The following is a 67712-nucleotide window of genomic DNA, read 5'->3' on the forward strand; positions in this document are numbered from 1 at the left end:
TGCAGCGGGCAGGAGAGGAGGAGGGGCGTCAAGTCGCGAGTGCCGGGGACTTAAGTTATCTGCAGACTTGGAGCCTCGGAAAAGGGTCATGACCCCCAGGACCCCATCCCACCCCCGCCCCCTCCTTCCTTCCTCCCCGCCGCGCGGCCCCTTTAAGCCCAGAGCCGGCCGGTCCTCAGTGGCTGCGCGCCGGCGAGTGTGTGTGTGAGTGCGCGGGGAGGGGGCGGGCGCAGTGTCTCCATGGCGACGCGGCGGTGACGTCGCCGGCCGGGGGGCGTGGGCGTCCCGGCCCCGGAGTGCGATATTAACCCGGGAGGCGGCGGCGGGGAGGGGAGAGGCTCTGAGAGGCGAGGCCGGGTGAAGCGCCGAGGGCGGCCCGACGGGCGCGGGACGGGACGGGGCAGCGCGGGCGCCGGGAGCTGCGGCCCGGAGTCGGGGCGCCTCGCCCCGGGCCCCCCAGCATGAAGACCCCGGCGGACACAGGTGGGGGCGGGGGCAGCACGTGTGGGGGAGACTTGTTGCCCCGGGAAACCAGGCGGAGAAACTTTGGGGGGGCTGGAGGGTTCCGGGGTAGCCCGAGTGATCCCTAGTTCTGGGGGGACCCCCGAGCACTCGAGACCTGTTGCTTCTTGTGGCACAAGCGAGGGGTGCTGCATGGGACCCCCCAATTTCTGGGTCCGGGCGGAGTGGTGTGGGTGCTGCGAGTCCTGGTCCTCTCCCTGCTGGACCCCGAAAGCTGGGTTCTCGCCCACTCTCGGGATCACGGGGGTGGCGGGGTCCCTCCCCGCCGTTCTGTCACGTTGCACTCTGGGGGCCGGGACGTGTGCGGGGCGTGTGGGGGGGGCTGTCCACGGGGCCCGCTATTCCCGGTTCCGCGCTGCGTGGTCCGGCCCATGACCTTCACCGCGGCGCGTGCCCCGCACCGGCTTAGCGGGGCATACGGGATGGCTTCTAGGAGGAGGGCGTGATTGGGGAGCCCAGGACTCGGGGTCCGGGCTGCGCCGCCCCTCCCCCGCCCGTCTCCTCCGGCTCCTCGCTCCCCCGCCCGCGCAGAGTCGCAAAGTTCCAAAGCGCAGCCCGAACGTTCGAAAAAGGAACTTTTTGTTTCCGACCTTAGAACGCGCGGCTTTAAGGTGGCTCCGGGGAGACCTGGGTACCCTCCTCCCTCGTCGCCGGGCCCCGGGGTTGAGGAGGGTGGGGAAGGTGGGGGGGGCCGCGGAGGCTCCCCCTTCGCCCCCCCTCCCTCATCCAGCGCTTCTCTTTCAACCGGCCGTCTTTTCCCTCCGCCCCCCTCTTCCCCGCCAACTTGCTCCTCCTTAAGGGGCCAAGGTTCCCCTCCCCCCTCCGTCGGCGGGCGGGGGGCAGCGGGATTAACCCCCCTCCCACTCGGACTTTCCCCCCTCCCCTCCCCCGCCGCCCCCGGGCTCGCGCGGGCTGGACTTTGCGCCCGAGCGCGCTGGGGGGAGGGGTCCCCGCCGCCCCCTACCCGTCTACCCCGTCGGAATCCGGCCCGGGGCGGGGACGGGGGAGGGGGAAGGGGGCCGGGCGCCGCTGTTCAAACTTGTTTCCTTCCCCCGGCGGCGGCCGCGGCTAGGGCTCCTGTGTGCGGGTGTGTGCCCCGACCGGCCCACCCACCCCGCCCCCCCCTCGCACGGCGGGTGGGGGCGGCTCTTAAAGGGCTCCGAGCAGTGCTCCGGCGCCTGGGGATTGGAGCCGAGGAGGGGGGCAGGGGGGTGGGGCAGGGGGGTGGGGCAGGGGTGCGGAGTGCTGTAGGGTCAGTCACGTGCGTCCCACATACTCTCTGGCTCCCACAGGCTGTAGGGCCGCTGGGCCTTGGGGGCAGCAGGAGCCTCCCCTCGCCCGAGGAGGGGGCCTAGGCGCCCAGACAACCCCGCCTCGTCTTCCCTCCCTGCTTCGGGCCTTCTCCTGGTGGGACCGGCTGGGCCGCTCCCCTAACTCTGTCTTGGGGCCGAGCCGCGTGTGGGTTCTCCGGCTGGGGGAAGGGGCGGGGGCCTGGAATGGCTTCCCGATCGGTCCATCCGTGCGTCTGTCCGTCTGCACACCCCTCCATCCGATCCTCCATCCCGGCCCCTCTCCTCTCTGCCGCGGCTGTTTCCCACTTCCTGTTTTCTTCCCGGCTCTGGCGCCACCGAGGGCTGCCTGGAGTGGGGGAGGTGGTAGGGCCCCCCAGGAGGTCGGCGTGTTCTTCCTCTACCACCACCCCTCCCTTCCGACCCCCAGAGTCCCTTTAAAAAAAGTTTGGCCAGTCATGTGAATTTGGGGGGTGCCCAGGAGTTCGCCCCCGCCCTTGGTTTCCAGTCTGTCTGGGAGAATCCCTACCCCGCCTCTGTGGGACCCAGGTGTGCCTTCTGGGACCCTGCCATCCCAACCCTTTCTGTCTGTCTGCTGCCACCTCTCCACCCTGACTCAAAATGTCCTGAGCACCTCTCTCAGTGTCAGCTGCCTGCTCCCTGTTTCAGCAGCCCCCATGCTCCAGAGGTCCTGCCCCTGGGAGCTTTCTCCGTGCAGGCCCGGTGGTTCCCTGTTGAAGCACGTGGACCCATACACAACACACACACACATGCTCCCCTTGCCCGTGCCTGGCTCCTGGCTCCAAGGCCTGGGGAACAGAGCCCCATTGAGACACCCTGACGTCACCCCCGCTCCTCTTCTCCCCCCAAAGCCAGGAACAGGCCCTCATGTATGCTATGTCCGATGAGGAAAGCCGGGTTGGGGTGGACCTGGGAGTGGGGAGGGTCCCTGCCTGGAGTGGGATCCAGGGTTCTAGCCACAGAGGGGGGCTTGGTCAGGGAGGGGGGGTGGTTAAAAAGGTGGCCTGGGACAGTCCCCGGAATGCAGCTTGAGGCCTTTCCAGAGCCCCCCACCTCCCTTCCGAGTTCCCTTTGTGTTGCATGTAGTCTCTCTCACTCCTTCTCTTCTGCAAAGTTTATTTTTAGCCTCCTGCTCCCCCGCTCCCAGGACTGTCGCTGCACACACGTTGCCTGGTTACCGGGACAAGGAGGCTGGGGCGGGTGGGCTGGGAAGGGTGGCTTTAATTTTGGGTGGGGAGGATGGAAGTCAGTATACCCCCCCAATTCCAGACTGCTGTCTCAGGGGCTTTGCCCCCCCCCCCCCAACACACACACTCCTGGGTTTGAGAGCCAGATTGAGGCTTAGGTGGGAGAAGCACAGAGCTTGGTGCCCTGAGTCGGGGAGGGTGGGGGTAGGAGCTTTTGGGAGGGCTCAGAGGGCACGAGGAGCTAGTGACTTGGTAACTTGGGTTCCCAAGGGCCTTGGGGCCCTGAGGAAGACCCTGGGACCTGGATTCTCAAGCGGGGTGAGGATAATGGGGTGAACACCTGGATTCCTGTGAGAGTGATGGGGTTACGGATGCTAGGATCTATGGAAGGCATTGTTGGGGGGCTGTCACTTCTAAATGGAGCAGGGCTGCTGGCGTAGGAGTCTGGGTCTGTGACTAGCTGGAGGGCTGGAGGTCGTATTCTTAGAGCCCTGAGGGGCTGGTTTGAGGCCGGGATATCTGAATGGGGCAGGGACTGCCTGGGGAATGCTGGCCATCCCATTCTCCCCAAGGCCAGGGCTCAGGAAGCTGGGTCACTGTAGGGAAGAGAGTCAGTTCTGGATTTAGAAGGGGTGGTCCCTGTGGGAGTAGGAACTGTTGAACCTCCGTGTCCCCAAGGGGAAGGATCTCCTGTTGGAGTCCAGACTGCGGTGGAGTCTGAGGGAGGTTCGCCATTGGCTCAGGCCGGGTCGGTACCTGCTTGAGTCGGGGCTTGATCCGGGGGCCAGGGGCCAGAGGCTCACAGGGGCAGCCTGACTGGGACTTGGGACCCCGCCCATCCTTAGCTGTCCATACCTTGGTCTTCTCCCTCTGGTGGCACCAGAGCCCCTGCCTTGCCTCCCCCTCCTTCTCTTCCTCCCCTTCCCTCCTCCCACCCCTCCATTACCGGCTGCCTAGTGCTGAATTATTGATGGCCCCTGATTACCCGGGGGTTTGGGAAATGACAACCGCAGCCCCCCCATGCCCCCCCCCCCAGGCTGCCCACCCCCTCCAGGGACCAGCCAGCCCACCACCAACCTCTACCCAAGGTTAATGCTGGGGGCGGGCAGGCAGGTGGGCAGGGAAGAAGCTGAGGATGAGAAGGCGGAAGGGGGAACTGGCTGCAGCATTGCCTGCTCAGCCTCCCAGCCTGGGCTGGGGCCTTCCAGCCAGGTTGTGTCCATGTGCCTGGGTCCCGGGAGGGCAGTGCAGCACAGAGGGGCTGGGGCTTGTGGGGGGGCCTCTCTCAGACAGTCTGGGTTTCACTCTCCAGGGAAGACAGAAGCCTCTGTGTGTGCAAGCGCTGACCTCATCGTCAACCAGCCACCCCACCCCTCCTGGTCCTTTTAAGAAAAAAAAAAAAAAATCATCGGGTCCTGGGGTGGGAGTAAGGCTCTGGTAGGTTTTGGGAGGGAGACAGTGTTATGTTCTCAGGAGGGGACCGGAGCTGTGGGGTGAGTTGGGGGAGGGGTATAACTGTCCCTGAATGGGAGTTGGGGTTGGGGGGGCTCGCCCCAACCCGCTGGCCACGTGTGCCCCTTCCTGCCCCTCCCCCCACTGGCAGCCCTGCCCGCCGGCCTGGCTTGGTGCCTGGCCCCCTGGCACTGGCCCCGGGACCCGCCGCCGACGGTTTCCTGTTTCTCCCGGTGTCGCTGGAGCAGGCTCCAGCTTCCCTTCCCCCCCACCCCAAGCTCCCGTCTAGCCCCCTCACACACAGACACACACTGTCTCCCTCTAACTCGGGTCCTGACTTGGCGGAGGGGAGACGGATTTCCCCATGTGGAGGGCGGGGTAGGAGGGTGGACCCTGGGAGGGGACCCAGAGCCTTGGACTTGGCGTCCTGACCCGGGGCTACTCCCCTGCCTCCCGTCCCCAGGGTTTGCCTTCCCGGACTGGGCCTACAAGCCGGAGTCGTCCCCTGGTTCGAGGCAGATCCAGCTGTGGCACTTTATCCTGGAGCTGCTGCGGAAGGAGGAGTATCAGGGGGTCATCGCCTGGCAGGGGGACTACGGGGAATTCGTCATCAAGGACCCCGACGAAGTGGCTCGGCTCTGGGGCGTCCGCAAGTGCAAACCTCAGATGAATTACGACAAGCTGAGCCGGGCCCTGCGGTGAGGAGGGGCAGAAGCCCCTGGGCAGATGTGGCTAGCCCCCACTGTTTGGGGAGCCTGTAGCCCATGGGAATAGGCTTTGGGTTTGATCCTTTGCCAAATTGTAGCTGTGTGACCACGGATGGGCAAGTCCCAAGCCTGCTCTGAATGCCTCTGTCCCATAGAGGTGTCCTGAGGGGAGAGACTGCAGTCCTGGGTGTGGCCTCTAGTCTGGCCCTAGACCTGAGGGGAGAGCTAGTTCCATTCCTCCAGCTGCTTGGTTTCTCTCAGGTGGACCAGGGTTCTTAGTCCCTCTTGGTGAGCTGCACTGGACTCCCCAGTCAAGGAACAGGGTCTAGACTGGGGTCCTGTGTCACCAATGATCCCATGTGTTTCTGCGCCCATAGCTATTACTACAACAAACGCATACTGCACAAGACCAAGGGGAAACGGTTCACCTACAAGTTCAACTTCAACAAACTGGTGCTGGTTAATTACCCTTTCATCGATGTTGGGTTGGCTGGTGAGTTACTGTGGCACGTGGGCGGGGTCTCAGATGGAGGAGGGGGGGAATCTGCCTCTGTGTCCAGCCTGGGCCAGGGGGCTTGACAGGGGCATTGACACGACATCTTCCCTCTCCTGCAGGGGGTGCAGTGCCCCAGAGTGCCCCGCCAGTGCCGTCAGGTGGCAGCCACTTCCGCTTCCCTCCCTCAACGCCCTCCGAGGTGCTGTCCCCCACCGAGGACCCCCGCTCACCACCGGCCTGCTCTTCATCCTCATCCTCCCTCTTCTCGGCTGTGGTGGCCCGACGCCTGGGTCGAGGCTCAGTCAGTGACTGTAGCGATGGCACGTCAGAGCTGGAAGAGCCGCTGGGAGAGGACCCCCGGGCCCGACCGCCAGGCCCTCCAGAGCTGGGGGCTTTCCGTGGGCCCCCATTGGCACGCCTGCCCCATGACCCTGGCGTCTTCCGCGTCTATCCCCGGCCCCGGGGTGGCCCTGAGCCCCTGAGCCCCTTTCCTGTGTCGCCTCTGGCCGGGCCTGGCTCCCTGCTACCCCCTCAGCTCTCGCCGGCTCTGCCTATGACACCCACTCACCTGGCCTACACTCCCTCACCCACGCTGAGCCCGATGTACCCCAGTGGTGGCGGGGGCCCCAGCGGCTCAGGGGGAGGCTCCCACTTCTCCTTTAGCCCTGAGGACATGAAACGGTACCTGCAGGCCCATACCCAAAGCGTCTACAACTACCACCTCAGTCCCCGCGCCTTCCTGCACTACCCCGGGCTGGTGGTGCCCCAGCCCCAGCGCCCTGACAAGTGCCCGCTGCCGCCCATGGCTCCCGAGACCCCACCGGTCCCCTCCTCGGCCTCGTCCTCCTCTTCCTCCTCTTCCTCCCCATTCAAGTTTAAGCTCCAGCCGCCCCCGCTGGGACGCCGGCAGCGGGCTGCTGGGGAGAAGGCTCCGGCGGGTGCTGACAAGAGCAGTGGCATTGGCATTGGCGGGGTCAGCAGCGCAGGCGGGCTGGCGGAGGGCGCTGGGGCACTGGCCCCACCCCCGCCGCCACTGCCACCTCAGATCAAGGTGGAGCCCATCTCGGAAGGCGAGTCAGAGGAAGTGGAGGTGACTGACATCAGCGATGAGGATGAGGAAGACGGGGAGGTGTTCAAGACCCCTCGCGCCCCACCTGCACCCCCCAAGCCGGAGCCCGGCGAAGCACCCGGTGCAGCCCAGTGCATGCCTCTCAAGCTGCGCTTTAAGCGACGCTGGAGTGAAGACTGTCGCTTGGAGGGGGGTGGGGGCCCTGCTGGGGGCCTGGAGGATGAGGGTGAGGACAAGAAGGTGCGTGGGGAGGGGCCCGGGGAGGCCGGGGGACCCCTCACCCCGAGGCGCGTGAGCTCTGACCTCCAGCACGCTACAGCCCAGCTCTCTCTGGAGCATCGAGATTCCTGAGGGCTGTGGGCAGGGGGCCCCGGTCCCCCCACCTCCCATGCTTCTTTTGCTGCCTTAACCCCCCCCAAGTCCTGGAGGTGAGGACAGCTCTCCAGTGTCTTCCCTGCCTCCTCCCTTTTCCTGCCCCACGTTTTGTATAAAACTTTTAATTTCTTTTTTTTTTTTTTTAATGGTGAGGGTGGGTGGGTTCCCAGGCTGGGGGCTTCCCCTATCTGTGGGTTTCTAAGCTCCAGGCAAAGTGGTGGTGGGGGGGGTAGGGAGGGGGGAGTTGAGGGGGCCACCTCCATTCTGGGGAATTTATATTTGAACTGAGGCGCTGGCCTCAATGCCCAGGAACGTTTTTTATTACAATCGCTTAGGAAGTAAAAGCCTTGTCTCCCTCCCTATTCTCTGCCTCCTGTCCCTGTCCCTTTCCACTCCCGGCCATCCTCAGCCCCGATCCTGCCTTCCCTGCCCCTCCAGGGGCCCTGAGTGCCTGGGTTTCTCATACCCCACAGGGTTGCAGCAGGGGAGGGAGGGACATTTTATGATGAACCAAAAATTCCATGTTGGGGGGTGGGGGGCAGAGGAGGGGGAGGGGTGCCGCCCATAGGCCACAAATCTCTACAAGTGCCTGCTATTCCTCTCCCACTCCCTATCCCAGCACTGGTCCAACCCCTTCACCCCCAGCTGCTCCTAGGACTAGCCCATAGGCAGGCGGGTGGGGGGGGTGGGAAGGGGGTGCCCTGAAACCAAACTGGAAGCCCCCTCTGCCTCCTAGCTGGGGCCCCTGGGGTGGGGGTCTGTGGTCAAGCCTTATTCTGTATTGGGGATGGAGGGTGGGGGGGAGGGAAGTTGGGGGGCTGCTGGAGAATGTATTCAAAACAATAAAACTTTGGACCTTTGGATGCGGTGATTTGTCCTGGGTGCTGGGAACACCACCAGGAGGTCACAGCCTTCAATTGGGAAAGACAGGAGCCTAGACTGCTTCTCCAGTGGCTCTATGGCCAAAGGGTCTAATCCCCCTCTGAATGGGTCCAATTCAGGCCTGGGAAATGATTTGACCCTCAGGAAGACGATAACCCCCCAGGGCCTGATGGTAAAGGTCTCAGGCACCCGCGGGCCCTCTGATAGTGCCCCTGTTCCGATGGGGACCCGCCGGTCCTTAGAACTGTGCTATTGCTGCTGCTCTTCGGATCACCAGAACTTTGTCTTTCTGCTGCATTGTGTTCCTGTCCGTGTTCCCGTGACCTGGGACTTTGGCAACAGCCCTCCAGGGTCTCTTGAAATGTAGGCCTTCCAGGGTTCCTTATTGGTCCTTCTGTCAAACGGAGGGAACTGTCCTCCACCAGCAGGTTGAGAAGGGACAGGCTTAATTCTGGTTGCTCCTGGTTGGCTTGCTGGGGACCCAGTACCTGATGCCAGGTCAGCTGCAGCGCCGTATCTCCCACAACCAGCAAGGTGGGGGCCGGTGGCTCAGTTAAAGGATTTGCTCAAGGCCCTAAGCCCAGGCGGGACACGAAATGAGGTCCGTTTCTGAAGTCCATGTTCTCCTGACAACACCTTTTCCTCCTAAAGCCAGGATGTCTGGCTCTAGACAAGGTCTCCAGATCATAGGCTCTGAAAGGTGAGCTTATAAAGCCAGCAGCTCAAGCTGGAGAGCTTGATTCAGGGATGAAAAAATCGGAAGGAATTCTAGCCGAAAGCTGTCATTAGGAACAGCCCAACCCCTTCAAGTGCAGTTGAGGTGCAGGAGGCCCAGAGAGGGGAAGGAGTTTCCCTAAGGCCACACAGCTAAGAAATGGAGTGGGAATTGAGGACTCAGGCCTGTTGGACTGGCTTCACGGAGAAACTCCACCCTGCGCAGCTCTGAGGGGGAAGGAACTGGCAGCTCCTATCTACTCAGGCTTCACCCTCATTTCCTGCCAGCCCAGGGTGGGTGGTCCCAGATGATGTCGATTGGCAGTAAAGAGGATCCAGGGCTGGGGTACTGGCAGGAAACCGAGGCTCCCTTGGCAGCCTGTGGGCAACTGCTCCCTCTCCTGGGTGATGTAAGTCACTCCCTGGGGTGGGGGCCACTGGGCTATTTCTGGAAGTTGGGATGAGGCATGTCTCCTGGCAACAGAGATGCAACGGAGTTGGTGGTGGTGGTGTGATGGAGAAAGGGGGATGTTATCACTGGGGGGAGGAGGGAGGACCCGGACTAGTAGTCTTAGCCTGATTCTGGTGCCTTCAGAGCACCTCTAACCAGGTCTAATATGGATTAAAAACTGCTCAGCTCCAGAACTGCTTTCCAGGTCAGACCAGAGCAGAGCCAGGCTTGTTGCCCCATTCTGATCCAGTGCAATGTCACAGGTGGCATCCCGTCTTGAAAACTCCAGCTTGTCCTCTAATCTTTAATGACTCACCTAAGCCTATTCGGTTTCTGCAAGACCACACCCTTGCTCCCTTCTACACCCCAGGATCGCTGATTCCAAATAGGGAGCCCTTTATAGAGCTCACAACACTTCATCAATTAATTCAACCTTTCAGAGACTCTCTTCATGCCTATAACCCCCAGCATTGCCCTCCCCCAGCCCCCCAACTCCCTGAAGCTCCTTTCTGATGGTTCTTAAACATCGTTCACCCCTTTGGGTCCCTCAGAGATCCCACAGACCTTTTAAAAACGCTCCAAATCCCCTGTGACTTCTTCACTGGTCCCCAGTAAGATCCCTTGACCTCTCCACGGACTCCCCTGAACACCTCCAGACCCCCACAGGCCCCTCATAGACACTTACAATCTGCCCTAGCACCCCTCAACAAACGTTCTCACCCCTGCAAACATCCTGGTAAGATTCCCTCAGGCGGTCGCCCTCAGACTCCCACGGACCCCAGTCCCCTCGTGGCGGTTGCCCACGGTACACTGCGCGCGTCCCGTGAGTTTTGTCCGTTAAGTAACCGCCCCATCCCCCCCCCCCTCCCCGCTCTGCTGCCCTTTTGGGCCTTGTTGGTCCGTGTATGATTTCCCAGGCTTGTGGATTGACTCAGATTTTTGCTTTTCATCTCTGAGCTGCCGTCAGAGGGCAGCAACCACCATTTGGCTGAAAAACTACAACTCCCAGAAACACCCGCTCTCGACTGTTCCTAAAGCACCCGCGTTCATTGAAAAGGGAGCGGAAGTTTGTCCGCGCTTTGCCTTTTGGTTATTGTAGTCCGAGAAAGCTTTCGCCTTCTAGGCGAGACTGTCTATCAGCCCTAGCGGGGGCGGGTGAGGGTGTCTTGTGCGTCCGCTGGGAATTGCAGTCAGACCCAGTGGACGAGACTTTCCTCAGGCTTCAGAAAGGGCAGGACAATTAGTATGAACAGAGACTCAGATTAAAATCAAGTCTAGAGACTCCATTTCCCATTATTCTACAAGGCGGGAGGGGCTGAAGATGATTTCATTCTAGTTCCAAGTGTTTCCGGGAGAGAGAGAGAAAGAGAGAGAGAGAGACAGACAGACAGACAGACAGACACACACACACACACACACACACGAACTCCGTTTCCCAGCGTCCTTTGGGGATAGTGTCTTACCCGGTATTAATCGATAAATAGGGCGACCTAGTCCGTGCGCAAAACCCGAGGCTACTCTCAATAGCCGGCTTCCTTGTTTTGGGCCCTCCTGGATCCTGGAAACTTAGGAAGCGGAGAACGCAAAAGGCTGAAAGGGGATTCAAAATAGAAATTCTGTCTTCACTTTTTTTTTTTGTCTTCACCTTTTTAATGCTCGTCTCAGCCTCTTGGTCCAGCCCACGTTGGCAGAAAAAGCTAGAATGTATTTGAAGACTATTGTTCTGTGAGACCACCGGGAACTTTGTTCCCCAAATTGTTTGTGGAAGACATTTCCTTCCTGATTGTGGAAACTTGGAACTTGGAATGTTTGGGCACCATTTTTTTGCAGCTCCTGATCAATTTTAGCTCTTTCTTGGGGCTTGGGGAGGGGAAGGAGGCGTTGAACACTCTGCAGTCTCCCCCCAAGGGATTGATGTCTTTCACCTTTGGCTCACGCTTTCCCAAAAGTACCGATTGAACTTCACTTCCCAGCAAGCCTCTGCAGCCTCGTCTCAGAAAGAAAGGGTCAGGATGCGGGCTGGACTATTACCCATCATGCTCCGGGCTCCTAGTAGATTTCCTCCCCGTCCACTGGAGAGGCTGCCTTGAACTCCATTTCCCAGAAGACACAAAGACTCACTGTAGCAACTACTCTGAAGCCTTGGTGTTGACTACATTTCCCGGCAGGGACTGCGGCCCAGCATAGGAGGGCGGAGGAACGCCGTACCTACCTATTCTATTTCTTAGCCTATCTCCATAATTGCAGTGTCCTCTTGGGGCTTGAGGAGCACATGGGACTCCATTTCCCGGCATGCTTTGGAAGTCGCGTTACACCTGCAATGCGGTGAGGGCGTGGCGACGACTCCATTTCCCGACTTGCCTCACGGCCCGATAGCTGCGTATGCACCGGCGCCGACTCAATTTCCCGCAGTGCACCCAGCTCCGATCGGCGTACACAGCCAATAGACTAAATGAGCGTCTGGACTCTGTTTCCCGGCGTGCATCAGGTCTACAAAGCTCACCGAAAGAGTGGCAGCGACTACAGTTCTGAAACACACCTAGGGCTCGCAGCTGCTGGAGTGGAGTGAGTGTGTGACTCTGACTCCACTTCCCAAAGTGCTTCAGGGTCCGCCGTCGACACATTCCGGGGACTTATTGCCCAGGAATATTTCCTGACGTGCAACGCGACCCGTCATCCCCCGCGGTCGACTCCGCGGCCTCTGCAGACTCCATTTCCCGGCGTGCCACGCGGTTCTCTGTGCAGACAGAGGGCGGCGACCGCGGTGCGTAGGACAGGCGGACTGCATCTCCCGGCGTGCCCCGCGGCGGGCGCTGGGCCGGAGCCGGAGCCCGAGCGGCGCGGCCTGGAAGAGGCCAGAGCCCGGGGGAGGCGGCGGCAGCGGCGGCGGCGGGGGCAGCCCGGGCAGCCCGAGCCCCGCGGCCTGGGCCTGCGCTCGGCGCCATGAGCGGCGGCGCGCCTTCAGGGGGCGGCCCTGGGGGCTCGGGCCGGGCGCGGACCAGCTCGTTCGCGGAGCCAGGCGGCGGAGGCGGCGGCGGCGGTGGCGGCCCCGGGGGCTCGGCCTCCGGCCCGGGCGGCAGCGGCGGTGGGAAGGCGTCAGTCGGAGCTATGGGTGGGGGCGTGGGGGCCTCGAGCTCCGGGGGTGGCCCCAGCGGCAGCGGCGGAGGAGGCAGCGGCGGCCCCGGTGCGGGCACTAGCTTCCCGCCGCCCGGAGTGAAGCTGGGCCGTGAGTATTAGCGGCGTCCGTGGGGGTGGAGATCAGGGTTCCTGAAGCCCTTCAGACGTCGATCTGGTTCTTCCATATGCCCAGATAGAAGCTCCAGTTCACTGTGCTTCCCAAAGATGGGATCTGAGCTCTCCCCCGCCCAGAGAAAGGGATTTGAGGGGTTTCCATCAATTGGGAGTTTAGGATTAGAATTAGTAATCCTCAAAAAAACAGGGGTCACAGATTCCTGTTCTTCCAGTACCGAGGTCTTGGATCCTTGAACCTCAAAAACAGGAATCTGATGTTGCCATCCATTAGACAACAGCATCAGGAGTCATCGTCGCTTGCAAATGGGGCTAGAGAGTTATTGTTCCAAAAAAGAATAAGATCACCATCACCCCAAAAGGGGGGATCTGAATTTGCTCCCCCTTAGGAGATGGGGATTTGGAGTGAATATCCCACAGAAACGGATTTGGGCTTCCTCTGTCTCCGAAAGGTAGGGTCAAGGCTTCCCAAACCTGGTACCCGGGTAGTCTTTGATTTTAAAGCACAAGACCTATTACCATCACGCACCATCACGCATCTGTAACAGGTAGAACTGTATTCCCCAATGGTAGAAATTAACGGTTGCTGTTTCTTACAAAAAAGGACAAACTGGGGATCAGTACATCCTGCAGATCAAGTCCATAGTCACTTTTCCAAATACTTGGCTTGGGGTACCTGGCCAGTCCAGTCGGTAGAGTATACAACTCTTGATCTTGGAATCATGAGTTCAAGGCCCATGTTGGGGGTAGAATTTATTAAAAACAAACAAACAAAAAAAACTTGTCATGGTGGGTCTTCTTCCACAAAAATGGAACAGAGTCAGGGAGGATCATAGTTCCCCGTAGACTATGGATCTGAGGTTAAACCCCTTTCGTTATTCTGAGTTCTGGTGTTATTGGTTCTGGACGAATAGCTATGTAGGATAATCTCCTTCCAAAAGAAGGTGTTGGCCCCTCAAAATGAATTCGATTTCAAACGAACTGATGAAAGGTTCCACCAAAGAAAAGGGATCACTCTTCTCTAAGAACGCCATAAAAGTTTGCTGCTGTCTAGAGAATGGAACTGGGAATTGCAACTTTCCTTCCGAGGACTGAGGCCTGGATAGCCCCTTCTTAACCGAGGTCAGGTTCACCATTCCCATCACTTAGTACTTGTCTGTTGGGGACCACCCAAATACATGAAGGGTTCTGGGGCTCTGGACACAGATGAACACACAGATGAAGAGGTCAGGTTAGCACCTTTTCTAGCCCCGAAATATTTGGGGAAGGGCTAACTGTCCTCAAAAAGTGAGAGTCCTGGCACTGGCACGCCTACCTGGAGGGGTCCTTTCTGCCACCAAAACCCAGTGGCAGTTACTAGTTCTACCAAGGAGGACTTAGATGTCACTATCCCCCAGGCTGTGAGAAGGGCTAGTGCTTTCCTAAAGCAAAAGTACCTCAGGGTTACTGCTCCGGTAAGTGGAAGAGATTGGGTCAGGCTTTCCCCAGTCAGGAGGGGCCCCAGCAGGCAGTAAGCTCAGAGTGGACAGAGTCAACATCTAAGAGTGTGAGGGTGCCCTCAAACCAAAAGGAACCAGTGATTTACTGCTTACTAGAGGTAGAAATTACCGTTTATCAACACTTGAAGAGCAAGAGGTTTAGTTGTCCATGGCCTCCCACATGAGAAGAGGCAGGATTTAGGGTTCCCTGAAGGGAAGAGGAGAAAGGGCGCCTAGAGGCATCCAACAGCCACCTTTGCTCAAAGACAAGGAAGGGACAAGGAGGCCCCCCAGTGAGCATCCTGTAGTGATTTCCCCTCCCTCCCACAGCCCTGTGATTGGGTGGTGGCAAGAAAGGGAAGGTCAGTGGATCGTGTATCCCCTTTATTCCCCAGGTGACAGCGGGAAGGTGACCACAGTGGTAGCCACTCTAGGCCAAGGCCCGGAGCGCTCCCAAGAGGTGGCTTACACAGACATCAAAGTGATTGGCAATGGCTCGTTTGGGGTCGTGTACCAGGCACGGCTGGCTGAGACCAGGGAACTGGTGGCCATCAAGAAGGTTCTCCAGGACAAGAGGTTCAAGGTAGCTTGGGGCAAATGGGGACAAGGAAGTGTGACCAGGCGTGATGGGCGAGAGGGCCCTAGTGAGAGTGCTAAACTTGGGTTTCCACAGGGATCTGAACATGGGCCAGAGAAGGGAAGCAGAAGGGCATGAATTGTGTGGAAGATGGGAGTGTGGGTTTAGAGAGAGCCCAGAGCTGATGTTTATTGGGCTCTGGGTTGGTGTGAATTGCTTTGTAGGCAAGTTCTTGTTTAATTCACGTGAAGATTCTTTGAGGGTAGGTATTGGTGTGTTATTAAGACTGAGAGTCGGATAAGAGAATTGACTTGCGGGCAAGACTAAACTCTGGCTTGTCTGATTCTAAAGCCTCCCACCTTATGCATTAAGTTACCCTTCTGCACAGAGGGGAGGGAAGCTGGTAGAGGTGATGAGTGTGTTTGTGAAGGTCATGCTCTGACCCAGGTGCCTGGCAAGTGCAGGGTGAAATCCAGCCTGCTCTGTGCTCCCCAGACCATGTGGCTGGGTGTGGGGCTCTGTCCCCTGAGGAAGGGGTGCCCTTTCCTCCTCGTACAGCTGTAACCTAGTGGATGTCCAGGGAACAAGGAGCAGATGGAAGAGGTAGAAGTTGAGGGCCACTTGGTGTTGCAAGGACTGGTGTTTTGGCGCTTAGGCCATTCTGGACATAAAGGATCTGAGCCTAGGCTGGGAGGGAACCAGGTCAGGGCCTGGTGTTGGCAGTGAGAACCCTCGGGCAGGAGGATCTCCAGAGTGTGGCTCAGAATTTGATTAGTGTTGAGGCCCAGAAGTGAGAGGGATCTGAAGTCAGGAGTTCCAGGGGCAGAACTCAGGGGAACGGAGAACAGCGAAGAGACCAAGACTCTGTCTCGGAGAAGAGGCTGAGGCCAGACCTCCTTTCGGAAGATGAAAGTCTGGAGCCTGGGACTCAGGATCCAAGTCAGGTTTAAGGACCCGGATGTCTCTAGGGAAAGTAGTAGAGAGGAGTGGAGACTGGGGTGAATTGTGTGGGGAGTACTCATCTTTTGTCACTTGGGTCTTGTGTGGCCACATCATTTGATTATTCAAGATAAGCTGGAAAACCAAATTTATAGGTGAAGCCATTTGATTTTCAAAGGTCAGCAATAAATTGGAGATTTTTTGGGTGGTGGGCTGAAAAAAACTCACCTGTAGGTCGGGTTTAGCCCATAGGTCTCCAGCCTGTGTGTGGGGAGAATGGGTTGGGGTGAGGAATTAGGGGGTGCCCCAGAGGGGCCCTGGAGCTGGGATACAAGGAATCAGTGCCTGGCTCTGTTGGCAGGAGTGGAGGAGCAGGGCTGTGGTGAGGGGCGCCAGAGGTGGGGAGGCAGGGAGAGTCGGCTGTTGTCTGAGGCACTTTCCCTTTGCCCCCAAGAACCGAGAGCTGCAGATTATGCGTAAGCTGGACCACTGCAATATCGTGAGGCTGAGATACTTCTTCTACTCCAGTGGGGAGAAGGTGAGACCTTGGCTGTGCGGGGGCGTCCTCCACCCCTGCTCCTGCCTGCCTTTCCTGCGACTGCCAGTCCTTCCCCCGTTATCCCCCACGAGCCTTCCCTCCCCCTTCCCCGCCCGTTCCTCGCAGTGCCTCACACCTCTCCTTTGCTCTCTGCAGAAAGACGAGCTTTATCTAAATCTGGTGCTGGAATACGTGCCCGAGACAGTGTACCGGGTGGCCCGCCATTTCACCAAGGCCAAGTTGACCATCCCTATCATCTATGTCAAGGTGGGCAGGCAGGCAGGCAGGCTTTTGGGACCGGGGCTTACAGAGCCAGGGGCCCTGGATCCTCCTGTCTTCTGTGGCTTCCCTCCTCCTCCAAATTGATGTTGCTTTCTGGAGCCCTTGAGTTCCCTGCCCTAGTCTCCATAACTGTCATAGACAGAGCTTGCCCAAGGTGGGGCAGGCCCCCCCTGGGGCCTGACCACATCAGGGAGGCAGGCTGACTGGGGTCTGGCGAGACTGCAGGGTACCTGGTCGGGTCCACGCTGGGAGCCCAGGGGCACCAGTGGTGTTGGTGGAGTTAGCTCAGAGTTAGGGCAGAGCCTGACAATGCCGAGGGAGAGACACTGACGTCAAGTCCTGGCCTTTGGACCCTTGGCAGAGGGGGTGTGAGAAGGAGGCAGGGCTGGAGGAAAGCCTGCGTCTTCATCACTGTGCAGGCTCATTCCCCAGGGCCTGGTGCTGGGTCCCTGGTGTTACAATCCCTCAGCAGGTGTTTGAATGAATGGACGAGTGAATCAGTGAGCTGAGGGCTGATGTGGAGAGCAGCGGCTGTGGCAGCCTTCTGCATAGGGAGGAGGCGGTTTGATGAAGGTTGTTCCTCCTGCCGGCTTTAAGAACCCTGATCCCATATGGGCCACAGAGCCCTACTGGTTGTGGTGTTGGGGGACCATGCCTCCCGGGAGGGGAGCCCTCTGGTTTGGTGAGTCTGTGCTGTGGCTGCCTGTGTGCTGGATCCAGCACTGAGCAATTCCAGAAATCCAGTTGACGGAGACCCAGGCTTTGCTCCGGAAGAGCTCTCAGTTTAGCCCGAGTGGACAGCTGTTGTCACAAAGAACTGTAAATGACTAGCAACTGCCATACTAGAAGGAGCACAGGGAATTCTGGAAACAGGCCCCCCAGGCCTGCCTGCTTTGGGGGTAAGAAGGAACAAGGAAGGCTGCTGGGAGCCCGTGAGGGGCAGGGTGAAGAGCCGGCATGTCTAGCCAAGGGCAGCGGGAACAGGAGGAGGGGGGCCCAGGAAGCTGGCCTGCGCAGTGACTACATGCTCGGCACTGGTCTAGGCCCTGGGAGATGCGGCGGTGACGAACACCCCAAGATCCCTGCTCTCTTGGCACTTACGTTCTAATCAGTGGGAGGCAGAGTGGCAGGAAAATCCAGCTGGAGAGAGGCTAGCCTGTGGGTGGTTTGACTGGCAGGCGGAGGAAGCTGAGCCCTTCCTATAGCCAGTGGTTTGGGAGCTGAGCGACTGGCTCCCACAAGGCCTTCCCGACGTCCGTGTCTCTTTATCAGACTTCTGAGGTGTGTGGCTGAGGCGGTATTCTCAAAGTGGGGAGCGGCAGCAGCCTGGGAGGGCCTGTCGCAAATGCCCCACCCCGAACTTTCGGAATCAGACACTCTGGGAGCGGAACTCAGGGGTCCCTGTTTAAACAAGTCCTCCAAGTGATTCATACTAAAGCTTGAAGACCCAGGGGTAGCACACGTGGGGCGGGGTGTGTGTGTGTGTGTGTGTGTGTGTGTGTGGCCGGGCTGCAGCTGCCCTGTCCCCTCCCCCCCAGGTGTACATGTACCAGCTCTTCCGGAGCTTGGCCTACATCCACTCCCAGGGGGTGTGTCACCGTGACATCAAGCCCCAGAACCTGCTGGTGGACCCCGACACTGCTGTCCTCAAGCTCTGCGATTTTGGCAGGTGGGCCTGACCTGGGGTGCTCTGAGTGGCCGAAGGGGCGACGGGGCGGGGGGACGCCAACCCTCACCTTCTGTTTACGCCTGGCCCTCTCTTCCCACAGTGCAAAGCAGTTGGTGCGGGGGGAGCCCAACGTCTCCTACATCTGCTCTCGCTACTACCGGGCCCCGGAGCTGATCTTCGGAGCCACCGATTACACCTCGTCCATTGGTCAGCTTTGCGGGGTTGGGGGGGCAGGGAGCGGCTGGCCCGGCGGCTTGCCTTCTTTCTGTGGGCTGTCTGCCGCCCTCTGTGATACAAGCTTAACCTGTGTTCTTTTATCCAGTCCTCACAAACTTTGGAGGGCGGTGTTGGCGTCTGCTCATTGCACAGATGAGCAGTCTGAGGTGGAGAGCGGGGAGGCCACCTGCCTGCATTCGCACTGCTGGGGTTGGGCACGGCTGGGAAGGGCTGGGCTTTGAAAGCTGTCCTGACTCCAGAGTCCACTCGGGCTCTGGAACCTCTCAGTCAGCCTTCCCTTCTTGGCCTGGGGGGAGGGGCTGGTGGGGGAGGAGCTGCCTATGACCTTGGAGGCCAGGCTTATCAGCTGGAGGGTGTGACTTGCCCACCGGGTGCCTCCGGGACCTTCTCCATTGGTGGGGATGACAGTGCTACCTTTCCAGGCTTGAGGAGAGGGGGTGAAAGGGTTGGGAGAGAACATTCCTCAGCAGTGTGAAGAAACTGTGTGGTCCTTAGGGGTGAACTTGTGCCTTGGGGGCCAAGGTACAGACGAGGGAGGGGGCGAGACTGCCTGCCTGTAGCTGTTCCCGTGGGCAGGATGGAACCTAGGCCTAGGACTTGAGCCTTGAGCTTCTCGAGGCCCCAAGAACACAGAAGCCTGTTCTAGGTACGTTGGGCTGCCCGGAGGCTAGAGGCACAGCAGGGGCTTCCTGGGGTTCCTGTGGGGAGAGAGGCAATGAAGGCGGCAAGCGCAGGTCGCAGAGTGCGGCGTGGCCAGGTGGACCTGGAGGTTCAGCGGCAGGCTCCCGTGTTCTTAAACTGTGTAGGACCTTGAGCAGGGTGCTTCCTCTCGGGGCTGAGAAAATGGGGCTCCCTCCTGGCACCCTCAGGATGACAGTGGGGGAGAGAAGCCTTTGTGAGGGGGTGGGTGGGCAGCCCTGACCCTCCCTGCATTCCCCTCCAGATGTGTGGTCAGCTGGCTGCGTTCTGGCCGAGCTCCTCCTGGGCCAGCCCATCTTCCCCGGGGACAGTGGGGTAGACCAGCTGGTGGAGATCATCAAGGTGAGGGTGCAGTGGGGTGGGCAGGGGTGGGGCTGAGGGATAGGGGCTTTGGCTCAGAGCCCTACCTCCCTCTCCAGGTGCTGGGAACACCAACCCGGGAACAGATCCGAGAGATGAACCCCAACTACACGGAGTTCAAGTTTCCCCAGATTAAAGCTCATCCCTGGACAAAGGTGGGGCAGGGCTGGGGGCTCAGGCAGCGTGGCCGAGGTCCCCTTTGGAGGCCAGCTGGGGACCTGGCTGTAGAGTCAGGGCTTGGGAGTGGGTCCGTAACTCATCAGATTTCAAAGTTCACGGCATCTTCCATCCTCCGGAAGTTGAGGGTCCACGGTGAGTTTGAGTGTGCCATTTCTCTGCTGGTAAAACAGGCTCTCTGCAGGGCCTGTCCAGTGATGGCACCTATGTGAGCTGCTCGCCCGAAGGAATGTGGCTTCCCCTCAGTAGCTGTGCCTTGTTTGGAAAGTGGGGGTGCAGGAGTCAGGCTGGCACAGCGCGGTGCAGGAGTCCACAGGGCCTGGGTGGCTCACCCTCCTGACCACCGTCCCCTCCCCTTAAGGTGTTCAAATCTCGAACGCCGCCGGAGGCCATTGCACTCTGCTCTAGCCTGCTGGAGTACACACCGTCCTCAAGGCTCTCCCCTCTGGAAGCCTGCGCCCACAGCTTCTTTGATGAACTGCGATGTCACGGAACCCAGCTCCCCAACAACCGCCCGCTTCCCCCACTCTTCAACTTTAGTCCTGGAGGTGAGGGCACAGCTTGGGATGCGGGGAGCCAGAAGGGCAGGCAAAGGTTGTGGAAGAGGGCTTGGTGTTAAAGATAGGAGTGGGATGCTGGGGTTGGGGGCGCTCGCGAGATGCCCCCAATACAGGAGACCTGAAGTGGCTTCACCCGTGCTGGGCCCCTTCCAGTTTGTCCCTGAAAGTGTTCAGTGGTTACACATGTCAGCTGTCCTTGCCGAGAGCTGGGTCCCTACCTGGGGTGGCCCTTTTCAACCTCGACCTGGTCTCCCAACATCCTGCGTCCTGATTGGGCATGTCCATTCCTGTTTCTAGAACTCTCCATCCAACCATCTCTCAACGCCATTCTCATCCCTCCTCACTTGAGGTCCCCAGCGGGCACTGCCACCCTCACTCCATCCTCACAAGGTAAGTCGGAGGCCCTCTGTTGCAGATGAAGGCCTTCCTCAGCCTGGGAGGCTGGCGTGTTGCCACAGCCCCCTAGTTCCCTGCATGGGTATGGGAATTGCTGACATTTGAGAGCACACGTGCAGACAGCCACCTTTATCGGGCCGGATTGCCCGTATTTGTTGAAGTGCTAACTGGGAAACCAAAGATACATGTTTGGCTAGCACAAACAAAAAGTTAAAATTTGTTGCCCACATTTAAAAATTGAGGCCATTGCATGTACAAACTCAGATTTCCTGTGTCTCTTGGGAAAGAAAATCCAACTGGGCAGCAGTGGGCCTGCCTTTCCTCAGGGCAGTGCTGTGAGTTGGGGCCAAGTTCTGAGTGCCCTCTTTTCTGTGAGGCCCAGCTCTCTGGTGAGTCACTCAGTGACCAGCCTGGCCCTTGGGCGTTAGAGTATGTGGAGCTGGACCTAAAGTGGCAGCTGTCTGTTTCTGATGTAGCTTCTCCCACCAGGGTCCTGGTCTTGGGTGGGGGGTCTGAGAGGCCAAGGGTAACTGTCTTTTTCCTCCCCCTCAGCTTTAAGTGAGGCTCAGACCGGCTCGGACTGGCAGACACCCGACGCCACAGCTCCCCTCACTAACTCTTCCTGAGGGCCCCACCACCTACCCTTCCCTCGGGGAGCCCCCAGTGGGGCTGGGAAGGGGGGCCATAGCCCATCAAGCTCCTGACCTGGCTGGGCCCCTAGACTAGAGGGCAGAGGTAAATGAGTCCCTGTCCCTACCTCCAGTCCCTCCCTCACCAGCCTCACCCTGTGGTGGGCTTTTTAAGAGGATTTTAACTGGTTGTGGGGAGGGAAGAGAAGGAAGGACAGGGGGTTGGAGGCATGAGGACCTCCTACCCCCTTGGCCCCCTCCCCTCCTCCCAGGCCTACACTCCTCCAATCCCTCCTCCCCTCCTGTGTCCCTTGTAAATAGAACCAGACCAGCCCGTCTATTCCTCTTCCCTTCCCTGGTCCCCCCGGGTGTAAATAGATTGTTATAATTTTTTTCTTAAAGAAAACGTCGATTCACACCGTCCAACCTGGCCCGTCCCCCTTCTACAGCTGTGTTCCCCTTCCTGTCCTCTGCCCCTAAGGTCTCCTCCCTCCTCTCCCCACCCTGGAGGGCTGAGGGGGTGGGGGTTGGGGAGCTCCTGATGTCTTAGTTTCCACAGTAAGGTTTGCCTGTGTACAGACCTCCGTTCAATAAATTATTGGCATGAAAACCTGCTTCCTGTCTGGCTACCTTGTTTCCACAGAGGTGAGGGAGGTGCCCGAGGAGTTGTGCTGGGACAGGACCTCTCAGGCAGGGGAACTTCGGAGACTAAAGCCAGGCTGGGCTGCCGGAGGCCTGAGTCCCGAGTCCCGGCCTGGGCTCATGTGCCCAGCCTCCCCTGGCCTCAGCTCTCCTTCACACGTGTGGGGATGACCAGTCTGGCTCACCTACTGCAGAGGCCTCGGGGAAGCCGGCCTCATGGACCCCGCCATCATCCTCTTCTGCCTCAGGAGGGAGGCAGGCACTGTCCTCCCCAGGTGATAGCTCAGAGAATGGGGGATCCAGGGTCAAGGCCACAGGGTAGATGTGGGATAGTTCAGACTTGACAGATGGCTCTGTGTCCCACAGCCCGAACTACCTGCTGCTTCACAGGACACCGGATGCATGGTCACTCAGGCCAAAACATCCTGGACGTAGACTCTTAGTGGGCACAGATATGGGCAGAGGTGCGGTCCCTAAACGCTAACAGCTCTCCTAGCTTTCAAACAGGGCACACACCTGGCCCCCATCTGGGGATGCTGGAAGTGACAAGCCTGGAAAGGCTGGTGCAGAGAATCTGCCTGCTTCTACTTGCTTCAAAACCTTGCTGGGCTAGACAGGGGGCCACGGGCAGAGGGCAATGGCAGCTCCTCCATGTGGTGCCAATGGGGTATGTGAGGGCAGGAGGCCCCACAAGTGAAGGGCGGGTCTGGGGAGGAGCATCTGGTATGTCCTCCACTGGACTTGGATTGCGAACAAGAAGGAGTTTGTTGCTTTAAGTAAACTCTGTGTCCTGTGGGGGTGGGGTGGCTTGAACTCGCCACCCTGAGATCAAGAGTTGCATGCTCTACTGACTGAGCCAGCCAGGGGCCCAGAAAGAGAAATCTGAACATGTCCCAAGAGGTCAGGGACTGTTGCTGTGGTATCTGGACTCCAGTCTGCTTAGGCCAGCCCCAGGGGCATCTGTGATACTGCCCAGAACAATCCCTGCCCATCCCTGCTCAACACCCTCTGGGTATCACCTTGTCTGTAAGATGAATATGTAGAGCAAGCAAGACCAGAGGGGAGCAGGGCTGGTCCCCTACCCCGCTGCTGCTCATGTCTGTTCAGCCGCAAGGTCACTGAGGGGGTCCCTTCCCCTCCTCCCACTCCTCTGGTCCCGTCCTTTCCCTTTTAGACCAACTTCCACCTCCCCCTTGCCCCACCCTGATGCCAGGGAGCCAGGAACCCCACTTTTGACTGCCCCCCAACCCTACTGGGGCATGCCTTCCTGGCCTTCCCAGGTCTGGGCCTGCCTCCCTCCCAGACAACCTTCAGCCACAGCCCCCCACTGCCTGAACGCCTCGGTCTGCAGAGGCTGGCGGGAACCTGCCAAAGGGACCTGCTTTAACTCCTCTACTTCCATTTAAAGAAAGGACTGCCACCTTAGGGAACCTTTGAAAAGGCAGGGGATCCCTTCCCGCTCCTAAGACCTTTGATCTTTCGAGGCCCCAACAAACCACCTGCTCTGTGACACTGGCTCACTACACCTCCAGGTGTAGCAAATCCTCCTCTGAGTACTGCCCTGCACCCCCCGCCCGCCCCCTACCTGTCTCAGGTCAAACTCCCTCAACGGTACTGGTTACAGAGATGGGCTGAACAGTCCCCCCGGATTCAAATCTCCGAGATACTGCTGCCTCATGTGAGACCTTGGGCGAGTCTCTGCCCGTTTTCTCGTACAACAGGGCTAGCGCGGAGATCACCTCACGGGCCCTCCGGGTCCTAATCCGCATACAGGGCTAGCTGCAGGGCCTGCCACGGCTAGGCAGTCACGTTTGCTGTCACTGTAGCTGTGAATAACTGGGCAGTCTCCAAGTATACCAAGAACTCACCCTCTTTGCAGTGCTGTCTGCCTGCTAACATTCTCTTCCTCTTTTGTTAGCAGATTCCTAATTTTTCCTCAATTTTTCCTCCTCTTGGCGGGGGTGGGCCTTTCCTGCTCTGGGATCCCACCTTCCCTGCACATTCCCATCACAGCCCTGAGGATCCCGGAGCTGAGATCTGCCTGCTCCCCAGGGGCAGGGCAGAGGCCTGACTCCTCTCCCACCTGACTCGCCCAGCACGCCCAGCACGTGCGAGGGAGGCCTGAGGACTCCCAGGCTAAATGAATCAATGAGACACACTCAAGAGAGCAAGGCCGTCTGTACTTGGGTGTTCCTCCTACCCCACTGTGCACCTCCTGGGGTAGAGCCTGGCTCCAAGTCATTGCTGGGGCTCCGGCATCACCCGGCCCGTAGCAGAGTACCTGGGTACCTATAGATTTCCTGCCACACTGTCAAAAGTGAGCTTAAGGAAGCCCAAAGAAGCCAAGTACCTTTCTCCACCAGGCAGAGCCAAGACCTGGGAGCCCGGGGTCCAGGGGAGGGGAGGGCTTGGGGACAGGCGAGAGCCTGAAGAGGTATACGACAGTGCCCAACACCGAAGTGGCTCATACTCAGGGCTCAGGAAAGGTAACCTGACGTTGCTGGGCACCAGGGCGAGGGAAGCAGAGCACAGAGCCCTGGCGAGCCCCGTGATGGGTTGCGGGTGGGGTGCCCTGAGCCGGATCACATCAGGCCTCAGAACTTCAGTTTCCCCATAGGCAGAGAAAAGTGGCAAGAGACACCTGGGTAGGGCTTTTGTGAGGAGTCAGTGGCTAAGAGGCCAGGGTGGATGCTGGCACCCTTGTAGGGTGGGGGTGTCCCCGTGCTCCCCAGACAGGCCCACAACTGCCACGGCAACCCAGCTTTTCCCCTGTGGCTCCTCAGCTGCGGCCCACAAAGGCCGTGTCCAGCTGCAAGAGCCCGCTGGCCTCCCCGGCCCCCAGTGCGGCCTGGCACAGCTGCAGTGTGTCCTCAAGCGCCAGCGGCTGGGATGTCTCGATGATGGCGATGGTCTCCCCGAGCTCGGTGCACATGATAGTCTGCTGAGGCTCAGGGGGTGGGGGCGGGGCGGGCGGCGGGGCGGGCGGCGGCGGCAGAGGGGTACCAGGCCGGGCGCGGGCGTGGACCCGCTGGTGCAGCCTCAGGCCGGCCAGGGCATGGAACCAGCGGCCGCAGGTGCCGCAGTAGTAGGGGCTCTTGTTGTACAGGCCGGTGATGGGCAGGCGGGGTGCTCGGGCGAAGGCCACAGGCCGCAGGTGCAGCCGCCGGTGCTGCTGCAGGTTGGAGCTCTGCGTGAAGCGCTTGCCGCAGTCCAGGCACTGGTAGGGCCGCACGCCTGTGTGGGTCAGCTGGTGGCGGCTTAGGTTGGCCAGGGAGGCGAAGGTCTTGCCGCAGGAATGGCACTGGAAGGGCCTCTCGCCTGTGTGTGTCCGCAGATGGTTGCGCACGTGGACCAGCTTCTTGAAGCCCTTGCCGCAGACACCGCAGCGGTGCCGCCGCTCGGGTGGCCCGTGCACAGCGCGCCGGTGCCGGGAGAGCCGGGAGGCCGAGGCGAAGGACTTGGAGCACTGTGGGCATGGCAGCTGGGCAGGCGGCGCGGGTGGCGGGGGCGGCGGCGCGGGCTCGGCGGGTGTGGGGGAGGCTGCTGCTGTGGCTGCCGCCGATGGGGGCGCCCCGCTCTTGCCCGCATGCGTGCGGCGGTGGTAGAGGAACTTGGTCATGTTGCTGAACGTCTTGCCACAGCGGCAGCGATGCAAGGGGTTGGCGGTGTGGGCCCGCCGGTGCGCCACCAGCGTGAGCTCTGTGCCGAAGCCGCGGCCGCAGTCCACACAGAGGTAGCGTGCTTCGCCGCGGTGCAGCCGCAGGTGCTGCTCCAGGGAGGCGGCTTTCTTGAAGACCTTGGAGCAGGTGGTACACTCGTGCGTGCCCCCGACGTGGGCCCGCCCATGAGCCAGCAGCCGGTTGGCTGAGCTGAAGCTGCGCTGGCACTGGCCGCAGTGGAAGGGCTGGGCCCCTGGTGCTGGGCCGCGGGAGGCCCGCCGATGTCGCCGGCGCACCTCAGCAGAGGCCCAGCGTTGGGGACAATCCCCACAGCCCTGGGCCTGGCCAGCTGGGGACCTGTCACCTCCCACAGCATCATCACTGACCTCTGCCACCACCTCCTCTTCCTCCTCGGTGTCTTCCTCGTCGTCTTCCTCGTCATCTTCCTCCTCCTCTAGCCCATTACGCTCTTCCTTCTCTAGAGAGTCAAAGTGGGTGCCCTGATGCTCCAAGAACTCCTCGGGAGTGGCACAGAGGGTAGAGCACTCGGGACACTCGTAGGGCTCCATCTTAACTTCGGGTGGAGCTGGGGGTGGAGGGGGTGGTGTTGGAGGGGACAGCGGGGGCGGCACTGGCGGCTCGCTAGCCGCAGCAGAAAGGTGCTGGGCCTTGCGATGGGCCACCCACAGCTCAGGCGAGGGGAAGAGCTCTTGGCAGTCCCCACACTGGTATTGGATCTGGCTTGCAGACTCCCGGAGGTGGGCGTCCTGGTGGGCCAGGAGCTCGCCGGGGGACAGGATGAGCTGGCTGCATTCCCCACACTGGAAAGGCCCATCCTCAGTCCCTGCCATGAGCTCCGGATCCAGGCCAGGATCCTGGGTGGCCAAGGCCTCGTCTTCAGCGATGGTGGGCACGTGCTGCTCCTGGTGCGAGAGGACTTCCTCTAGCGTGTTGTAGAGACTGCCACACTCAGAGCACATGAACTGGTGATGCTGGAAGAAAAGGGATGAGGCCAGGGCCTCCCCTGGTGTCATCTCGGTCACCTCTGCTGACATCTCCGACATCTCCGTCATCTCCCCGAACATCGGTGTTGACATCTCCACTGCCCCTGGAGACATCTGTGCAGGCAGCTCAGCAACCTCAGCCACCTCGGCCGCCACCTCCGCCATGCTGGGGAGGACAGTGCCTGGAGAAAGATGGCAGAGCTGGTGAGATGTCAGGAACCGAGGAGGATGGGGGCGTGGCTCGGGAGCTTCCCGGCTCATCCCCTCACTCACCAGCCTTTATCACTCAGCAAGCCTGGATCCAGTGCTGGTGCCTTAGTTTTCAATGAACATGAGACTCAGAAGTGCACACGGGTCCCATGGTGCCAGACACCTGTAAGACAGCGACAGGTCCCCTTCAGTCTGGCCTCTGATGCTATCGTCTCTCCTTTCCCGGAGGGCCACTTGCACCCTTTCTAAGAACACATGTCTCATTATGCCTCTTGACCTTTGCCTGGTTGGTTTCCTCATTGGGCACCCCCTTTCCTACTACTGTAAGGACACACACAGATTCAGCAAAGAGCTCAAGAGCACAGGCTTCTGGACCAGATTGCCCTTGGCTTGAATCTGAGTTCCAGCTCTTACTTCCTCTCTCTGATGCTATTTTGTCACCAGGGATGACCAGGAAGGCCCTGGTACCTGAGAAAGTTCAGACAGAACCATGACTCATAGTTCTCCAGAAATGTTCCTGAACCCGAAGTCTTCCCTGTTGCTATTTCTTCTGCCAAGGAAATTCTCTCCTTTTCTGGTCTAGCAAAACCCTACCCAGCATTTCCTTTGTGAAGCCTTTTCTGACAATATCTCCACATCCTCAGAGGGATGTCCACTCCTGCCTCCTTGGAGTTCCTATGGTAATCTGTGCCACCTCTATCAAAGCCAACGTCACCCGCCTGGGATACAGTCTGTGCTCCTCTCCAGACTGAGCATGTAGGCACAGCAGGGCTGATGTCACCAAAAAAACCATGGACCTGGGATGGGCATTTTAACTTCTGAACTTCGCTCTACATGACCCCCCATCTCCCTTTCTACGTGTGTGGGGTCAACACAACTCTGAGCAGGGGCTCAGAGGCACTTCAGCAATGACAGCACTCCTCACAGCTGAGTTTCTGAATCCAACCTCCACTGTTCTCCATCTGTTGTTTAACTCATCTGTTAGTGCCAGAGAGCAGGCGAAGTTCCTCATATTAAGCTCCCAGAGAGTAGGGAAGTTAGTTTCTTCATCACTGATGTATTTCCAGCACCGGGAACAATGATTAGCCCACAACAGGTACTCAGTAGATATTCTGTGAATGAATGATACTCGCTCCAGGAAGTGAGGCCATGAGAGTCTAACTCTCCCTGTGCCCATCCCACTTCTCGCAACAGACCAACGTTCCGGATGGACGGTGTACTCCCACAGTAACACAGCCCAGCACATGACCCTGTTTTTCAGCAGATGCCCAATAAGTGCTCCTCGAATAAATGATTCACTAAAAGCCCAGGAGTTACTTTTCCTTAACTACCTATTCCAACTCCCTCACCAATATTTGAGTTGCCAGGGTCCTGCACACAACAGCCACCCAATAAAGGATCTTCCTGGAAGGAGTCAGCCCGGAGCCCTAGAGTTCAGTTTTTCCTTGTTTACAGCCACACTTCAAACAGAACTCCCATGGGGCGAGGCCCAAGGCCTGGTGTAAGGCTTACGCAAAGTAGACACCCAGTAAATGTCCCTCTGGAAGGAGGCCCGAGCAATCTAAAATTTGGACATTTAGTCTACATTCCTCCTTTCTCAATTGCAGGGCGATGTAGTATTGGTGGGGAGGAGATAGGGGCTTTTTACACAGTAGATCAATAAGTCCTTCCAGGAAAGAACCCACCAGGAGCCTGGAAGTTCAACTTTTCCGCTACACGTCCCTGTTCATCGACCAGACTTATCAGCTCCGCTGCAGGAGAGCACCCTGCAAGGGGTGGGGGCGTCGGGCTCCAGGGTAGGGTCCTGCACGCCGCACGAGCGGACTCAATGCTCTAGGGCACATAGGAAGGAGCGCTCTCCTTCCACTCCACGCCGCTCCCGCCCTAGCGCAGGCCCCAAGGCTCTTCGTCCCCCCCCGGTGTCCCCTTCGTTCTCCCTCCGCCCTCTCCGTACGCCCAGCGCTCCCGTCCCCCGCCCGCCCCGCGGCGCCCTCACCAGTCTCTCCAGCCTCCTGCAGCCCCCGCCGCTCTTGACACAGACCCTCTCTGGTCCAGGCGTGCGGGACCCCTCACTATCCACACCTCCCATTGGGCGGTGCCCTTACCCGTGGCAGCCAATTAGAGGCGGCAGCGAAGGGCACGCGCCCTTGCGCCTGCGTGTTGACGTTCAGGCGGGGCTCGGCGAGTTTCTCCACGCACTCAACTGTGCCCTGTGGGCGGGGTTGGGGGCTGGGGGGGGGGGGCTCAGAAAAGCGCCTGCGCAGTTCTCTTGGGCTATTCTGCCAAAAATCAGAGTTTAAGTGGTGAGAAGTGGGCATCATTGGAAAGCGAGGGCCTATGGAGTGAACTGGATCTCGGGAGACCTTGAGAGAGGTGTTATTTCGTAGCTAAAGAGGCTAGGCATCCCTGAGAGCATAGATTTGACGCCAGACACACTTGGGGTAACTCTCTCAGGGCCTCACTTTTACTCCTGTGTAAAATGGGCTTGACTCACATCCACCTCAAAGGCTGTTGAGGGGATTGAATGAAATCAAACACGTGAAAGCACTCAGCGCAGGGCCCGATACACCGTGGACGCTCACTATAACCCATCTAACATGGACGGAGTCCTTCCCAGTTTGTAAAACCGCTTTCCCCTCCCTCCCACTCTTCAGTTAATTTAACGATATTCACTTAACCGTCCCCTACTGTGTGTCTGGCCCAGGACTAGGCCTCAATAGGTGACGATTGCCATTAGGGAGAGGGACTCTTCCAAGGTCACTGCTGCGGCCTAAGCAGAGCCAGTGCTGAGCCAGTGCCAAGCAGGACCTAGGTCCCCTCCCTTTCAGGGGGAGATAATTCCAGGGGTGGGAACCACTCCGGGGAGGGGGCTTGTTTCAAGGTACGTGTGAGTCACCTAAGTGTATATGGGGGGTGGGGGTGGCTATGGTGCCCAAGGCCTCGCCTCAGGGTAGCTGCTCAGACATGCAGCCTGGACTCCAGTTCTCTTGATAGGGATCTACCCTCGCCAAAGTGCAACTTGTAGGTGCAGGTTAGAGACGGGGTATTAGGAAGCCCCTAACCTTGGAAGGCAGAGATTGGAAAGGTTTGTTGCGGGTAGGCGGACAAGACGGGGGGTGAACTTGAGACAGGAAGAGGGTGTCTGACTGTAATAGGGGACCAGTCCGTGATAGATGCCATCAAGAAGTGAACAGTCAGGATGGAGGGGACTATTGCAATCGGGAGGAAGGTATTGGTTCCTAACATGAGATGGAGGAGTTTCCTGGTCTTGATCAGGGGAATAACATCGGAGATGGGGGCTTCTGTTGGATGAAAGGAGATTCCAGTTGGGGTCATGAGATGGCACAGTTGTGACGTAGGTTCCTGGTTGCCATTAGGAGTAAGGGGCAGTCTGATGGAGCGGCCAAGTCCAGATCATAAGGGGCCCGGGAGATATTTGAAACCAGGACGGTCGCTATTGTGGTCCTTTGCCATGGGCAGCTGGGAGCAGTGGTAATGTGGGCGTCTAGATCGTGTTTAAGGTGGGGCTGTAGTCCATGAGATGAGTAGTTCCAACAGGGCTTGACGTGGGGCAACAAGGACCCAGCGGCGTAAGTCACCGGCGGACAGGAGCAACCCTGCAACCAAGCATCAGATCCAATTCAAACGCGGAAATCACTCTCGCTTTGCGCAGGCGCGGCACTGGCGGGCAAGACGCTACGGTTGGAGGCGGGCCCTGAGGGGTGGGGCTTGGAAGCTTCACTCTGCGCTTGCGCCTAAGGGGCGTGGCGGTCGCACCTGCGCGAGTTGGGGAAGGAGGAGGGGCGAGGTGACGCAGGCGTAATAATAGAGAAGGTGCCAGAAAGATCCAAAACAAGTGGCTGCGGCCGTCGCCCGGGAGTCGTCAGACGCCGGAGTCCGGTGAGGATCCAGAGAGGCCTGAGGGCGCCTGGTGGTGGGTAGACGGAACCTCTTGGGTGTTGGGGGGAGAGCTGTACCGCCCTAACAGGGTGAGGGGGTCGGGATCGGACAGCTCCACCTGTGTGGGGCGATGGGCTGCTTTGGTCGGTTCCACTTGTGGGGGGCAGAGGGTTACTTTCGGACGCTACCATTGGGGTGGAGCCGCGGCGCTGATCGGACAATACCACTGGACGGAGCCAAGGGGCACGTCCGGACAGTGCTGCCCAGAGTCAAAGGGCAGTTGGCAGGGTTCCCCGGGATGGGGCCCCACGCTTGTTCGGACCCAATCCACTTGGTCGGGTCCGGAGGCTGGTTCGGGGCATACCACCTGGGGAGGGGCGTTCGGGCTGGGCAGGCCCGACTGGTGGGAGGAGGAGCGGGGTCTAGCGTCTCGACCTGTTACTAGGGGACCTCGGGCGATACCATTCCTTTCTGGGGGAAGGGGAGCGGCAGAGAAGACTGGGGTGCGAAGGTGGCCCTGCCCGGCAGGACGGGGCGGGAGAGACGCGCCGGCGGGGGCGGGGTCCAGGTCTCTGCGTCGCTGACCATTGTCCCCTCCCCGCTGTGTGGGTTCTAGGCCCTGGTTCAGAGCTTGTGCTGCCCCCTCCCCCGGGTATGGCGCTGTCCGGGTTGACCCCGGCTCCGAGCTGGGAGGAGGATGAATGCCTGGACTACTACGGGATGCTGTCGCTTCACCGTATGTTCGAGGTGGTGGGCGGACAGCTGACCGAGTGCGAGCTGGAGCTGCTGGCCTTCCTGCTCGACGAGGCTCCCGGTGCGGCTGGCGGTCTGGCCCGCGCCCGAAGCGGCCTGGAGCTGCTGCTGGAGCTGGAGCGCCGCGGGCAGTGCGACGAGAGCAATCTTCGGCTGTTGGGGCAACTCCTGCGCGTGCTGGCTCGCCATGACCTGCTGCCGCACCTGGCGCGCAAGAGGCGCCGGCCAGGTATGGTTGAATGGGAGGGTGACAGACTTCCGGTGGGGACGAGGCCTTGCCCTGGCTGGGCCTCCAGGGTGGCCTGACACGAACAGCGCCATATCGCCTACGTCCCAGCTCGCTCCTCCCCTTTGCTCAGAGTATCAATGAGGAACACAGCAGGGAGGAGGCATGGGTTTGGGAGAGGTGAGCTTGTGGAATTTGGCCACAGCAATGACGTTTGTGGCCACTGTTTATGGAGGGCTTATTTCTTGCTAAGCGCAGTGGTAAGCCCTTCCTGTGAACTGTTGCCTTATATCCTCCCAGTAATCCCATGAGGAAGTCCTGTTAGTGTCCCCATCTTACAGGGAAAAGAACAGGGTTAAGAGAAGTTAAGCAGCTTGCCCACATGTAAGAACTGAATCCTGTGTGCTGAGCACAGGAAGTACGAGGTGTTGGGGCTGACAAAGTGTTTGTTCCATGAAGCTTATGTTTGGTGGGGGGAAGCAGCCATTAAGGCAGATAGCTTATTTTTAGATATGGTTATAGAAAAGCAAAGTTAAAAGAATGCAGAGAATAGGGAGTGTTTCATAGTGAAAGGAGTCCCCTCCTGCTCCCCAGATTGGGTAACCAGTTAAAACCTTTTTGAGAAAGGGATGTTTATTTATTATTATTTTTTAAAAGATTTTTTTTAAATTTATTTGACACAGAGATCACAAGTAGGCAGAGAGGTGGGGTGGGGGTCGGGGGGTGGGGATGGGTGGAGCAGGCTCCCTGCTCAGCAGGGCTTGATCCCAGGACCCTGAGACCATGACCTGGGCTGAAGGCAGACACCAAACAACTGAGCCACCCAGGAGCCCCCCAAAAAGAATTTATTTATTTGACAGAGAGTGAGAGAAGGAGAGAGAGCACAAGCAGGGGGAGCAGCAGAGGGAGAGGGGGAAGCAGGCTCCCTGCTCAGCAGGGACTCGATCCCAAGACCCTGAGATCATGACCTGAGCCGAAGGTGGAGGCTTAACCCACTGAGCCACCCAGGTGCCCTAGAGAAAGCGATGTTTAGACGGCGGCTCTACTCCTGCTGTGCGGAGATCTAAGAGGAGAAAATGCCAGGCAGAGGGAAAGAGAAGTTTTCAAGCCCTGAGTCAGTACTGAGTTTGGTACCATCAGAGACCAGTGTGGCAGGAGCTGGGGGTACTGACAGAGCAAGAGCAGAGAGGGAGGGAGGAAGGCACTTCACACAGGGGCTTACAGGTGACACAGGTAGAAAGTGTGGGAGTCAGGATTCAGACCTGGCTGGCTCGGTTTTTAGATGATGCCCTGTATCCTGTGAGGGAAGTACTCCTGGAGGAGCAGTTCTGAGAAGGTGAGGAACCCAAGGGTTTAAGGGTCAGGAGTCCTGTTTGTGCATAGGCCTGGAGCTGTTGAGGCCTCAGCTGGGTCATTAGAGGTGAGGTGGTGAGTCGCGGAGGGGGATCGAGAACTTCCCTTGGTCAGAGGAAGCTCACGGGAATTGGGTAACCAGGAGAAGGGCTCCACTAGAGAAGAACTGACCATGTTTTTGGAAAAAAAAATACGTGGAGGTTAGGCTGTGGAGGAGAGGATTTGGAGAGCTTGCTTACTCCTTGGGGCCTCAAGGAGTGTTGGGGGCAGTTCGAGGTGGGGGGGGGCGACATTGCAGGGATCCTGACCATGACTCGGCTTATGGAATCCAGCCTTGGCCATTGGAGCTGCTGTAGACATGGGTTGGACGCCCCCAGGAGGTCCTGAGCCCCTTCTGTAGGCGTATAGTGACCACTGGGCAGGAAGCGTTTGGGAGGGAGCTGCTGTCTGGGCTCTGAGCTCTGGGGAGCTCAGCACCTAGTGGGGCAGGAGTCCATCTCCAGGTGGGAATTGGAGGCTGGGCTGGGGAGGGGCTGGAGGCCCTGAATCCTTTGCTTTTCTTTTTGTGAAGTGTCTCCGGAACGCTACAACTATGGCACCTCCAGCTCTTCTTCCAAAAGGACCGAAGGCAGCCGCCGTCGCCGTCGCCAGTCAAGTGGTACTTCAGACGCCCAGCAGGGTCAGTGGGAGACAGGTGAGCCTCGCGGGGTGGGCATGATGGCAGTGTGCCTTTCTCCTCCTGAACCCTGATGAACCTCTCCATCCCAGCCCGTCAAGGAAGGGACCCAAGGGGGCATTCTGTGTCCACGTTGCATTGTGTGTGGTGTTTATCCTACAAAAGCATGTGTCCGGAAGCAGTGTATGGAATTGTTTGTGGTAGTTTTATAGGGCATCTGAATGACATCACGTGGTGGGCAGTCTTCACATGGCTGGCTTTGCTGGACACATGTCTGAGATTTATTCACGTCAAGGATCTTTAATTCGTTTCTTTTAATTGCCCTGCCAATTCATTTAGGGCGTCTCCTCTTCCCTAGTTCTTAAATTATTCAAACATAATTTGAAACATACAGAGAAGCTGAAAAATGAGTACAGTGAGCTTGTTCCTATTTTCTGTCTCCATTCAGTAATTTTAACATTTTGCCACTTTTGCCTTACGTGTGTGTGTGTGTGTGTGTGTGTGTGTGTAAGGTGGATTTGTGGTTGAATGCTTTAGAATGAGTTACAGCCATCAGGATACTTTATCCCTGAAACAGCAGGCATTTTCTGACAATGAGGAATTTCTCCTAGGTCATTTCCAGACCATTATTATGTCTAAGAAAATAAATACTGATTTTCCAATATTCTAATGTTTTATTTTCATGTCTCCCCCAGGATGGTCTCTACTCTCAGGACCCACTCATAGTTGAGTTTCTATGTGTGTGTGTGTTTTAAGAATTTATTTATTTATTAGAGAAAGAGCACAAGCAGGGGAGGCAGCAGGCAAAGGAAGAGGGAGAAGCAGGCTCCCCGCTGAGCAGGGATTCCCGATGCCAGGCTCCATCCCAGGACCCTGGGGTTATAAACTGAGCCAAAGGCAGAAGCCTACCCCAGTGAGCTGCCCAGACGCCCCTGCATTAATTTATTATGTCTCCTTTATCTCTTACTTGACTCTGTCTGCTTGTTTTGTAGAATGTCACAATTGTTTGGATCATTTCCTCGTGGGGTGCTGGAGCTGGTATAGCTCCCGTGAAATGGAGAGCCCCCGCACCCTCACCCCAGGAGACAAGCATGGCAGCAGCCACTGGGCGTTGTTTCTGGTTCATGACTTGAAACTCGAAAACCCTGTAAATGTGTGGCCAGAATAGTAGAGAGTGGTTTTCAGGACTGAGAATCGAGTGAAGTGTAAAGTAAGGTGCAGTAAAAAGTGGGTCAGGAGGCTCGATGAGATTCAGGTTACATGTTTTGGCAGGAATGTTCCTTGGTTGATGCTGTGGACTTTACGTTGGAACACATCAGGAGGCTGGTGGTCTGGTTTTCTTGCTGTGAGTAGGCAGGTTTGAGCACTTGGTTAGGATGGTGTCTGCCATATTTGTCCTTTGTAAAGGGACATTTCCCCTTTGACTGCTTAGTCTGTGGGGGGACACCTTGGCACATCCTGATACCAGCCGCATCCCTGGTGGGTTTAGCAGGCATCGATGATCTCTACTCAAACCAGTGCTGACACTGGTGTTCACAAAATGGTGGTTTTCTTACTCTTTTCCAATGGTCTGTTAGCTGGCACTCATTTGAGCTTTTCCTTATTTCTTTCTTTTTTTGGGAGGAGGGGGAGCAGCGCTATGGATTCCTGTATAATTATTTATTTACTGTGTTCGAATCCATTAGTCATTCTTCCTGAGGTTCGAATTGACTAGCTCCTACTGTCTTTTTGATGGGGCTCCATCATTCTTTGGGCTTCCTGCTCTGGGGCACTGCAAGATGTTTGGACTCACCTGTCTTTTTCCTTCCGTAGCCCTGGAATCAGCTGTTTCCAGAAGCCTCATTTCTTCTAGAGGCACTGGCATTTAGAGACCTAGACCTGGGTGCTGAGTGTGTGTATTGTTTCTAGGCTCTTTTAGTGAACAGAGCTAGAAATTGCTTTAAAAAAATTCATATTAATATTTTGGGGCACCTGGGTGGCTCAGTCGGTTTAGTGTCCAACTCTTGATTTCGGCTCAGGTCATGATCTCAGTGTGTCCCATCTTTCTCATTTCATGATCTCAGATCAAGCCCCGTGTCCATCTCTGTGCTGGGCGGGGTGCCTGCTTGGGATGCTGTCTCTCCCTCTCCCCTTCTTGGCTCTTGCCTGCATACACGCTCTATCCCCACCCCCAAACAAAAATAATTTGTCTTACAGTTTTCGAAATTAACATTATAAATATTTGTTTCTTGTACACTGAAAATTCTGGTTATTAATAGCTTTGAGATAACAAATCTATTTGGTTTGTTTTATGACAATCGTAGCTTTGAAAGTACGTCGGTGCCGCTGCTGACTGCCTCTCCTGAATGAAGCAGACTGGTTATTTGTGGTTCTTCCTGCCCTAGGAGTGTGTCCTACCGAGAGTTTACAGTCCGAACGTTCTTCCAAGTTACTTGAAATAATTCTTTTCCAGTTCGTGTTATCAGTTACATATGCAGCTAGATTTGTTGCTGTTAATTTTATGGTTGGTGTTTTTGTCTCTCTAATTTTTTGGGTATGTAAAACACTTTAATGACTCAAAAGTCAAAACTAATAGAACGTGAGAAGGATGTTCTCAGGAGGATTGTTTCCACTGGCCCCCAACCCCTAGTGAGTAGGTAACTAATTTCATTCATATCTCTTTTGCCTTTACAGTGTTTTGTCTTGGAAAAATAGCAAGTTTGTATGTTTATTTTCTCTTTCTTTTTAAGGCAAGATGTAGCAAATTGTAGACACTTGTTTTGTACCTCGGATTTACTTTACTGAGGAGTCAACCCCCTGGTAATTAACCTAGTGTACTGCTTGCCAGATGTTTACGTTGTGTTCACATTGAGACAGTTAGGAACAATGCCGCATTGGTCTGTCTGTTGTCATGCCTGTTTCCTGGCGAGGCTGTGCAGGGCTTTCTTCAGGGTCAGACCTGGAAGTGGGGCTGCTGGATGGTGGGGTGCTCTCTTCTGGGTGAAGCTAGGTTCTACTCCCTGCTTGTCTTACGGACCCGGCCACTGAGGCCCAGGAAGCAGAGGGGCTCACCCAAGGTCTCACAGCACAGAGACCAGCCTTGAGCCCTTGTGCAGGCCCTTGCCACCGTCCTCTGCCTGTTGTCCTGGTCCTCAGTGTGCCCCATCTCTCTCTCCTCAGGCTCCCCACCGACCAAGCGGCAGCGGCGGAGTCGGGGCCGGCCCAGTGGTGGTGCTAGGCGGCGGCGGAGAGGGACTGCCGCCGCCCCCCAGCAGCCGCAGGAGCCAGCCAGACCTGCCTCAGAAGGCAAAGTGACCTGTGGTAGGTGTCTGTGGGCCTTGGTGAGTGCATGGCCGGTGCTTGTGGCCAGCTGCTGAGCCCGAGGGTGGCAGAGGCGGGCGTCTGTGCAGTGTGTGGCCCACCCAGTGGGGAGGCGGCGGCTTCCGTTTGTCCTTTTCCTCTTTTTTTTTTTTTTTTTTTTTTTTTTTTTTTTTGTCCTTTTCCTCTTGCATGTCTCCGTCCTGCCCGTTGTGGAAGGCTTATGTGTGTGACCTCCTCCAGGGAGCTTTTCCTCACGACCTCTTACTCTCAATTTTGTTTTTTTTCAGTAACCGTTTTTATAGGTTTACTTAGTCTGCAGTAGAACAGTGTGCGGGTGAGAAATGAGGATCCTGGAGCAGGCTGCTAGGGTCACTTAGCCTTGGCGTTTAGCGAGGTTGTCTGACCTTGGGCAGGTGACCGAACCTTTCTGTGTAAAATGAGGCTGATAGGGTGCTCCCCAACTGGGCTTGTTGAGAGAGAAGATGAATTAACCCAGTAAAATGTTCCCCCAGTGCCTGGTCGGGGGCCCACCCCATGTGCTATGTACCGGTTTGTGTGTCTTGCTGTCACTGTGCAGTGTGCTTGGGACAGGAATAGCAGTGAGGGCCCTGCGGTTGGGGAGGCGACCTTCTCGTAGGGTGACAGATCAGTGAAACTGCAGCTGGCTTTAGATAGTGCCGTGAGCAGAGGGTGGGGAGTGGGTGGAGGAGCCTGGCAGGAGCCAAGCCACTGGGCCTGGCAGACCTTGGAGTAGACGGGAGTGTGGGTTTTATTCCATACAGCAAGTGTTATAGTGGATTTTCAGCAGGGAGCGAGGTGATCTGATACCTGCTTTCGATGGAACTCTGACTCCATCTGGAAAATCAGTTAGTGAATGATGACGTATAAAGTGCTTAGAAGCGTGCCAGGTACAGGTAGGTATAGCATGTGCTGTGACAGGTACTTGTTGAAGTAAATTAAACAAAAAGGAAGCAGGGAACGGAGGGAAGAGGCTGGACAGCCGAAGCGGGAGAGGTGGAAGGTCTGGCCCAGAGACGTTCTGTTGGGGAGGGGAGGGCGCTAATAGGGCTGCCTGGGCCAGCACGTGTGTTAGGCTAGGTGCCTGGTGGGCTCTGCCTTAGAGATTCGTGCTTGGGCCTTGCCTTTGAGAACTGTGGCCCTGAGGGGCGTGGGTGGGTGCGGGCTCATCAGCCCACACGTCTCTGCTTCCCTCTCTTCCGAGTGTCCCATCCACTCCCCCATGAGGCTGCGGAAACCTGTGCTGGGTGCTGCCAGGAGGAACAGACCAGTAGAGCCAGCTGGTGTCCTCTGACAACCCTCAGCTGGACAGTGTCCTCCGACAACCCTCTGCTGGATGGGGTGGCTGCCTGGGGTGACTCTCTCCCACGGCAGACGGTCCGGAGCAGAAATACTGGGCTGGCTGGGCAGCAGGGGGCCTGCTGAGCCAAGGCTGGGGAGGGTCTTGTTGCCCCAGAGGCTTCAGGTCTCTTCCGGTGGGCTGGGCTATGGCGGGGAGGTTGTTACCCAGGGTGTGGCTGGGTCTTGCTGGGAGGACTGTGAGCAGGTCTGACTGCTGACTCACTGGGCAGGGTGGGGCTGGAGGGAGGCCCTCCCCTGTAGGCTGCTTATGGTTCCCTCTGGAATCCGGGATGCTTCACCTTTAATGAGGCCCAAGACCAGGGGTGGAAAGAGGCTCCTTCAGACTAGAGTGACCTGACTTCCTTGCCCCTGTGTGTGTGTGACAGCTGTGGGGCTTAACCCCTAGTCAACTGCCCTCCTGAGAGGGGTAGAACTGGACCAAACTCCGGGTTTCTTAAGGGGAAGGGTGTCTGGAGTAGCCCGGGTTTGGACACAGGGGCTCTGAGTTTCCACATCCCTTTCAGGGCCGTCCGCTGGGCACTGTGCTGGGCGCGCTATTCACTCGGCCCTGAGTTTTCAAGACAGCCCTGAGGTAGGGGTGACAGCCCTTGTCTGCAGAGTGGCAGGCTCCGTTGGTGCTCATACTCCTCGCGTATTCTTTTATTTTTTTTATTTTTTATTTTTTTAAAGATTTTATTTATTTATTGACAGAGAGAGAGAGAGATCACAAGTAGGCAGAGAGACAGGCAGAGAGAGGGGGAAGCAGGCTCCCCGCTGAGCAGAGAGCCTGATGCGGGACTTGATCCCAGAACCCTGAGATCATGACCTGAGCCGAAGGCAGAGGCTTAACCCACTGAGCCACCCAGGCGCCCCACCTTGCATATTCTCAGAGCGCTCACTCTGCGCTGGGCACAGCAGGGGAGCGGCGCTTGTCCTCCCATCGGGTGTTTCGGGTATTTCGGTGGGAGGAGAAAGCCACCAGATACTTCAGATGGCGGCTGAGAAGAGAAGGCAGGGCAGCGGGGTAGGGAGTGATGGAAAATATCATTTTAGATGTATTTTCAAGGTAGGGTGGTCTCAGAAGCCCCCTTGGAAGAGACAGAGCGAGTGTGTGGATGCCTGGGGAAGAGTGTTCTGGATCTGGGGACAGCAGGTGCCAAGGTCCAAGTAGGACTGAGCCTGTGGTGGTGAAGGGCTGGTGAGGAAGCTGGGCAGGCTGGAGCCCGGGGAACAAGGGGGCTGCTGGGAGGTGAGCGCAGGAGAGGTGGGGGGCCCGTCCTGCAGGGCCCAGGGCCGGGGCCGGGGCTTTCACTGCCTTATGTGACAGAAAGCAGCCAGAGGATTTGAATGACAGGAGGAGCTTTGCTCCTTTCCCTGTTTTCTGTGGAGAAGGTACAGAGGCAGGCACACCAGTGTGATGACCCCTTCCCCCTTTCACTGCCCTCAGCCCTTGTTGGCTTGTGGGCAGTCCTCTTGCACCATCCGCGGTGTTTTGGAGTCGTTTTCAGGAGTCTTGTAATTTCATCTGTGGATTTTTCACTGTGTACCTCTAAAAGATCAGAATTCTTGAAAAATTACTGCTCTGAAATTGTCAAGTTTCTTACTGTCAGATGTCCAGTCAGTCCTCTGATGTCCAGTTGTCTCAGAAGTGCTGGTTCTGTCTTTTTAAATTTAATTTATTTGAAAGAGAGTGCGAGCATGTGCATGTGGGGTGTGGGGGGCAGAGGAACACGCAGACCCTCCACTGAGCAGGGAGCCCGATGTGGGGCTCAGTCCCAGGACCCTGGGATCATGATCTGAGCGGAAGTCTGGTGCTCAACCGACTGAGCCGCCCAGGCGCCCTGATGCTGGCTCTTGGAAGTCTCTCCTGATCGCGGAGATTCCCTTGCCACGTCCGTTCTCTCTCCCCCATCCCCTGAGCTCTGTGTTTGTTGAAGGTAGTTGTCCTGTTTCCTGAAGACTGGATTTTGCCAACTGCATCCTGCAGTGGAGTAGATTGATACGGTCCCCTGTTGTCTGTGTTGCCTGGAAATCGGTGGTTGGCCTGGGGAGACTTGATCAGACTCTGGTGCGATGTTTTATTCTCAAGCTCACTTCCCAGGTGGTGCTGTGGCCTTCCATCAGGAAGCGGGGAGTGAGTGGCTGCTTACCTTTCTCTGACGTTGGCGGCAGCGTCTCCTCGTTGCTTTGATCTGCTAGTTCCCGAAAACCTTACATTTAATATGACACTGTGTCCCTGGGGAAGACTAAAGCAAGGATGGGCACCAGTATTGTCCAGAGGAGGAGGGGTGCTGGCCCTGGAGTGGCAGCGGAGGGGTAGGGGTCTTTCCATCTGCGCACTCTGGCTGCCCTTCTCCCCCTTGTGCCTGTCCCTGTCCTTTCCTGACCAGCCCCTGGGCATCCCTGCCCATTTCCCTCCACATCTTACTCTGCGCTCGAGTAGAGAGGGATGAGGTGTGGGGTTGGGGGACAGGAGGATGCTGGGGCCCACCTGAGTGCAGGAGCAAGAGCAGCTTTCCTCAGTAGGAAGGTAGCACCACCCCCTCTGCCCTGGGGACAGGGAGCCTTGCTGCACAGCTGCCCAAGGGGAGAGGGACCATTGCTAAATGTTTGGCGTTCTTGGCCGGAGGAAGCAATTCAGCCAGCTCCGAGCCCAGGTCACACAGGGGCCAGACACTCTTCGCACCTTGCTCCTCGCGGACACACTGGGCCAGCCTGTCCACCTCTCTCCGTGTCTGCTGCATCTGTCCTGGCCCTTTGGCCTTCCCCAGCCCCTGCCCTGGCTCTGTTCCTGCCACCTTGCTGCCTCTGCAGTGCGGCCCAAGTCGTCTCGGTGTGAGCTCACGTCCTTCCTGAGGCCCTCGGAGGGCTCGTTGTGTACCAGGCACTGGCCTCTGCTCTGTGCTCGCAGCCAGCCGTGTAATCCTCAGAGCGACCCCATGAGAGCCAGTGCGGGGGTGAGGCTTTACCAAGGAGGCCCCTGAGCTGCTGAGGGGTGTGTTCGTCTCGCGAGGCCCTGGACTCCCTGCCCCACCGGGTTGGGTCCTGTCCCTCCAGTCATCCCCTGGTGCCCTTCTCCTCCGCGTGGTCCATCCACCCTGGCCCCCAGCCTCTGAATGCCTAGTTCATTTTCTGCTTCTGGACTTCGATGGGGGGCCGTTCTCTCTCCTGGGAATGCTGCTCTTCCTTATCCTGGTTTTTCTCTCTCGACCTACTTGTTCTTCACATTTTACTTCCAGTGTCATTTCCTAGAGAGGTTCTGTCTGATCGTTGCAATCTAAATTACACCTCGTTCTCTCTCATTTTCTCTTGTGGCCCTTGGGATGTCTTTTCATGATAGGTTCCTGTGTATCATTGTGCGAGAGGCCGCAACAGGACAGGGTAGTTCAGAGCTCGCGCTGCGGGGCCAGGCACCCCAGTTGGAATTCCAGTTCTGCCATTTCCTGCCTCTGTGCCCTTGGGCAGGTGACTCATTCTCTGTGCCTCAGTTTCCCTATCTGCAGAAAGGAGATAATAGTACTGCTTTAGAAGGTTACAGGGAGGGTCAAAGGGTCAATAAGTGACGTGTGTGCCAGTCTGGAGTAAATCCTCTGTGCGTGTCACCTGTTGTTCTTTGGTCATTTGGGCGAGGACTAAAGGAGAGATGGCGCTTGGTGCCCCTGATCCCTGGCCAGGGGTGGTAAAGCAGGTCTCCTTTGCTTTCATGGAGTCTCCTTGGCCTCTTTCTCTGAGTGCCACACTGTTGTGTTCCAGACCTGATGTTGGCCTCTGGTCTGGGGAGGGATTTCATTTGTCAGTGGGGATAAGGAAAATGCTGTGAGGATTCAGCGCCAGAGATCGGGAAAGCCCTTGGGGAGGGCCTGGCCCATGGGAGGTGTTCCCTAACTGGGGTTCTGTATCTTGCCGGCCCACTGGTGGTGGGGCGTGCATGTCACCCCACATTCCTGGGGCTTTGTAAATCGATTCATGGGATGAAAGAACGGATGGGACACACATTAGTCCATCCTGGTTTTGCTTTCCTTCCACCCCCCCATGTTGGGGGCAGGATCTGAACAGTTTGTGCCACAGGTTGAGTACGGAGCTATGCTGAGGAGAAGGGCGATGTGGGAGGGCTTCACTGGCTTGGGATGTGTGGTCCTGTGAGCTGGGCCTTGGTGGGTGAGTGGGTCTGTTATGCGCAGAGGAGGTGGACCAGTGATCGTGCGAGTGAGTAAGGCTTGTTCTGGGGGCCCTGGCCTTGTGACTGGAGGTGGGGCAAGAGAGAACGCAGCTGGGACTGAAGGAGAAGGTGAGGGGGGAGGTTGACTCGGGCCCAAGCGAGAGAGGGCCAGGCCTCGGCAGGGGCCGTGGGGTAGAGAGGTGGGTGTCGAAATCACAGTTCCTGTTTTGGGGGGCCTCCTATGTCGTAGGACCTGGGGCAACTGCTTCATGAGTTGCTTTTTTGAATCCTCGTGACCGCACCATGCAGCAGGGACCTCTTGTTTGTCTGTTTATGTTTTTCAGATGGGGAAACTGAGGCTCAGAGAGGTGAGGTCACATGCCCAAGGCCCCACAGCTAGAGAGTGGCAGAGCCGGGACTCGCCTCAAGGTCTGTCGGACTCCGCCACCTGGCTTTGTGCCTCTGCCACTGAGCTGCCCCGTGTGGCCTTGGACAGGTGCTGCTTCTCCCAGTCCCCTGCTCCCCGGCCCACACCAACTGAGGGTGTGGTCAGGCACTCGTGGGGGTCTAGGCTGTAGGCCTGGAGGTCTCATGTGGTTCTTAAGATGGAGGGAGTTGGGCCTGAGTGCCGTGGGAAGTCCTAGGCGCCAAGGCCAGGTGGGGTTCCCTGGGCTTTGAGCGGAGAGGGTGAGGTTCCCTCACAGAAAGAGGAAGGGTTGGGGTGGGAGGAGGAAATGGGTAGTACTGAGAAGTCATCTGGGGGAGCAGGGACCTGCCTTCCACCTTGTGCCCCACTGCTGACACCATGTGTGGAAGGCGAAGGGAGTTGTGCACATGGCAGTTCCCCTTCCAGAGCTTCAGTTTCCTCATCCGTCAGATGGGTGGCATGTGGCCCGTACCCCGTGGGGCCGGTCCGGCGGAAGGCTGAGGGTGAAGCGTTTGGCACATCAGAGCTGTCGGCGGCGCCGTTCTTGGAGCACCCCTTGGGCACTGTTGGCAGTGCTAGTCACTTCTTTTCCATCCACTGTTTTCTTTCTAGTCCTTTCAGCGGTCTTTCAGAGTTGGAATTCCCGGGTTCATCAAGTCTGGGGTTCATCTGAGTCTGGGCTCAGAGAGGTGCTGACTTGTGCCAGGTCACACAGCGGCATCTAAAGGCTCTGGGTTGGACTCATCTTCATTGACCGGAAGCTGCCCTCTGGGGCATGAGCGGCCCAGTGACCTCTGTGGAGCACTGCCACGCCCTGGCTGCGTGACCTTGGGCAAATCCCTTCTCTTCTCTTTGCCTCCGTTTGCCTACCTGTAAATTGGGGTGATTATAGAGCCTGTCTCATGGGGCGTTCGTGGATTAAATGAGTTCATGTGTGGGTGGTGCCTGTTGTCATTTCCAGCTCATACCTGACTCTCACGGCCGGGGTTGTGTGGAGAGGAAGTTCTGTTAGTAGCCTGAGTTACAAGTGGGGCTTTATTAATTTTTTAAAGTATTTTTATTTATTCATTTATTTGACAGGCAGAGATCACAAGTAGGCAGAGAGGCAGAGAGGGGGTGGGAAGCAGGCTCCCCGCTGAGCAGAGAGCCTGATGTGGGGCTCCATCCCGGGACCCTGAGATCATGACCTGAGCCGAAGGCAGAGGCTTAACCCACTGAGCCACCCAGACGCCCCACAAGTGGGGCTTTAGTAATCCCACAGGGAGGTGATCCGCCGGAGGTCACATTTATAGGGACAGTCTAGGAAGTCTTGGGTGCTGCGCAGAGCTGCCCCCTCATTTGGGCAGATGGGGGCAGGGTCGTGAAGAACAGAAACTCAGCTCAGACTGGCCTGAGCAAAAAGGGAATGGATCGTAGCAGAGAATCATGCTCTCTCCTCCTGCTGGCCAAGTGCCTCCGGCAGCTCCGGGCTTAGGGCCCACCATCTTAGCAGCCTCTGAGGGAAGAGGGCACCTGCTACCAGCAGAGCCGTTGCCATCCCAGCCTTGAGACCCCTGGGTGGCGCTATCCTGTTGGGTGTGGTGGCCCCACAGGAGTCTCACTGAGTGCAGGACAGGGCAAGGCCCGTTACTGCAAGGCAGGTCTTTCAGCCCGCGCTTTGGTTCTTTCACAAGTATATATCGAGTGTCTGCTGGGTGCCGCAGGACTACACCCGTGAATAAAACAGACAGTCCCTTCCTTCCAGGGGGCTCACAGGGGGCTCAGCCAGGGGGAGACAAGTGAAAAACCTGACAGCATAAGGGAAACCTCCGAGGTTAGGTGGTAAGTGCCTTGGGAAGAAAGGGGGCAGGGTCTAAGGGGACTGGGAGGGTAGGGGGCTGGGGTCCCTGGTGGTGGTGAAGTTTTAAATGGGGAGGTTAGGGGAGGCGTCATTGGGAAGGTGGCGTTTGAAGGAATTGAGGGAGCAAGTGATACTGGGCCGGCCAGAGCATCCCCAGCGGGAGGAGAGGCAGGGCTGGGTAGAACCTGCCTAGTGGGTGGGGGTGCAGCAGGGTGCTGCGGCTGGAGTGGGGCACGTGCGGAGAGCGGATGGCGCCGGGTCAGGAGGTAACAGAGGCCAGGCTGCAGGAGAGAAGCCATGGGAGGGTGTCTCCATACTTGGGTGTGGTTACCAGAAGGGGGAAGGATGTGGGCAGGGGCTGTGCAACCCATGGGGCAGTGGGAGGAGCCTGTGGGAGGAGGCTGGGGCAGGAGGAAGGGGTTGTGGGCCCCTGGTCCCACTGTGGGGTGTGTGTGTTTGTCTGTGTGTGTGTGTGTCTGTGTGTGTGTGTGTCTGTGTGTGTGTGGTGTTGGCCCCTCCCTGACCAGTCCCTCCTTCTCCCGCAGACATCCGGCTCCGGGTGCGAGCAGAGTACTGTGAGCACGGGCCAGCCTTGGAGCAGGGCGTGGCTTCCCGGCGGCCACAGGCACTGGCCCGGCAGCTGGACGTGTTTGGGCAGGCCACTGCCGTGCTGCGCTCCCGGGACCTGGGCTCCGTGGTGTGTGACATCAAGTTCTCTGAGCTCTCCTATCTGGACGCCTTCTGGGGTGACTACCTGAGTGGCGCCCTGCTGCAGGCCCTTCGGGGCGTGTTCCTGACTGAGGCCCTTCGCGAGGCCGTAGGCCGGGAGGCTGTCCGCCTGCTGGTCAGTGTGGACGAGGCCGACTATGAGGCTGGCCGGCGCCGCTTGCTGCTGATGGAGGAGGAGGGAGGACGGCGCCCGACTGAGGCCTCCTGATCCTGGACATGGCAGGACTGAACCCACCTCCTAGCCTCCGGGCCACTTTCTTCCCTGGAGGACATCCATCTCTGCCCCTAGAGGACTGTCAACTCCAGCAGCCCCGAGGACTGGGACAGATGGCCTGGCCCCTTGACAGACTCTCCCACAGGATGTGGGCTCTGAGGCCTAAACCACTTCCACCTGAGTTTCCTTCCCAGCCTCCTCCCAACCCTACCCTCTGGTGTGTTCCCTCAGCTTCAGGAGGCCAGGGACTCAGGCATGCAGATCAGAACGGGCGGGAGGCATAGCTACACATTCACCAAAGGCCCCCTGCACACCATGTCCCTGACCGTGGACTGTGTGCGCACATATGCACACTGTTCCCTCTGGAATCTTCCCTGGGCTCCTGCCCTGGCCTGCTCCACACATGTCTTTGGCCTAAGGGCTTCTCTCTCAGGATCTCTGATTTTACTGTCCCCAAGCCTGGACCTCAGCCGCACTGGGCACTGGGGCTAGGGTGCACACGGGGCCTGCTCCCCTTGCCCACACATCTCTCTAGCCAGCTGGGGCTCTGCCCGACTTCCAGACACAGACCTGGCTCTCCACATTCTCCTGCTCCCCACAGTTGGACGCAGACTTGAACAAGGACCCGCACCCGGAGTGTCACACGTGCATTGCAGTAGCATCAGACCAAGTGTGTCGTTGCCGGTGGGGCCAGGGTCAGAAACCAACTTCCTTCTCCAAAAGGGAAGGCAAAGGCTTGGGGCTGATGGGAAAGGCCTTTTACAAATGGCGCCAATAAAACTGCCCTGGATTGGGGCTTAGGGTGGGCATCAAGGCTCCCTAGGACTCTTTCTTTATGGGCTGGAGGAAGGAGCTAATGAGGACTTGGGCCCAGTTCCAGCCCTGGGGCTCCTGGCCCAGTATCTGGCTAGAGGAAGGGCAAGATGCTGGAGCGTCATCAGCTGCTGCTACCCCAGGCCTGTCCTCCTCTCTGGGCCTCAGTTTCCTCATCTGTCAAAGGAATTAACTGGTTTGGGAGTCATAACCTGTCCCAACCCCATTGGCACATGCTTTGCTCTTGTTAGGTTCTTGGGAATACTAGTGTTTTTATTTTATTCACTGAGGTGCCAGCTATCTAGCCCAGCACTCTAGCCCCAAGCTTTGGAAACCAAACGGGTCATGAGCCACAGTTCGCTGCCTGGAATCCCTCCCCAGATGGCTCCTCATGCCTTCCGGACAGTCGCCTCTTAAATCTGGACCTGCATTCTTCCTCCCAGGGCCCAGCACTGCTTCCTGCTGCCTTGTGGCTACCGGAGGTTGTGGCCTCTTTCCCCACCCCTTGTTTAAGGGTTTAGGAACTCAGGTTTCTTACACAATAACCAAGGTTTTCCTTCCTGTGGGGGAAGGGAATCGGGCTGGGGAATCGGGGTGGGTGGGAGGGGGTAGGCAGGGACTGCTGGCTTTTCCTGGGGGAAGAGGTCCACTTCTGCCCACATTTGGGAACCTGGACCCCTGGCCTGTGTTGGTGGGGAGGGACGTTGTGGCAAGTCTAAGGGTTGAGACCTGTCCTGGAATCAAGACTTGGTCTAGCACCATACCCTTTCTGGGCAGGAGCTAGGGTCTGCTGGGCACCTCCTCAAGATTTATTTAATGCTTAGCTTGTGTGAAGTAGGGCTTCTACCCCCATTTTTGACAGGAAATGGGTTTCAGAGAGGGGAGGTGGCTTGCCTGGGGGATAGAGAAGCACTGAGCTCGAGAGCCTCTCTCCCCTAGTGGATGCAGGTTGGGGAGGCGGGTTGGGGGTTTCCACGCCCCTTCTTCCCTCCAGTTGTGGGAACTGCCTTTGGTCTGGGCGGGAGTAGGTTTCCTTCTCAAGGTTTGGGGGATTTTCTGTACTTGGGGGTGGGAGCTGCTGCTGGTTCTGGCTCCGCTGGCCAGAATTGCGGAGACAGCCTCATCATCCGGCTCTGAGGCTTTTCTCTCCGCCTCTTCTGAATGAGGGGCCCCGCGCCCTTGCGGGGAGAGACTCAGACCCTGCCCACCTGTCGGTTCCGTGATTCGGGCCCCGCCTATGACCCACACCTCCCCATTCTCCGATGCCCCGCCCACCCACCTTCTTCAGCCGCGGGTCCTTCTACTTCGCCGGCCAGCGCGTGTCGGACGTAGAGACGTCTAACCGCGAGGCCACCGGAGCCCGCGCAGGCGCAGTGCATGGCAGGCGCCGGCGGTGGCGGGAACATTGAGATGTCTGTCGCCTCCAGAGCCCCGTTGGGCGCGTCTGCTGTGGAGCTGGCCTGGACTTGCCAGAGCCCGCGCGGGAACCCGGGGGTGACCGACACACCCCCGAGGCCAAGAAGTGGGTCACAGAAGGCCATGAGGACAAGCCGGGGAGATCAAAGAGCTTCAGGAGTCGAGAAAGGCCCCTGGGGCAGGGCATGGGCAGACTGCGGGCAGGCGAGATAGGGGCCTGTGGGAGCCCAGAGGAAGGCAGGCTTCACAGAGGAGAGGAGCCCGGAGCTGGCTCTTGAAGGGTGAGTAGGAGTTCAACAGAATGACAGAGAGGGGCCTTAGCAGAGAGGGCAGCTCCGGGGAAGGCCTTAGGAAACGTGCCCAAACCGGGTGCAGAGAGACTGATGGATCGGCAGAGTCAGAGGTAAGTGGCGGTGCCGAGTCAGCCCTCGTCTGCACAGCGGCCATATGCTCCCGCGGGCCGGCCACGACGACAGTCACAGCACGGTTGCGCTAGAAGGTGGTAGTGTGAGGTGGGCATACAAGGCCCATGTGCGGGAGTGACGGCCGTGCACCTGTCCCGAGGCCTCCGCCGGGCTCTGGCATTGCTCTGGCTGGGGCGCTGCTGGCTCCGCAGGCCCTGTGCTGGCGGGCGAGCCACGCCGGGCCACCGCAGGTCATAGCCCAGGGTGGGTGGTGACTGAATAAGCAGCAGAGGCCAGGGGAGCCCAGAGGACACTGATTGGAGGGTCCCAGAAAGGCCTCGTGGATCGGACCCCTGTTCATTCTGTTCAGAATCAACACCACCACCCTGCGTTTCAACTGTGAACTAGAACATTCCGAAAAGTAGGGACAACGGACATATGGTGTCAGTACGTTGTAAAACGCATGTGCCTCCCACATTAAGAAACACCTTACCACACCCCAGAAGCCCCTCACCCCCCGACCTGGCTGTCATAAGCTCCCTCCTGACCATACCCACCCCCCCGCCACTTCCCCTAGCTGGGAACACTACCTTGCCTTTTACAGTAATAATTCCTCTTTTTATTGTTTTTGCTAGTTTTATGTCCCACAATGATGTAGATAATCTCTCATCTTGCACTTGATATAAATGGAACCGTACAATAAGTCTTCTGTTGTGTCTGTTTTCTTTTGCTCAGTGTTGTGTTTGTAAGGTTCTTCCACGTGTCTGTCAATAGTTGACTCATTGTTATAAACATCCCACAAGTACTTCATGCATGGCACTGTTGGTGGACATTGAGGTTGTTTCCGGTTTGGGACCGTTCCGAATAGTGCTGCCGCGAACATTGTAGTGCATGGTTTTTGGTGAACAAATGCTTACATTTCTGTTGGGATATACCCGCAAGTGGGACTGCTGGACCTGGGTACGTTCAGGTCTGGTAGATACTGCCTGTATTAGTTTCCTATGGCTGGTGTAATAAATTAGCACAAATTTCATGGCTTAATACAACAGAAATGTATTCTCTGTAGTTCTGGAGGTGAGAAGTCTAAAATTTTCACTGGGCCAGAATCAAGATGTCAGCAGACCCATACTTCCTCCAGAGGCTCTAGGGAAGAAATTGCTTTTTGCCTCTTCCAACTTCTGGTGGCTGCTAACATCCCTTGGCTTGTGGCCACATCCCTCCAGTCTCTGCTTCTGTGATCACATTGCCTCCTCTACTGTCTGTGTCACATCTCCCTCAACCCCCCTCTTATGAGGACACATGTGATGGCACTTAGGGACCACCCGAGTAATCAGGATAATCTCATCTCAAAATCCATACTTTAACCACATCTGCTGTCCTTTTGCCATCCGTGGTTACCTTCACAGATTCCAGGAATTAAGCCATAGACACCTTTTGGGGGACATTTTGCAGCCTACCACATTGCCAAATGACTTTTCTAAAGTGTTTGTACCAGCTTACTCTCCTTCCCACCCTGATGAGAGTTCTCTTTTCATCTTCTCTTTACATACTGTCATCAGCTTGGGATTGTCAGACACTTTAATTTTACCAGTCCGATGAACGTGCGGTGTCATTGTGGTTTATTTTTCCTCTCCCTGATGGTTAACTTCTGCTCATTCTTGAATGCAGAGTAGGAAGTCTTTGGGTGGATAGAATGGACAAGGATATTCCAGATAGGTGGAATAGAATGTATTCCATGAGATCTCAGGGAACATTTGTCTTTTTTTTTTTTTTTTTTAAAGAGAAAGTGAGTGAGGAGTCAGGGCAAAGGGAGAGGAGAGCATGCCCAGCGTGGAGCCCGATGTGGGGCTCGATCTCGCCACCCTGAGATGAGGACTTGAGCTGAAATCAAGAGTCGGCTCAACCGACTGAGCCACCCAGGTGCCCCTCAGGGAACATTTGTTCTGAATTGAAAAAGAGGTCTTTTTTAAGGCACTAGGTTATTAAAAGAGAAGGCAGGGGGACCTGGGTGGCTTAGTTAAGCGACTCCCTTCGGCTAAGGTCATGATCCTGGAGTCCCAGGATCAAGTCCCGCATCAGTCTCCCTGCTCGGCAGGGAGTCTGCTTCTCCCTTTGACCCTCCCCCTTCTCATCATCTCTTTCTCTGTCTCTCATTCTCTCTCTCAAATAAATAAATAAAATATATTTTTAAAAATATTATATTTATTTATTTGACAGAGAGCACAAGTAAGCAGAGCAGCAGGCAGAGGTAGAGAGAAAAGCAGGCTCTCTGGTAAGCAGGGAGCCTGACGTGGGGCTTGATCCCAGGACCCTGGAATCATGACCTGAGCCGAAGGCAGCTGCTTAACCAACTGAGCCACCCAGGTGCCCCTAAATAAAATAAAATATAATATTTTTTAAAAAGAGAGAGAGAATGCAGAGAGAGAGAGATGGGACAAAGTGAAACTTAAATAAGATGGTCCAATATGAGGCTCTGGGCAGGGAAGGGAGAGAAGCCAGGAGGGGTCTGGCCAACTAGCCCTAAACAGAGGGACCAGGGGAGTGGAGCTCTCTGTGAGTTAATCTACGGGTGTGATGGCCGTGGGGACCTGGGGGCCTGGAAGGCAGGTGCTGGGATCAGAGCGCAAGATACTGGATTTCTAGCACACAAAACAGTAATAGGTTGTGGTTAAAACCAGGGATTTTAAGTCTGGGACCCAGAGAGTCCTGCACTAGCATGCTGGCCCTGCCACTTTACTAAATGTCACCCAGAACTGTGCTCCTTTCCTGACCCCCAAGTCATTCAACAATCATTTGCCGATGGATACTTCTGTTCTAGCTACTATAGGACGGGTCAGATCCAATCCCTCCCTTGACAAGCTCTGGCTTAGTGGGGGACATGGTCACTGGGACATGTCCCTTGCAAAGGGACATGCAAGGAGCTGTGGAAGGTCAGAAGAGGCACACTGACTCTAATTTGGCTTCCTGGACCTCGGGCTTCCTAGAGGCTTATGTCTTCAGGTTCTCCCACCCTCTATGCCACTTCCTCATTGACATCTGTTGACTCTCTGGTCACTTGCCCTCCTTCCTGAGGACTCTAGAACTTCCTCACAGACTGTATCTCTACCCCATGCCACGGTCCTACTGGAATACTTAACCTCCCTGGTCGGAGGGCGGTTGATGACTCAACCCTCCCATTATCTAGCCTCTTGGTCTCTTTCCACCTCATCTCTGCTGACCTTCATCCCGCTCTGGACATTCATTCCCGTGACCACACCTTAGATTTAATCATTGCTTGGAAGTGCAGCGCACATAGCGAACATTTGCTGAGCATTCATACCACATGTCAGGCCTGGTGCCAAGTGGTTTACATGTGTTTACCCCTCACAAAACCTGCAAGGTTGGTATTAGTAGCCTCATTTTAAGGTGAGCATGCCCACTAAGGAAGGTGAAGTCACGTCCCTGGCTGACGCATAGTGAAGTGGCAGAGCTAAGATGCTAACACAGAATTCCCTGGGTCCCAAATTAAAAAGCCCTGGTTGTAGGGGCGCCTGGCTGGCTCAGTTGGTTGAACACATGACTCTCGATCTCGAGTTTGTAAGTTCAAGCCCCACGTTGGGTGTGGAGATTACTTAAAAACAAATAAAATCTTTAAAACAAAACAAAAAAAGCCCTGGTTTTAACCACAACCTATTACTGTTTTGTGTGCTAGAAATCCAGCATCTTGCGCTCTGATCCCAGCACCTGCCTTCCAGGCCCTCAGGCCCCCACGGCCATCACACCTGTAGATTAACTCACAGAGAGCTCCACTCCCCTGGTCCCTCTGTTTAGGGCTAGTTGGTCAGACCCCTCCTGGCTTCTCTCCCTTCGCTGCCCAGCCAGAGCCTCATATTAGACTATCCGATATTTCTCGCTAGCTCTCTAATAGTCAGGGTCCCAGCAGGAAACAGGGCATCACGGCTGGGATTTTGAAGATAATTTAATGAAGGAATTATTTGCAGAGGTGTGGGCAGGGTTGAGGGAACCAACAAGGGAGGTGAAGGCAGCAGGAAGCTGTGACCACCCTTTGGTCTGCAGGGGTGAGGAAAGGAAATGGTACCCCTGGAACTCAGTGAGAGCCATGGGACATGCTTGAGAGGCGCTGAAGTTGTGAAAGGTACAGCCATGGCCAGAACCACTGACACAGAGCTGGGAGTAAGAGAAGAAATATCCAGAACGGTGCTTTCTTCTCCCGCTCTAATATCCTGCTGGCGCCTTTGTGGAGGTCCCAGCTAGACGTCAGAGGGCAAAGGAGCCCAGGGATGTTGTCTACCTGGGTAGAGAAGGGTGGAGAGTGGACCTGGAAGGGCAAAGGGAAAATGACCAGCACGCTCTTGAGTGCTTTACGTGGAGACCTTCTGCCTCATCTAGCAGCATATCCCTAGCCTCGGTCCAGGTGCTTGTGACCGGTTCAGAGAAGGATGGTGGCAAAGTAGCCCTACTTCTTGGCCAGCCTCTCTCTGCTGCCGCTCTCCCACAAGTTTCCCCCGACACTACTCTTTCAGGCTCAACAAATACAGTTATGGCGAATCAGTTGTGATTTCCTTCAGCTTCCTATTCAAACCTGTAAGTATCCACACCCGGATTTACTTCACCTCTCCAGGCTGTGTTCCAGGCCAGCCTCTCCTCCCATGCGTCCCCCAGCCCATCATGACTCCCAGAGCATCACTCCATCATTCTTCCCTTTTTGACAGTCCTTGCTTCTCTCTCTTCCCTCTTAGCCTATAAATACGTCCAAGTTTCTACCGCCTTAAAAACTAACAAAGAGCCTCTACCCTCTTCTACCTCTAGTGCTTGTCCTGTTTTCTCCTCCTTATCCCATCCAAAATTCTTGAAAGAATATGTATGAGTTAGGGTTCTTTGACTGTAAGCAACAGAGACTGAATTGCGAGCATAAGCAAGAGAAGAATTGATTAGGAGGAAATGTGGGTGGCACACAAGATGGAGGGAGAGACTGAAGAGCCCCACGTCCGAAAGGACTTGAACCAGGGCAGTGGCAGGGATGGAGACAGTAGGAAGGAATAACCATTTCCTCAGGGCCCTGGCTGGCCGCATGAATCAGCTCTAACCAGGTTCCAGCGGCAGGTCACGTAAGCTCACGATTCAAATTCCAGGGAGAGCCTCTGATTGGTGCGGCTTGAGTCACATGGCCTCCCCTTGGCCTGTGGACAGCTGGGCATCCTGACGGACAGTCTCATGGAGTCGTATCTGGTAGGCCAAGGTGGTTACTCAGAGAAAAATCAGGGAGCTGTCATAGAAGAGGGTGAAATGGCTGCTGGGCAGGCAGAAACAATGGATGTCTGCGACGCAGAGCACTGCTGCTCACCAGCCCCAGCCCTCCTCTCCCAACTGAGTCTCAACTCACTGAAACCATTTGCACTGAGCTTGTGGGTGACCTTCTCTTGCCAAACCCAAGGACATTTTCCAGTCTTTACCTGCAGTTTTTGACTCCGTTGATCAGTACCTCTCTCTTGAAAATCTTTCCTCCCTCGGCTTCTGGGTAACAAATTGATCTGCAAAACTTAGCATTTCAGAACGACAGATGTTTATTATCTCATAATTTCTGCAAGTCCAGAATCCATGAGCGGCTTAGCGGAGGGGTTGTGATCTCGCATGAAGGCTCGGGTTGTATGGGGGAGATAGCATGCCATAATTTCCCCAGGGTGGGTGATCCAACAGAGGGATCAGGGAAGGGAAGGAGAGAGAGAAAGAGAGAAGGGGAGAAAGACGTGCAGGCATGAACAGAATTCGTGGTCTTTTTATAACCTAATCTTCGAAGTTATAACCCATTACTTCTGCCATAGTCTGTCCATGAGAAGCGAGTTGCTAGGCCCAGCCCACACTCATGGGGAGGGGATCACACAAGACAGGAGGCAGGGTCCCTGGGTGCCTCTTAGAGGCTGCCTACCACAGCTCCCATGACCTAGCATATTCATGGTTCTTCTTCCTCCCTGATCGCTTCTTCTCTGGTCCACACAGGGACTCCTCTTCCTCTGCACAGCTTTGAAATGTGGGTCCTCCCCAGGCTCCTCTCTTGGCCCATAGCGCTTCTCATTCTGCAAGGTCTTCCTGGGAGACGTCGTCCACCCACGTGATTTTAGCTATCACCAGTATGCTGATGATGTCCAGACCTTCAACCCAGAGTCTCTCTGTGATACTGCATGTAAATATACCCTAATACTGACTGCAGAACCAGGATGATCTGCTGGATCCAGCACGTGTCCCATGGGCACCTCAGACATCGGAGGTTTTGAAAAGAACCTCTTTGAAGAAGCTCTGGGCCTCCTCGTATTTTCTTCGTCTCAGTGAATGGCACCTCCATCCACTCGGTCATCCAGGGGAGAAACATGGCCATCACCCTTGATGCCATCCTCTCCCTCCCCCTCACATCCAAACATAAAGCCTTGCTGACTTGACTTACCTCAAGGTTTTTCAAACCAGTCACCTGCTCTGCGTTGCTAATAATAATGTCACAATATCAGCCTTTAGCTCGTCTTGCTTGGGTTATTGCAACAGCTTCCTGGTTTTTCTGGCCCCTACTCTTGCCCTCTCAGAAACACAGAGCTGCCCTTGATGAAAACCCCTGTGGCCTCTGAGATCAAAAGATGCTTAATGATAGGGCCCCATCAGGCCCTTCCAGCAGCATCTTTCCATCACAGTTTATATGTTAGCAACTCCACTGCCCACCTGCCTACAACCTGCTCTTCCTCACATGCGTGCTTTTGTTTATACTGTCCTCTCTGATTTTCTTTTATTTCTTTTTTTAAAGTTTTATGTATTTATTTGACAGAGATCACAAGTAGGCAGAGAGGCAGGCAGAGAGAGAGGGGGAAGCAGGTTCCCTGCTGAGCAGAGAGCCCGATGTGGGGCTCCATCCCAGGACCCTGAGATCATGACTTGAGCCGAAGGCAGAGAGACTTGACCCATTGAGCCACCCAGGCGCCCCGTCCTCTCTGATTTTAATGTCCCTCCAATGTCAGGAGAAGTAATTTCTCAGGCTGGTATTGTGTCCCAGCACACCACATTGTTTTGATTTCTTGATGTGCTCGTCTCTCCTACTGGACCATGAGCTCTTGAGTGTGGGAACTGTATTCTCTCCCTCTTGGCATCCCTAGCACTTTCCATGGAGGTCACACTTTTATGGCTACTCCAGCTGTGTGTATTAAATGCATGGATGTATAAACAGGAGATTTATGATAGCCCAGGATATATGAAATGCCTTTATTTTTTTTAAAGTGATCTGTACACCCAACGTGAGGCTCGAACTCAGAACTCAAGAGTCACATGCTCTAATGACTGAGCCAGCCAGGCGCCCACTATGAAGTGGTTCTTGAAGTCGAATGGAAATTAGCCAGGGGGAGGAGAGGGGAAAGGATATTCCAGGTACAGAGAATTGGGTGTGCAAAGAGGAGGAAGTTGGAAGAAGCCAGCTCAAGGAAGTGGGCTGGTCTGGTTTGGTTGGAGTATACAATGTGTAGTGGGTGCTGACTTGAGCAAGAGGGGAGCCAGATACTGAGAAGGGCCTGAAAAACTGGCTAAGGAAGGTTTTAGCTTTCATCCTGTTGGCAACGGGGAGCCCTGAAAGAGTTTGAAGCAGGGAATGATTTCATCAAAGCCGTGTTGTAGAAAGCTCGCCCCAGTGGCCAGTTGTGGAGGATGGACTAGAAAGGGCAGGGCTGGAGGTTGGGAGGCTGGATGGGAGGCCCGTACATCAGGCTGAGCAGGAGGCATGGAGGTCTGAATGAGGACCTGGAGGCGGGGGTCACTGGAAGAGAAGAGGGGACAGATTTGAGAAATAGGTTGAAACCTATGAAATTGCTGTTTTGTAAGAAAAAGCCCGTGTTGACTCTTGGCCATTTTTATATGACCCATCTTAATATTAAGAAAGTAAATGAGGGGCGCCTGGGTGGCTCAGTGGGTTAAAGCCTCTGCCTTCGGCCCAGGTCATGGTCCCAGGGTCCTGGGATCAAGCCCTGCGTCGGGCTCTCTGCTCAGTGGGGAGCCTGCTTCCTCCTCTCTCTCTGCCTGCCTCTCTGCCTACTTGTGATCTCTGTCTGTCAAATAAATAAATAAAAATCTTTAAAAAAAAAAAAGAAAGTAAATGAACTGGATGGGACTTTGAGTCTGACTTGGAGGTGAATGTGAGGCTGTCAAGGCTGGGGGCCATTTTTCTGACTTGATTGCTGAATCGGATGGAGGTGCCAGTACGGGGAGAGGAAACCCACATCGGTGTGGGGGTGGGGCATGGTGGGGAAGACAGTGTGTTCAGGTTGGACATTTTGATTTTGAGATGCCTTTGAGACCTCCAGGAGGTGGCTGGATATCTGGGTCTGAGGCTTAGGCGAGAGGGATAAGATGGAGAAATATTTGGGTATATCAGCTTAGAGAAGGCAGTTGTGGGAGGGAAAATTCACCCTGAGAGAACAGCTGAGACAGAGCAGGAGAACCAAGAGAGTGAGCTTTCTTAAATGCAAAGAGGATTTTTAAAAGACGGTTGGGCCCCTGTGCGGTCGACAAGACAAGTCACATAAGGCTGAGAAGCACCTGTTGGATTTAGCAAGAAGCAGGCAGTCGGGGAAGGGGACAGGGATGGGAGTGGCCTGGATGGGCCCTGGAGGGGCAGAGACTAGGCCTGGCTTTAGGACTGTCCCTTTATTCTCAGTAATGCATGGATCTAGCCACCAGGGGGCAGTGGCCACACGGAATCCAGGTTAGAGGGATATAGTGTGACCAGCAAGCTGGCGGGGTTGATGTGGGCTGTGGCAGGAATTAGGGGCTTAACCCTTGTAGAGGCTATTTCCTAGAGGGAGGGATGTCCTGATGTGAAAGCAGTAGGGAAGAAGTTCTGGAAGGGTGGAGGAAGGAAGTCCTTTTTGTGAGGCAGACAGGGGCAGATTCACAATCCCCAGTTCTGTGTTGCAGTTTCCCTCTTGTGGGCCTGGGGGGCTGCAGGGTGGGGGGGGGGGCTTATTCAACAAGGTACTCCCAGCAGTCGTGGGGTTTGTATTCTGGACCTCGCTTTTCTCTACTCTCGTTAGTTCCATTTTGCATTCTGGCCTCAAGACATAATGAAATTTTGGGGCGCCTGGCTGGCTCAGTCAGTGGAGCATGTGATGCTTGATTGCCAGGTTGTGAGTTCAAGCCCCACCTTGGGTGCAGAGATTACTTAAAAATAAAATCTTAAAAAAAAATACTGAACTTTTTCTAGTTTTCACATGCTTCCATGTGAAAGTCCCTCCCCCATGGAAATGTCTCAGCCCTCACTGCTGTCCTTCAGGACTTATCTCAGGCATCACCTCCTCCTGGAAGCCCTCTCTCACTGCCCCCTCTACCTTCTCTTGGCTCCTGCAGAGTACTGAGTGTTTACTGAGTGTTCCCTATCTTGAGTCTTAACATTCTGGCTTATGGTTGCTTGTTTATTTACTTATTTTTGGTCAGCTTTATTGCAGTATAATTTAAGTATAGCATTCACCAGTTCTGAGTGTATGATGAGTCCCCCCCTCCCCACCCAACACACATACACACAGTCATGTAACCACCACCATAATCATGATGCAAAACATGCCCATTAATCCCACAAGTCCCCTCCTGCTCGCAGCACTTCCAACCACTGATCTGCTTTCTGGTCGCTATAGTTTTGCTTTGCGTAGAATTTCACGTAAATGGGATCCTAAAGGATGTAGTCTTCTGTGTCCAGCTTCTCTCCCTTTGCTCTGGGGTTCCTCTGTGTTGCTTCCCCTCAGTAACTGCACATCTACTGTCTGTCTCCCCCCAGACCAGGTCCCTGTGAGGGCAGAGTTGTGCCTCAGTCCCCTTTGTGTCTTAAGCTCACAGCATAGTATTGGCACACACTAGCACTTGGTAGATATTTTCTTAAATGGAACAGAATCAGATGTTCTGGGAGAGACCACCGGGGAGAGCCTCTGGACCTTGGGTGTGCGTAAGGCAGGGCTCATCTGCTGGGTGCCCGTGGCCTTCACGTTGCCCTCCAGCTCCTCTTCCACTTGCCCTGGCCATTTCTAGTCTATAAGTCCTCACTCCTCTGCCCCCTTGCTAAGCTTCATGCCCCCACCTGGTCCTCTGTCCCCCTCTCCTGCTCAGCCCAGCTTTCTCCTGGCCTTAGAAAGTCTCCACCATTGAGCCCTGGCCTCCCTGAGTCTGCCAGTCCCTCAGCTCTCCTCCCACCTCCTGCAGGACCCACCTCCTTCAGATGCCTTGGCCTGGCATGTTCTGTGAACTTTTTTCTCTGGGCCTCAGGGGCCCCCTCTCCTGAGCTGCTTTTCGGACGCTGGTGGCAGCAGGCTGTCCCATTCTGGGGAGCTACATTATGGTTTCTCTCCCCTTTTCTTCTCTGTTTCCGGCCATTCCCCTTCATACTCCACTCAGACCCCTTCCCAAGGGAGGCCCTTGGGGGACTCTCTGAATTTTGTATGGACCAGAAAAGCCTCTCTCTCTCTTACTTCTTTCCCTTGCCTCCCTCTCTCCATCCCTGGGCCCCTTCCTTTTCTTGGCACCTTCCTCCGTATTCTTCTTTCTCCAGCGGGACCCACTCACCTCCCTTTCTCCTTCTGCAAGCCTCCTCTGTCTCCCAACCCATTCTCCTCCTTCCTCACCTACCCTTTCCCACTGCTTCTGTCCTTAGATCCCCTTTCCTCCTTCCCTAGGCCCCATTCCAGTGCTGTGTCTTTTCCTCTTCCTGTCCACTTCCCTCCTCCTTTCCCCAGTGAGCTCCTCCTCCTCTGTGGGCCTCAGTTTCCCTCACCTTACCCCCTTTATCCTCAGGTTGTAAGGGAGACGCAAGACTGGGGACGCAGACACAAAGATGTCCTCACACGCACACTCACACAGAGAGGTGGCCGCAGACGGACAGACAGACACATGGCATGAGGGAACATGTGCATCCATCTAGACGTGCATTCAGATGTACACACACGATTAAGAGTAGCCATAACTTACAATGTATTTTTTAAGATTTTATTTATCTGAGGGGCACCTGGGTGGCTCAGTGGGTTAAGCCTCTGCCTTCGGCTCAGGTCATGATCTCAGGGTCTTGGGATCCAGCCCCGCATCGGGCTCTCTGCTCAGGGGGGAGCCTGCTTCCTCCTCTCTCTGCCTGCCTCTCTGCCTACTTGTGATTTCTCTCTCTGTCAAATAAATAAAATCTTTAAAAAAAGATTTTATTTATTTGAGAGAGAGTGAGGAGAGAGAGAAAGAGAGAGAAGGTGCATGGGGAGGGGCAGAGGGAGAGGGAGAAGCAGACTCCCTGCTCAGCATGGGGCTCGATCCCAGGACCAGGATCATGACCTGAGCCTAAGGCGGACGCTTTATTGGGGTAAGCTTTACCCCGATAGCTTACAATATACTGCACTTAGTATATACCAGCTACTGTTATTCATACACACGTCTCTGGAATGCAAACAGGCAGAATGAGGAGGGAGCGAGAGCTAAGCGTGCAGGTCCCTGGCGTGGGCACTGCACAGCCAGCCCCAGACACGGCCTCACTTGGACCCGCGTGCCCACACATTTCCCACAGAAATCCAGTACTGCGGGAATCGGGGCTTCTTCGGAAGCGAGGGCATGCACATTCCCCCCGTGTTGTGGGTCGTGTACGTGCACATCTGTGTGTGTGCTTGGTGGCTGCCTCAAGCCTCGTGGGCTCTGGACTCAGGGCTGTGCGTGGAGCCCTTGAGAGCAGTTAGGGCCCCTGTCCCACAGCTTGCTCGAGGCTCCTTCTGGATTTGCTCTTGCTGTGTGAAGTCTTCCTCGGGGTGTCTTGGGTAATTAAGCGGCACCATTCATACACTGGCTGCGGAGCGCCCCCGCTCTACATACTGTCCGGTGAATGTCTGAGGAGGACTTGGCGTGTACCCGGTAACAGTTTGGGATCATGAACATCGGTACCTGCGTGTTCAGTGTGAACTCACCATATATGTAATTTTTAAAAAAGATTTTATTTGACAGAGAGAGAGAGATCAGGAGTAGGCAGAGAGGCAGGTGGTGGGGGCGTGGAGCAGGCTCCCTGCTGAGCAGAGAGCCCGATGCAAGGCTCAATCCCAAGACCCTGAGATCATGACCTGGGCTGAAGGCAGAGGCTTAACCCGGTGAGCCACCCAGGCGCCCCACCATATATGTAATTATTGCCTACTTGCTCCTTCTTGGAGGGGAGAAGCTCCCACCATGTGCGGGTTCTTTGAGTGCTGCTGGGGGTGAGGTAGAGAACGGGATCTCCTTGGCCCTGGTCCTGGCCCGGAGCTTCCCTTCTAACAGGCATCGGGGTGCGTGCGCACACGCAGTGGGCTGCTCCAGACTCTGCCGGACACACTCATCGCCTGCTCCCCTGTTCCTTCTTGGTCCTTCCAGAGTCCTTCCAGGTTCCATTGTTGTCATGACACACAACTTTTTTGAGTTCCCTCCTTATTAGCGGGACCCTGTGCCTCTGTAGTCAAACAGCGTGGGTACTGGTTACCTTTACTTGCGTACTGTGTGCTCTCTGGGTCTCCAGAACCTGCTCATGGGTGTCTGTCACGTGCCCACCAAGGAGGTCCTCATATTACGGGTGTGCCTACTTTATAGGCACGAGGCATAAGGGTACTTCCTGTGTTTATTTACGTGGTGAGCGCAGTGTGGGTCCTGGGCAGCTGCTTGTTATGTGGCTCCGTGTCCCTAATGTTCATGCCCTCTAGGTCCTGTGTGCCTAGTTTGTGTGCAGGCGTTTCCCGTCCTGATTTGTGTCGTGCAAAAGGGAGTGCTGGGTCCTGCTCTGTGCAGGGGGCGGGTGTTACTAAGGGGTTCCACCGCTCTGGAATGTGCTGCCTTAGTCCCCCGTACCTACTTGGTATGCACACGGGATAGGTCTTTCTTGAATTGACCTGTGTTGTGCACACAGTGTGGGTCCCAAGAGGCCGCCGAGTACAGGGGTTAGGAGGTAGTTCCGAGTCTGTTACGCACCGCACATGTCCCGTGTACTTACTTTGTACGCCCGCGGGGTAGGTGTTTCCTGTATTTATTTCTGTTCCGCGCTTGCAGCGTAGGTCCCTGGAGCCTTCTCTGTACACGTGGACAGTCGGTGATTCTTGTGTTTCTCTCACACACATGTCACCAGGGTCCCGTGTGTGCCCACACAGTCTGCACGGGGCAGCAGCTGGGTGGGTAACAAAGCGTCGTCGGGCAGCTGCGCGGCCCCGCTGAGCTGAGACTCCGCGATGCTCCTCCTCCTCCTTCCCCCCAATCCGGTCAGGTCTGGGTACCACTCACAGCCCCATCCTCCTCCCCGCAGTGCAGCGCAGCGCCCCCCTCTGACTTGGGGCGGGAGCCACTTGCCCTCCCCAGACCCCCAGCCCACCTTCCCCCTCAGTCCCTCTTTCCTTCCTCTCCCTCTCAGCTTTGCTCTGCCTGGTACAGGGGAGGTGCTCACTGAGCGGACACTGCCTTCTTTCCTCCCCTCCCCTTCTCCTCCCCACTGTTCTCGTTTTTTCCCCAGCTGCTCTCTCCCCGTGGGTGCTCCCCTAGACCCACTTGTCACTCTCCTGGTCTCTGCTCTCCCCCCAGGCTGCCCCGTTCTGCCTTCCCTAGGCTCTCTTTGTCCCCCCTTCCTCTTCTTAGTTTCAATTTCTGATTCTTCATTTGTCTCTTGCTGTCTCTGTCTTGTATCTCCCCATGGATCTCTGTCCACCAGAAAGCCTCTTCTGGTGTCTGACGGTCTCCGTCTCACCATCTCTCTGTCTCTTGCAGGGTCTCCTTCCCTGTCTCATGCAGTCTCTGTCCCTGTCACTCGTGTTTCTCTGCTCAGCACTTTGACTCTCAAAATCCCTGTTTTTGCTGTCTCTCACTCTCTGTTTGTCTTGGCCTCTGTGTCTCTTTTTGCACATTTCCTTCTTTCTTTCTGTTTTTTTAAGTTGTCTTTCAGAATCCCTGTTTCTCTGTGTTTCTGTCTACCTCTCACTAATCTGTCTCCTTGTCTGCCTCTGTCTCTCTGTCTCTCTCTCTGTGCCTTCTTCCCTGCCTCTGTCTCCATATCTTTTGGTCTCTGCCTGTGTCTTTCTGGCTTTGCTCCCGCACCCCCCCTCCAACAATGGCTCTTTCTTCATACTCCCTGATTCTTCATGTCTCTTTTATCTCCGTGTCTGTCTCTCTGTGCCCGTCTCTCTGTCTCTGTCTCTCTGTCTCTGCCTTCCTGTCTCTGTATCTCTCCAACTCTGTGTGAGTGTAGCTCTTTCTCCTATCTCTGATTCTTGTGTATCTATGTCTCTTATCTCTGCATCTGTCTCTTTGAGTCTCTCTCTCTCTCTCTCTCTGTATCTGTATCTATAGATATAGATACAGATATAAAACTCTGTCTCCTATCTGTGTGTCTGCTTCTCTGTGGCCGTCTTTCTGGTCCTTCATCTCTTTTCTCTCTGCATGGACCTCTTCTCCTTATCTCTTTGTCTCTGAGTGTCTCTGTGATTCTTAGTGCCTCTCTGCTTTAGTGCCTCTGTTTGCCGCTCTCCACCTCCCTTTATCACTCCCTGCACTGAGCCTGTGTTTATGTTTCCGTGTATCTCTGACATCTCTCTGCCTCTTAGTCTCTCCCTGCTTCCATACCACTGTCTCTCCCTTCTCCCTTTCCTCCCTGTCTCTGTGTCTCTAGTGTCTCTTTGAGGCCTCTCCCTGCCTTGAGTCTCTCTCTGCTCCCCAACCCTCTCTTTCTGTCCCTGGGTCTGTATGTTTCTGTGTATCTCTGTGTCTCTGTCTCTGGGCATCTCTTTGTCTCTATGAGTCTTTCCCTGCCTCTGTGTCCTCTGTGCTCCTGTCCCTCTCCCTTCTCTCTTTTCTCCCCGTCTCTGTATGTCTCTCCGTTCGTGGGGGTCTCTGTGCCTCAGGGTCTCTCTCTGCCTTTGAGTCCCCCTCTGCTCCCCACCCTCTCCCTTTCCCCTCTGTCTCTTTCTGTGTCTCTGTGTCTCTTTGTGTCTCTGTGTATCTCTGTGCATCTCTGGGCTTCTCCTTGTCTCGGTGTCCCCCTCTACTCCCCGCCCCTCTCCCCTCTTTCTGTCACTGCGTCTCTGTTTCAGCCTATCTCTGCATATCTCTGACTCGCTCCATCTCTGAGTGTCTCTGTGTCTCTGTGGGTCTCGGGCCTCTCCCTGCCTCCGTGTCCCCTGCGCTCCCCGCCCTCTCCCTCTCCCTCTCTCCCCCCTCGCTCTCTCGCTCGCGCTCTCTCTCTGAGCATCCTTGGGCCCGGGGTTGCCATGGGGACAAGGTGGGAGCCGGGGATGGCGCGCGCCTGGGCTCGCGCCGGCAGCTCAGGCGAGGAGCAGCGGCCAGAGCAGCGCCAGCAGCAGGCAGCGAGCGGGCGCGGGAGCGGGAGCGGGAGCGGGGGTAGCGTTGGCGGCGGCGGCTCCTCCTCGGCCATCCCCTCGGAGCCGTGCAGCTGACGCGCATGGCGAAGACAGCGGCGCCTACCGATGGGAGCAGCGGTAAGGCAAGGCGGCGCGGCGCAGCCGGGCGGGCGGGCGGCGGGCAGCCTCCTCCTCTCCCCAGCTCGCCTGCGCGCCCGCCCGCCCGCCCGCCCTCCCTTCCTCCCTCTCCCCTCGCAGCCCCTGCCCGCCCGCCCGCGCCGCGCTCGCCCTTCCATTTAAAAATCTTTAAAACTTTGCATATTAATATCTGCGCTTTGCATAATCTGACCCGCGCTTTATTGATTGCAAGAAGCTTAATGCAGCCGGCTCGGCCTATTGCAGAGAGCTCTCCGGGCGGGAGCCGGGCGGGCGCCGCTCGCTCCGCACCGCGCTCGGGCTGCCCGCCGCCGCTGCGGCCCCGGCCCTCTCGCCTCCCTCCCGGCGCCCGGCGTCGGGGCTTTGCCCCTGGCCGGATATTTTTATTATTTGGGGGCGAGAGGGGGGTGGCTTGCTGTCGGTGGCGGCGAGGGAACCAAAGGAGATGTGCGTGGTTGGTGGTGGTGGGGGGAGGGATGGGAAGAAATGGGGACGGAGAGGAGGTGAAGAGGGAGAGAAAAAGGGGAGAAGGGGCAAGCAGGATGGGGAAAGGAGAGGCGTGGGGCGGGAGGCCGTAGAGAGGAGAGAGCGCAGTGACTGAGGACGGAGCCGAGAGGACGGAGGAGCGAGCCGAGACAGAGAAGAGAAAGGAGGGAGGCGAGAGCAGCGCGGAGAGAAAGAGCCGACGGCCGGGAGCTGGCGACGGAGAGACCAGGCGGTGGGCGCTTCGTCGCTGCAGCCCCCAGGCAAAAAATAAAGAAAAAGAGAAAAACAATAATACCAATAAAAAGCCGATGAAAATAAAACACATCGCAGCCGGGGCCGTCGTATACAAAAAGGAGCGAGTGCAGAGAAGAGAGGCGAGGTGGCATCCGCTCCCGGCTGGCTTCGGCGCTTTGGAGAGGCTCCCCGGGCTGGGCGGGATCCCCATTTTTGACCCTGCATTTGGGGAAGGGGCGACTGTGGAGAAAATGAGGCGAGAGGGGGTCAGGGCTGGTGGTGGTGCCGCCTGCTTTTTTTTTTTTTTTCCCTTTCCTGGGGGTGTGGGGGCCGGTTTAGTGTGATGATGGTGAGGATATTGGTCGCTGATGCTGTCTGAAGCTCCCGGAGCAAGCAGGGTGCATGGGGGGGGAGAGGTAAGAGGGCATGGGGGACCAGAACGGGGTGGGGGTGGAAATGAGGGGCAAGAGAAAGAAATGGGGTGCTTGGGACTGCCGGCAGGGTGGGATCTGGGAGAGGGAGCAGCTGGGATGGGGCGCAGAGAGGCGGCGGCATTTCTGGTAGGAGGAGAGGTGGGAGCGGAGCTCCATGGCCGGGCAGTGATGTTGGGGAGCTAGGGTGCACCCCTCAGTTCTCTGGGCAAAGTCTATAACTTGGGGAACCCCTCTGGCGGCCTCCTCCTGCCTCTATGCTCCCTTCTCTTTTCTTCCTCTCCTGTCCTCTCTTGCCTGCTTTTCCTCCAACCCCTTGCTGGTTCTCTTTCTCCCTGTTTTCCAGTTTGTCTCTTCCTCCTCTCAATAAAAGCTTTCTCCTCCCCACTCAGTTTTTCTTTTTTCTCCTCTCTTTTTTCCCTCCCCCCCTTCCCCTTTTCTTTCATTCTTCCTCTTGGCCACTCATTTTCCCCGTTTCCCTGTCCTTTCTATCCCCTCCCTCAGTTTCATTTATTCATCACTTTGGTAGCATTGGCCTTGAGCAGGGTGCCAGGGAGAGGGGCTCTTTGCACAGACAAGAATCCCCCGAGTTCCCACCTAACCCCTATTCCATACCCCCAAGTATTTCTACAGTCTTTTTTCCCTGCTGGGGGCCTGGGTCTGCCCTGGGGTTCTAGCGCCACCCCCTATTTCCTCTGGCTTCCTAGAGAAGTCCCGCTGGATGCTCACTGGGGCCATCAGAGGGGGAGGGGAATGCCTCAAGTGAGGGCTCATGGCTGTGGACTCAGCCCCACTGAGAGAGAAGGGTGTGGACACAGAAGAAAATGACAAGGATGGCTAGTGGGAAGTGAAAAGGGGAGAAAATTGAGGGGGGGTCCATCCGAGAGGGTCCTTAGAGCTTCTGAGTCCCAGGTAAAAGGTCCTAAGAGAAAGCCTCTGGCCTGCTGACCACTCCCCGCTTTCTCCCTAGCTCCTGGGGCCTGCGGAGTTGGGGAGCAGGTCCTGGATGTAGAGAAAGACCCCATGAGCTGCCTAACTCTGTAGATTTTAGTCTCTTGCTGTCTTGTCTGGTGAATTCGGTGCCTTTGCCCCCCTCCCCCAGGGTATGAGAATATAGCGTCATTGCGCAGGGTGGGGGGGCTGGTGTCCAGACTCAGACCATGTGGATTTGTGTGTGTGTGTGTGTGTGTGTGTGTGTGTACAGGCCCGTGTGGCCCATGTGCGTTGCAAGAGGTGTTCGGGATGGACTGACTGTGTGCAGGGCTCAGGAGCCTGGGCAGAGCGAGGAGCCAAAGGTGTGGAATCACGACATGTGTGTTCAGCAGGGAGCTGGGTACTGGGGGTCCCCATTGTGGGAAGTACACGCATTTATCCCGGTTCTTCCCTTGTCTGGACGTTCAGGAGCCCCTCGCTGAGTGTGCACTTGGGAGGCTCTCGCTCGGTCTGTGCATGGCAGCCATCCACGCGTGTGCAGCTCTGTGTGCCAAGCCTGGCATCGGCAGTGGGTGCGTCAGGGCGTACGTGCAGCGTGGTTGGAGTAGAGGTTCTGCGTGTGTGTACTCGGTCCAAACGTGGTGCGTGCACACGAGGATCTGTGTTAAATAAAGTCACATGTGAAAGCACTGTTGCCGCACGGAGCTATTATTATTGTTGTTATTACCGTTGTTTTTGTTAAGGGTCTCGGTGGGCCCTGGGTCAGGGGGAGGGTGGGTTTATGAAGGAGGGTCTGCGTGCAGTGATGGAAGACTGCGCACAGAGGTCATCGGTGTACGGGTGGGCTTGGCATGTTTGCACAGCAACCTTGAATCTGGGTTCAGGAAAACAAAACAAGAAAAGATGCCCCCTCCCCGAGTCAGCCAGGCCACAGAAACCTTTCCTGGCTCTTCCCTGGTAACAAAGCGTCCCATGTCAGGGGGGTGGCAGGCCGGGCAGGAGGGAAGCAGGTCAGGGCTGCAGTCTGCATCTCTAGTCGCTGCTAATGCAGTTTTGTGTCTACTTCCTGATTTCTGGGTGATGCTGGACAGAGGCCCATTTGTGCCCATCGAGAGGTCCAGATCCCCATCCCCATTTCCCTTAAGCTACTGGCCAACCCTCTGGTGGGTTGCGGTGCTGTTCTTGGGGGCCTTGGTTACCCTCACTTCCCTCTGTCAGTCTTTGCGGGGAAAACAGAGGGTGTCTGCGACAGGGACTATCGTAGAGAAAGAACTTGGCCACAGTGTGTGTGTGTGTGTGTGTGTGTGTGTGTGTGGGCATGCCCACACCCATATTGTGTGTGTCATAGAGGTTAGCCTATATATCCTAGACAACATGCTGGCCAGATCTTTTTTTCCAGCAGATCCATCAGTGGCCATCTAAGGCCACCTCCTTCTGGGCTCATACACACTAGCTCCTTATACGTAGGGGTGACAGGGCAGAACCCCTTCTCCCACTAGTGTGACAGCCAAGCAAGGGGCCTCAATCCCAGCCCCCCACTGGGTAGGGCTTGTCAGATCTCTGGCTCATAATCCTAATGTGGGGGGCGTGATGCAGTCCTGGGGCACAGATGGCCACGCCAGGGGCTGCTTGGACGTTGATGGGGGAAAGGGAGCAGTTTCCATGTCTGATGTGAGCTGGTTAATTTCCAGGATTTGTTTTCAGCATTGAAATGCTTGAGAAACCTGGGTATGGAGAATTGTTCGAGGAGAAAGTGAGTGTCGGGTCCCTTCAGACTGGGCTCTGTTCTTTCTTCTAAATATGTATCACTCATCATTTTCCCTTTGGGCCCAATACCTCCTGAGCTAATAATAATGATGATGATGATGGTGGTGATGATAAGCATCTTACACCCACCTAGCTCTAGAGAGCAGCCTAGGCATCTAGAGGCATCTAGAGATGCCCCTTTCACAGGTGAGAGTTTGAGGTCCATACCATCTTCCTGGTCTCTAAGCTACTGAGTAACGATAGCACCGAGGCCTTTGGACTCCTGCTACCAAGCTTGGTCTGTCCTTAGAGGTCTGTTCCCTTCCCTTTAGCTGTCCCAGCACCATGTCCT

The 67712-nt window shown here is 56.5% G+C and overlaps 4 protein-coding genes across 5 annotated transcripts; 3 read left to right on the plus strand and 1 right to left on the minus strand.

Annotated features, from left to right (window-relative positions):
- The first annotated feature begins 348 nt into the window (after positions 1-348).
- ERF (ETS2 repressor factor) lies at positions 349-7973 on the plus strand. The gene is made up of 4 exons (XM_080829095.1): positions 349-483; positions 4935-5169; positions 5556-5671; positions 5794-7973. The coding sequence occupies exons 1-4, from the start codon at positions 462-464 to the stop codon at positions 7092-7094; spliced, it is 1674 nt and encodes a 557-aa protein (XP_080685221.1). The 5' UTR covers positions 349-461; the 3' UTR covers positions 7095-7973.
- A 4033-nt stretch (positions 7974-12006) lies between these two features.
- Positions 12007-21570, plus strand: GSK3A (glycogen synthase kinase 3 alpha). The gene is made up of 11 exons (XM_080828071.1): positions 12007-12391; positions 14288-14475; positions 15863-15946; positions 16103-16213; positions 17767-17897; positions 17998-18104; positions 19078-19175; positions 19253-19348; positions 19732-19918; positions 20228-20320; positions 20879-21570. Exons 1-11 carry the CDS (start codon positions 12109-12111, stop codon positions 20950-20952), a joined length of 1452 nt encoding a protein of 483 aa, XP_080684197.1. The 5' UTR covers positions 12007-12108; the 3' UTR covers positions 20953-21570.
- A 2187-nt stretch (positions 21571-23757) lies between these two features.
- ZNF526 (zinc finger protein 526) lies at positions 23758-28564 on the minus strand. Its single transcript, XM_080829527.1, has 3 exons — positions 28467-28564; positions 26534-26633; positions 23758-26442 (listed from the first exon to the last, which is right to left on the minus strand). The coding sequence occupies exon 3, from the start codon at positions 26423-26425 to the stop codon at positions 24377-24379; it is 2049 nt and encodes a 682-aa protein (XP_080685653.1). The 5' UTR covers positions 26426-26442; positions 26534-26633; positions 28467-28564; the 3' UTR covers positions 23758-24376.
- A 1689-nt stretch (positions 28565-30253) lies between these two features.
- On the plus strand, positions 30254-46214 carry DEDD2 (death effector domain containing 2). Of its 2 annotated transcripts, none has more exons than XM_080829603.1 (5): positions 30254-30370; positions 30987-31352; positions 33274-33396; positions 36538-36678; positions 45009-46214. In XM_080829603.1, the coding sequence occupies exons 2-5, from the start codon at positions 31025-31027 to the stop codon at positions 45398-45400; spliced, it is 984 nt and encodes a 327-aa protein (XP_080685729.1). In that variant the 5' UTR covers positions 30254-30370; positions 30987-31024; the 3' UTR covers positions 45401-46214. The 2 variants fall into 2 exon arrangements, with proteins under 2 accessions (XP_080685729.1, XP_080685730.1); XM_080829604.1 differs by having other exon boundaries at positions 30304-30404.
- Positions 46215-67712: the final 21498 nt, after the last annotated feature.

This window comes from Martes martes, assembly GCF_963455335.1.
Source record: "Martes martes genome assembly, chromosome: 17".
In the NCBI taxonomy this organism is placed as follows: domain Eukaryota; kingdom Metazoa; phylum Chordata; class Mammalia; order Carnivora; family Mustelidae; genus Martes; species Martes martes.

Coding starts and splice junctions, on each gene's coding strand:
- ERF (XM_080829095.1), top strand. CDS start 462: ATGAAGACCCCGGCGGACACAG. Junction 5,170..5,555: donor AAGCTGAGCCGGGCCCTGCG/GTGAGGAGGGGC, acceptor CTGCGCCCATAG/CTATTACTACAACAAACGCA. Junction 5,672..5,793: donor CATCGATGTTGGGTTGGCTG/GTGAGTTACTGT, acceptor CCTCTCCTGCAG/GGGGTGCAGTGCCCCAGAGT.
- GSK3A (XM_080828071.1), top strand. CDS start 12,109: ATGAGCGGCGGCGCGCCTTCAGGGGGCGGCCCTGGGGGCTCGGGCCGG. Junction 12,392..14,287: donor GCCCGGAGTGAAGCTGGGCC/GTGAGTATTAGC, acceptor TTTATTCCCCAG/GTGACAGCGGGAAGGTGACC. Junction 20,321..20,878: donor CCTCACTCCATCCTCACAAG/GTAAGTCGGAGG, acceptor CCTCCCCCTCAG/CTTTAAGTGAGGCTCAGACC.
- ZNF526 (XM_080829527.1), bottom strand. CDS start 26,425: ATGGCGGAGGTGGCGGCCGAGGTGGCTGAGGTTGCTGAGCTGCCTGCA.
- DEDD2 (XM_080829603.1), top strand. CDS start 31,025: ATGGCGCTGTCCGGGTTGACCCCGGCTCCGAGCTGGGAGGAGGATGAA. Junction 31,353..33,273: donor GCGCAAGAGGCGCCGGCCAG/GTATGGTTGAAT, acceptor CTTTTTGTGAAG/TGTCTCCGGAACGCTACAAC. Junction 33,397..36,537: donor GCAGGGTCAGTGGGAGACAG/GTGAGCCTCGCG, acceptor CTCTCTCCTCAG/GCTCCCCACCGACCAAGCGG.